The sequence below is a fragment of the Aegilops tauschii genome, chromosome 2 (genome assembly GCF_002575655.3).
Source record: "Aegilops tauschii subsp. strangulata cultivar AL8/78 chromosome 2, Aet v6.0, whole genome shotgun sequence".
NCBI classification, from domain to species: domain Eukaryota; kingdom Viridiplantae; phylum Streptophyta; class Magnoliopsida; order Poales; family Poaceae; genus Aegilops; species Aegilops tauschii.
The window spans coordinates 415,973,651-416,045,739 of NC_053036.3; the positions used below are offsets into that span (position 1 = coordinate 415,973,651).

Consider the following 72,089-nt stretch of genomic DNA (forward strand, 5'->3'; position numbering starts at 1 on the left):
GAAAATCTTTTTCGGAAAATTTTGATATATAATATGCCTATATAAAATTTTAATTTATTTTCTTTATCCGGTTTTCCTTCTGTTTCTATTTAAAAAAAACTGTACATGCGGCCGATAGTTATTTACCGCCCACACGCGTAGCATAGTGGCAGCGGGCGCCTCATTTGTTTTTCCCTCTCCTAAATGGGCCAGGCCCAGCCATCCTTTTTATTTTTTTACTTAGGCCGATTTTTGTTAAAAAAAAAACTGCAGTGTACGCGTGCGCGCGCAGCCGGCCCGTGGTGCTTTTAGCCCATGCGTTCCCCGTTTATTTTATTTGTTCGTCTACGTTTAGTCCCACATTGCCTAGCCTTTAACCCCTAAACCTCTTTTTCACCTATAAATATAGACCCATAGAGCCTCCAAAAATTATCCATTGCGGGTTAAATCAATATTTTGGTTTGACTAGCTAAAAATATATTTCTCATCTCCGGCGGGACTTTTGGAAGTTGTCTCCACACTCCGAAGCCGTCTTTTAAGGTATATTTTTTTCGTTCTCTGTATTTATACGTTAGATATAGAATTGTTTTATCCGTGGCTATTTTTTTTGTTCTTCTGTAAAACAGCTTGGCCCTGATTTTTCAAATAGCCATAACTTTTTACTCGTTCATCCAAATTAGATGAAACCAGCGTCTATAGTTTCGTCTTGTTTTCACCTATGCAGTGAATTTGTCACATCAATTTTTTTTAATTTTCAAATTTCGAAATTTTGTTTCATAGTCAAATTTCTTTTGATCATATTTTTTTATCCGTACCTCCGTTTTCGATGAAACCAACGCCCACTTTTTCGTTACGATCCCCTCTATCCAGTTAAACAACTTAAACATGTTTTTGAAAGTTTTAAAATTTGATTTCAAACAGATTTGTATTTGAATCTTCTTTTGAACATAACTTGAGTTTTATAACTCCGTTTGAGTTGATTCTTTTTACAATTCGAAGCTTTTGACCTAAACTTTCTGATAAGGCCAAATTCACATAATTTTGGTACTGTTAGAAATTGTTTTATGTTGCAAAAGTTATTTGCTTGGTTTTGATGTTTTCCGAACTGTCTTCTTCGTTCTTCTCGATCTTTTGAGTGATTGCTTATGTGTGGTTACTATTGTTTGCTTACGATAGATTGAACGGAGTGTGACGAGTAGAACTATCAAGAGTTTTGAGTGCGGATCATCTTCATCAACATTGCAGGCAAGTAACACTTTGATCATACTTTCCATACCCAGTTTTATTGCATTAGATCTATTCCTCAAACAATTGCATGATTAGGATCTGATTAAATTGTGGGAGCTGGGAAGTAGATGAGGTAGTACCTATTGCCCTGTTTACTATCAAACCCTTGGGAGTTACTTCTACGTTGCTATTATTATTGCCATGCTATGCTCGTAGACGTGGATTGGGTTTGAGTGAAATTCATGACAGATGTGAGATTGTTAATAATGGTTTACTTAAGGTGGCAACTAAAACTCACATCTGGGTGGACTGAGGCACCTGGAGAATCCAGTGTTGTCTGTATGTGTAAGGACCGCCACCCAGGCTCAAAGGGATCATAAGATTATTCATGCTGGAAACTTCCGTGTGCAGCCACAAGCTATTATGGGCTCTAGCATAGTTGAGTAGGTTACATGATCTCTTGAAGAGGTGGGCTAGCAGATGTAGGGGAAAGTAGGTGTACCGGTCCATCCAGAGTAAAGAGTGATTGTTCTTGAAAGACTGTGTCTCGGTCATCCGTTTCTCAAACATCATGCAGTGCGAGAATCAAGCGGAGGCGATCGAGTCTTGTGGGGAAAAGTGCGCAAACCTCTGCAGAGTGTACAAACTAATCATGGTTAGCCGTGTCCCCGGTTATGGACATCTTGAGTATCTAGTTCTTGGATTATCCCGTTGATCTCATCATGTTACTTTAATTAATATTGTTGGGTTAATGATGATACTTAATTAGGATTGAGATGCTGTCAACCATCTCAATGTTTCACAACCACCATGATAGTTAAATAAAATTTATTCCTTTGAAGTAGGGAAAAATTGGCTTTTCGCAAAAACATTATAACCATAGAGCTTTTCCACCAGCCATATATGCATGTAGTGATAGCCTTTGTTCATCATTTCTCTATGGTGTGAATTTGCCAGCATATTCCATGTGCTGACCCGTTTTCGGGCTGCAACGTTTCATGTTGCAGGATTCTTACGTCGAGTAAGTGATACGTTAGGGTTACGATTTCTACACTCAACTTTGCCGTTGGTGTTGATGGGAATCCACAACCTTGTTACTTCCGCTATTTGGATTGAGGTAATAGTATTTACGTTATTTTATACATGTGATTTACCTCTGTTATAAATCCTCGAGTACTGTGTGTCAGCATACCGATCCAGGGATGACACTTAAGCACAGAGACTTGATCCATTCGGGTCGGGTCGCTACAAGATGGTATCAGAGCACATGTTGACTGTAGGACGTGACCCTAGAAACTGGCAAGCCCATAGGAAGGATTTTCTCTAAAAACTTTCCTTTTCAAAAAGATTTTTTACCTCTCTTCTCTTCTGAGTTAATTCAAATATTCCCTTTTAGTGAGACCATACCCTTTTTCCTTTTAGAACACTCGAAGATTCGACGGATGAGACCACTTCAAGAAGTACAAGATATCGGACAACTAAGACCATTCGAAATGAAGAGATTTTTCCGTGCATTATGATAATGGAAATTACAACGGTTGAAGACTCCGAAGACTGGGAGAATTTGAAGGCTCTGAAGAATTGCCAAATGTGTATGACCTAGGAAGGTTACCCTTATGGAACTTGGCAGACTATGGAAGCCGTCAATGCCCGAGACCAAGGGTATCGGAGAAAGACCGAAACATGGAGTTAGAAACTCAAAGTTTTTGTTAAGAAACCCAAAGACAGGAGATATCAGTTATGGAATGAAAGCTCATGGCAGTAACATGGGCATAAACACGGCTATCCATGATGTTATCGTCCGCTTATGCTATTGTCACCGTGCGGACTTAAGCATGCAGATGCATGGAAGGATTGGATGGTAGAAAACTGATGGAGCACCTATCAGCAAGACGAAGTTTTAACCTTAGCCGGTGTATCACCAGGATCTGGAGTATTACATCAAGAAGTTTAGGATGGACCTGCAGGAAGCTGTATTTGACAAAGAAGTGTTTCGTGAAGAACTCAGAACCCAGAAACTGAAAGTAGCCAAGCAGGGAAAGCAAAACCTCGAGATAACGGAGACTCGTCAGGAACTGAAGGACAGTAGGATCAGGGTTCATGTCAAGGATGTTGAGACCCAGAAGTTGGAGCGCAACTCCAGAAATATTAAAGGACGTCATGAGAGACTTCGCGTCAATAGAGATGATTTGGCAAAAGAACTTGAGAAGGACAAGCATGATCGGAAGAAGCCATTGGAGGCATGAACAAGACTTGAAGAGTTTGGCGACGTTGAAGACTTATTGACCTTTAGAAGACCAAACCCCTGTTATACCTACGTTAGATGCGACGTTTGTGAGCTGTCATTTGTTTGTTGTTTTTCCGACGGCCACAAAAAAAAATTTTGTCTTCTCAAAATTTTGTTTGTATTGTGTGCATCCCTCTCGACCTCTCTCATCTCACCCCAAACCCATGGACCCAATAGAGGATGAATGGAGATGAGTTTGTATTTTCTGGGCCGATGAGTCAATTGGAGACGGACCGATGGATTCAGAACATGGAGGATCACATGAAGAATAACCCTATAGTCGGAAGGGATATGACCCGGCATGCTCTTCAATGTTTTGAAAGAGGTGCTGCTACTTGGTGGAGGATGTACCAAACCATCAATGGATGGCAAGAAGTAACCACTTGGAAAGATTTTAAGTGGACTCTACAAAGATCTCGTCTTGTGTCCCAGAAATTGAAGCCTTATGAAAAGGATATGAAGAAACCTTGTGCATACAAGCCTTGTGGAGAAATAGGACACAACCATAAGGAACACAAGGATGAATGCCCTAATTGTGAAGGAAGTCACCCAGCTGAAGAATGCCCAACTAGGCAGATCACTTGTTTCTTGTGTGAAGGGACTACCCACTACCCTGCTCAGTGTCACATCTACCCCATGGTACAAAGGACCATCCAGCAGAAGAAGGAAGCAATGAAAAGAGCCCTCTTGGAAATTTTAGAGGAATCTGTGATGAAGGAAGAGGTGGAGGACACACCCAAAGAAGAACCAATTAAACCCTGCACCAAGTCATGCTATTCATGTGGAGAGGAAGGACACATCTCCCAAAATTGTCTGAATGGGGATTTAGTAGAATTCCTGACAGAGGAAATAGAGTATGACCCACAAGAAATAGAAGCCCTGATTGGAACGGAAAAGTCCAGGAAGAGAAATAGATTGGATCCCAGGAACAACCCAATTTCTACAAAGAGAGACATGAGTCATATCACATGTTTCAGGTGCAAAAATTCAGGACACTACCAAAATGATTTCCCAAAAGGGAAGATGAGGACCCCAGGAGGCTATATAATCACAAGGAAACCCCGAGATATGTCAGAAGTAATATGTTTCCGTTGTGATGAAGCAAGGCACTTTGCCAGAGAATGCCCCAAGGAGACGAAGACTTGTGATAAATAGTTGAGTGCAACGAGAAACGTAGTAGTAGTGTGGACATTTCTTTTATTAGTGAAGAGTCGGATTGAGGCATGTAATGGAATGCAGGAGATTTTAATATTTGAGAATCAATAAAGTTAGCATCATTGATACTGATTTGGATTTTATGAGTTGTTACTTTATGAAGAAAGATTTTGACCATTTTCGAGGATATGAGAAATATGGTCTATGGAAGATTGTGCATTTTAAAGGTGGTAGTACCCTGTGAGGAAACTTGACCCTTGGAAAAGGTAATGATATTCCACGAAGTGGATTTCGAACAAAATAAGTATGAGTTTTATCTCGATATGTTGGATACCCCAAGAATATGAGGGTATGGAGTATTATTGAATGTAAAGTAGGTAGTCTATGAAATTGGAGATGGAGCATGTCTACGTGTGTTCCCTTTGCGAGGAGTTAAACTATTTGGAGTTAAGGGAAAGTTAACCCCGAGATTTTTAGGACCATACCGAGTTTTGGAGCGTATGGGAAAAGTGGCCAACAAGCTGGAGTCACCCGAAGGACTGTCAAGAATTCATGATGTGTTTCATGTTTCCCAGTTGAAGAAGTGCCATGCAGAGATGGCCAATAAGGACGCTTGACCCTGGAAAAGATAATGATGTTCCATGAAGTGGAGTATGGACTTCATAAGTATAAGTTTTTTTCGGTATGTGGGATATCCCACGAGGATGAAGAGATAAATTACTATATTGAATATAAAGGAGGTATGGTGTTGGAAATATGTACCAATGGAAATTCGATGATGAGTCTGAGTAATCATGTCCTAGTGGTGCCAATAGAAGGAAGGAAGACAGTACAATTGGATGGATTTAAGAATACCAGGAAGTTGGATGTTGGATTAAGGACCAGTTACCCGATGATAAGTTCAAGGAACTACAAGTGATGAGATGGGCCATAACCCACAGGCCCCAGGACCTGCCAAGAAACAAGCACATTCTTGCTGAAGGAAAAACCCTGGAAGAAGTTACGATTTTATCGACAAACAATCTTATAGGAGTTACGCAAAACCTGAGGGTTGGGAAGGAACGATAGATGTTTGTTTGGCTTGCAGAATCCATGGATTTATCTGAACTTGGTTCGTCAACAAGAGAAATTCTGCAATGCTTGTGAGGATGACCGAGTGTTAGAATGCGAGATTCGCTAAACCATGTACAAGGTAATGATTTGGGTGCGGGATGGATTGATCACCATACCGACTTACTCTTATTGTTCGCCTTGCTATACGGGATGGTAAATCTGAGTGACTTGCCTATAGTAGAGTGACGACGATTTAAACCTTGTTTAAACCTTAGAATGGTGTAAGTATTTTTCCCCTTGTACAAGGCAGCTCTTGCCAATCGTAGGTTATACGGTGAGGATCAACCAGACCCATTTCCTGTAGGAGAACGACCACCAGGAGATGTCGATAGTTGTTTAGTTTTGGCGCCAGACCCGTCAGCTACGAAGACCCAGTAATGGAATAACCTTACCGAGATGAAAGACAGAAGAATTGAGGAAAAGGTTATGCCGCTACCCAAAGAGCCAGAGAAGGAATTTTTCCGAGAATCTGAGAAGACTGACACTGTCAACAACAAGGATGGAGTATACAAGTTTTGATGGAACCGTAACAATGATTCTAAGGGTGGTAGCACCCCAGACCCCGGTGATGATCGATGGATTTTGAGAAGACCCCAAACCCTAACCTATTTCTTTCTAGCCTCTCCGAATCTCGAGGACGAGATTCATTTTAAGGGTGGTAGGTTTGTAACATCCCAAAATTCTAAATTTTGGAATGTTATAATAAACAGATAGATTGGATTGATTGTTTGATTGATTGACTGAAAGTGAGTGGAATTCGAAATCTTTTGAAAGTTAAATGAGAGGGAATAAAAGGACTTTCCCAAACTTTCATTTTGCTTTTATGATCTCCATGAATTCAAATACTTTCCACCACAAAACCCTGGAGAGAAGATGACATGACTTCTTCCATTTATTTAAATGACAAGGGGTGTTGAAAAATATTTGAATTTCATTTGAAAATATTTTCCAATTCTGAAACTTTATGCAACTCAATGATTTTCACGAGAGAAGATAAAATGACTTCTTCAAAACATATGAAATAGGAGTTGGGAGTTTCAAAGGATTAAATTCAAAGTCCCATTGAAATTAATTTTCCAATATTGGACTTATTTGAGTTTTATTCAAATTATTTTTCTCCAAAATAAAAATATACAGAAAATAGGGTAACATGATTCCCTACATCAGAAAATTGGAGAGAAATAAATTTGAAATCATTTTGGTATTTTAAAAATGATTTTTATTGGACTTTATTAAGGGAGTAGCACTTTTTGCTTTATTTAAATTTGTGAGGATTTTATTTGACTTTACAAAAATGTTCATGTTGTAGAAAATCTTTTTCGGAAAATTTTGATATATAATATGCCTATATAAATTTTAATTTATTTTCTTTATCCGGTTTTCCTTCTGTTTCTATTTAAAAAAACTGTACATGCGGCCGATAGTTATTTACCGCCCACACGCGTAGCATAGTGGCAGCGGGCGCCTCATTTGTTTTTCCCTCTCCTAAATGGGCCAGGCCCAGCCATCCTTTTTATTTTTTTACTTAGGCCGATTTTTGTTAAAAAAAAAACTGCAGTGTACGCGTGCGCGCGCAGCCGGCCCGTGGTGCTTTTAGCCCATGCGTTCCCCGTTTATTTTATTTGTTCGTCTACGTTTAGTCCCACATTGCCTAGCCTTTAACCCCTAAACCTCTTTTCCACCTATAAATATAGACCCATAGAGCCTCCAAAAATTATCCATTGCGGGTTAAATCAATATTTTGGTTTGACTAGCTAAAAATATATTTCTCATCTCCGGCGGGACTTTTGGAAGTTGTCTCCACACTCCAAAGTCGTCTTTTACCTTATAAAGGTATATTTTTTCCGTTCTCTGTATTTATACGTTAGATCTAGAATTCTTTTATCCGTAGCTATTTTTCTTCTTCTTGTGTAAAACAGTTTGGCCCTGATTTTTTAAATAGCCATAACTTTTTACTCGTTCATCCAAATTAGATGAAACCAGTGTCTATAGTTTCGTCTTGTTTTCACCTATGCAGTGAACTTGTCACATCAATTTTTTTTAATTTTCAAATTTCGAAATTTTGTTTCATAGTCAAATTTCTTTTGATCATATCTTTTTATCCGTACCTCCGTTTTCGATGAAACCAACGCCCACTTTTTCGTTACGATCCCCTCTATCCAGTTAAACAACTTAAACATGTTTTTGAAAGTTTTAAAATTTGATTTCAAACAGATTTGTATTTGAATCTTCTTTTGAACATAACTTGAGTTTTATAACTCCGTTTGAGTTGATTCTTTTTACAATTCGAAGCTTTTGACCTAAACTTTCTGATAAGGCCAAATTCACATAATTTTGGTACTGTTAGAAATTGTTTTATGTTGCAAAAGTTATTTGCTTGGTTTTGATGTTTTCCGAACTGTCTTCTTCGTTCTTCTCGATCTTTTGAGTGATTGCTTATGTGTGGTTACTATTGTTTGCTTACGATAGATTGAACGGAGTGTGACGAGTAGAACTATCAAGAGTTTTGAGTGCGGATCATCTTCATCAACATTGCAGGCAAGTAACACTTTGATCATACTTTCCATACCCAGTTTTATTGCATTAGATCTATTCCTCAAACAATTGCATGATTAGGATCTGATTAAATTGTGGGAGCTGGGAAGTAGATGAGGTAGTACCTATTTCCCTGTTTACTATCAAACCCTTGGGAGTTACTTCTACGTTGCTATTATTATTGCCATGCTATGCTCGTAGACGTGGATTGGGTTTGAGTGAAATTCATGATAGATGTGAGATTGTTAATAATGGTTTACTTAAGGTGGCAACTAAAACTCACATCTGGGTGGACTGAGGCACCTGGAGAATCCAGTGTTGTCTGTATGTATAAGGACCGCCACCCAGGCTCAAAGGGATCATAAGATTATTCATTCTGGAAACTTCCGTGTGCAGCCACAAGCTATTATGGGCTCTAGCATAGTTGAGTAGGTTACATGATCTCTTGAAGAGGTGGGCTAGCAGATGTAGGGGAAAGTAGGTGTACCAGTCCACCCAGAGTAAAGAGTGATTGTTCCTGAAAGACTGTGTCTCGGTCATCCGTTTCTCAAACATCATGCAGTGCGAGAATCAAGCGGAGGCGATCGAGTCTTGTGGGGAAAAGTGCGCAAACCTCTGCAGAGTGTACAAACTAATCATGGTTAGCCGTGTCCCCGGTTATGGACATCTTGAGTATCTAGTTCTTGGATTATCCCGTTGATCTCATCATGTTACTTTAATTAATATTGTTGGGTTAATGATGATACTTAATTGGGATTGAGATGCTGTCAACCATCTCAATGTTTCACAACCACCATGATAGTTAAATAAAATTTATTCCTTTGAAGTAGGAAAAAATTGGCTTTTCGCAAAAACATTATAACCATAGAGCTTTTCCACCAGCCATATATGCATGTAGTGATAGCCTTTGTTCATCATTTCTCTATGGTGTGAATTTGCCAGCATATTCCATGTGCTGACCCGTTTTCGGGCTGCAACGTTTCATGTTGCAGGATTCTTACGTCGAGTAAGTGATACGTTAGGGTTAAGATTTCTACACTCAACTTTGCCGTTGGTGTTGATGGGAATCCACAACCTTGTTACTTCCGCTATTTGGATTGAGGTAATAGTATTTACGTTATTTTATACATGTGATTTACCTCTGTTATAAATCCTCGAGTACTGTGTGTGTCAGCATACCGATCCAGGGATGACACTTAAGCACAGAGACTTGATCCATTCGGGTCGGGTCGCTACAGCCTCTCCGATGATGTGTGAGTAGTTTACCTCAGACCATCGGGTCCATAGTTATTAGCTAGATGGCTTCTTCTCTCTCTTTGTATCTCAATACAAAGTTCTCCTCGATCTTCTTGGAGATCTATTCGATGTAATCTTCTTTTGCGGTGTGTTTGTCGAGATCCGATGAATTGTGGGTTTATGATCAAGTTTATCTATGAACAATATTTGAATCTCCTCTGAATTCTTTTATGTATGATTGGTTATCTTTGCAAGTCTCTTCGAATTATCAGTTTGGTTTGGCCTACTAGATTGATCTTTCTTGCAATGGGAGAAGTGCTTAGCTTTGGGTTCAATCTTGCGGTGTCCTTTCCCAGTGACAGCAGGGACAGCAAGGCACGTATTGTATTGTTGTCATCGAGGATAAAAAGATGGGGTTTATATCATATTGCATGAGTTTATCCCTCTACATCATGTCATCTTGCTTAAAGCGTTACTCTGTTCTTATGAACTTAATACTCTAGATGCATGCTAGATAGCGGTCGATGTGTGGAGTAATAGTAGTAGATGCATAATCGTTTCGGTCTACTTGTCGCGGACGTGATGCCTATATACATGATCATACCTAGATATTCTCATAACTATGCTCAATTCTATCAATTGCTCGCGAGTAATTCGTTTACCCACCGTAATACTTATGCTCTTGAGAGAAGCCACTAGTGAAACCTATGCCCCCCGGGTCTATTTTCCATCATATTAATCTTCCAACAGTTAGCTATTTCTATTGCCGTTTATTTTACTTTGCATCTTTATTTCTCTTTATCATAAAAATACCAAAAATATTATCTTATCATATCTATCATATCTCACTCTCGTAAGTGACCGTGAAGGGATTGACAACCCCTTTATTGTGTTGGTTGCGAGGTTCTTATTTGTTTGTGTAGGTGCGTGGGACTCGAGCGTGATCTCCTACTGGATTGATACCTTGGTTCTCAAAAACTGAGGGAAATACTTACGCTACTTTACTGCATCATCCTTTCCTCTTCAAGGGAAAACCAACGCAGTGCTCAAGAGGTAGCAAGAAGGATTTCTGGCGCCATTGCCGGGGGAGGCTTACGCCAAGTCAAGTCAAGATTTGCTCTCCCGACAACGAGCCATTTCTGGCGCCGTTGCCGGGGACATTCGCGCCAAGTCAAGTCAAGATTTGATTTCCCGACAACGAGCCATTTCTGGCGCCGTTGCCAGGGAGTCTACACACAAGTCAAGACATACCAAGTACCCATCACAAACTCTTATCCCTCGCATTACATTATTTGCCATTTGCCTCTCATTTTCCTCTCCCCCACTTCACCCTTGCCGTTTTATTCGCCCTCTCTTTTCCGTTCTCCTCTTTTTCGCTTGCTTCTTGTTTTCTTGTGTGTTGGATTGCTTGCTTGTCACGATGGCTCAAGATAATACTAAATTGTGTGACTTTACCAATACCAACAACAATGATTTTCTTAGCACTCCGATTGCTCCTCTTACCGATGCTGAATCTTGTGAAATTAATGCTGCTTTGTTGAATCTTGTCATGAAAGATCAATTCGCCAGCCTTCCTAGTGAAGATGCCGCTACCCATCTAAATAGCTTCGTTGATTTGTGTGATATGCAAAAGAAGAAAGATGTGGACAATGATATTGTTAAATTTAAGCTATTTCCTTTTTCGCTTAGAGATCGTGCTAAAGCTTGATTTTCGTCTTTGCCTAAAAATAGTATTGATTCATGGAATATGTGCAAAGATGCTTTTATCTCTAAGTATTTCCCCCCCCCGCTAAAATCATCTCTCTTAGAAACGATATCATGAATTTTAAGCAACTTGATAATGAACATGTTGCACAAGCTTGGGAGAGGATGAAATTAATGATACGTAATTGCCCTACACATGGTTTGAATCTTTGGATGATTATACAAATTTTGTATGCCGGATTTAATTTTGCTTCTAGAAATCTTTTAGATTCGACCGCGGGAGGAACTTTTATGGAAATCACTTTAGGAGAAGCTACTAAACTCCTAGATAATATTATGGTTAATTATTCTCAATGGCACACCGAAAGGTCTACTAATAAAAAAGTGCATGCGATAGAAGAAATTAATGTTTTGAGTGGAAAGATGGATGAACTTATGAAATTATTTGCTACTAAAAGTGCTTCTTCTGATCCTAATGATATGCCTTTGTCTACTTTGATTGAGAATAATAATGCATCTATGGATGTGAATTTTGTTGGTAGAAATAATTTTGGTAACAACGCGTATAGAGGAAACTTTAATCCTAGGTCGTTCCCTAGTAATTCCTCTAATAATTATGGTAATTCCTACAACAATTCTTATGGAAATTTAATAAGATGACCTCTGAATTTGAGACTAGTGTTAAGGAGTTGATGAATTCACAAAAGAATTTTAACGCTTTGCTTGAAGAAATATTGCCTAAGGTTGATGAATTGGCTAGGAACGTTGATATAATTTCTCTTGATGTTGATTCTTTGAAACTTAGATCTATTCCACCTAAGCATGGTATCAATGAGTCTCTCAAAGCCATGAGAATTTCCATTGATGAGTGCAAAGAAAGAACCGCTAGGATGCGTGCTAAGAAAGATTGCTTTGTGAAAGCGTGTTCTTCTAGTTTCTATGAGAATAAAGATGAAGATCTAAAAGTTATTGATGTGTCTCCTATTAAATATTAGTTTTGCAATATGAATCTTGATAATATGGGACTGGAGATGAGTCAACTTTAGTTATAAGGCGTCCCAAAAAGTTGGAGTTTTTAGATCTTGATGCAAAAATTGGTAAAAGTGGGATTGAAGAGGTCAAAACTTTATATATCAATGAACCCACTATTTTGGATTTCAAGGAATTTAATTATGATAATTGCTCTTTGATAGATTGTATTTCCTTGTTGCAATCCGTGCTAAATTCTCCTCATGCTTATAGTCAAAATAAAGCTTTTACTAAACATATCGTTGATGCTTTCATGCAATCTTATGAAGAAAAACTTGAGTTGGAAGTTTCTATCCCTAGAAAACTTTATGATGAGTGGGAACCTACTATTGAAATTAAAATTAAAGATCATGAATGCTATTCTTTGTGTGATTTTGGTGCTAGTGTTTCCATGATTCTAAAAACTTTGTGTGATTTGTTAGGTTTCCGCGAATTTGATGATTCTCTTTAAACTTACACCTTGCGGATTCCACTATTAAGAAACCTATGGGAAGAATTAATGATGTTCTTATTGTTGCAAATAGTAACTATGTGCCCGTAGATTTTATTGTTCTTGATATAGATTGCAATCCTTCATGTACAATTATTCTTGGTAGACCTTTCCTTAGAACGATTGGTGCAATTATTGATATGAAGGAAGGGAATATTAGATTCCAATTTCCGTTAAGGAAAGGCATGGAACACTTACCTAGAAAGAAAATTAAATTACCTTATGAATCTATTATGAGAGCTACTTATGGATTGCCTACTAAAGATGGCAATACCTAGATCTATCCTTGTTTTTATGCCTAGCTAGGGGTGTTAAACGATAGCGCTTGTTGGGAGGCAACCCAATTTTATTTTTATTTTTTTGCTTTTTGCTTCTGTTTAGGTATAAATATTTGATCTAGCCTCTGGTTAGATTTGTTTTTATGTTTTAATTAGTGTTTGTGCCAAGTTAAACCTATAGGATCTTCTCGGATGATAGTTATTTGATCTTGCTGAAAATTCCAGAAACTTTCTGTTCACTAAAACAATTGTTAAAAATTATCAGAACGTGATATAATACTGATTCCAGTTGCAGCAGATAAATAAACAAATTATTTAGGTCCTCTATTTTGGCAGAATTTTTAGAGTTCCAGAAGTTTGCGTTAGTTACAGATTACTACAGACTGTTCTGTTTTTGACAGATTCTGTTTTTCGTGTGTTGTTTGCTTATTTTGATGAATCTATGGCTAGTAAAATAGTTTATAAACCATAGAGAAGTTGGAATACAGCAGGTTTAACACCAATATAAATAAAGAATGAGTTCATTACAGTACCTTGAAGTGGTATTTTGTTTTCTTTCGCTAACGGAGCTCACGAGATTTTCTGTTGAGTTTTGTGTTGTGAAGTTTTCAAGTTTTGGGTAAAGATTTGATGGATTATGGAACAAGGATTGGCAAGAGCCTAAGCTTGGGGATGCCCATGGCACCCCAAGGTAATCTAAGGACACCAAAAAGCCAAAGCTTGGGGATGCCCCGGAAGGCATCCCCTCTTTCGTCTTCGTCCATCGATAACTTTACTTGGAGCTATATTTTTATTCACCACATGATATGTGTTTTGCTTGGAGCGTCTCGTATGATTTGAGTCTTTGCTTTTTAGTTTACCACAATCATCCTTGCTGTACACACCCTTATGAGAGACACACACATGATTCGGAATTTATTAGAATACTCTATGTGCTTCACTTATATCTTTTGAGCTATATAGTTTTTGCTCTAGTGCTTCACTTATATCTTTTAGAGCACAACGGTGGTTTTGTTTTATAGAAACTATTGTTCTCTCGTGCTTCACTTATATTATTTTGAAAGTCCTACAAAACAGCATGGTAATTTGCTTTAATTGTGAAATTAGTCCTAATATGCTAGGTATTCAAGATTAGTAAAAACTTTCTTATGAATGTGTTGAATACTAAGAGAAGTTTGATGCTTGATGATTGTTTTGAGATATGGAGGTAGTGATATTAAAGTTGTGCTAGTTGAGTAGTTGTGAATTTGAGAAATACTTGTGTTGAAGTTTGCAAATCCCGTAGCATGCACATATGGTAAACGTTGTGTAACAAATTTGAAACATGAGGTGTTCTTTGATTGTCCTCCTTATGAGTGGCGGTCAGGGACGAGCGATGATCTTTTCCTACCAATCTATCCCCCTAGGAGCATGCGTGTAGTGCTTGGTTTTTGATGACTTGTAGATTTTTGCAATAAGTATGTGAGTTCTTTATGGCTAATGTTGAGTCCATGGATTATACGCACTCTTACCCTTCCATCATGCTAGCCTCTTCGGTACCGTGCATTGCCCTGTCTCACCTTGAGAGTTGGTGCAACTTCGCCGGTGCATCCAAACCCCGTGATACGATACGCTCTATCACACATAAACCTCCTTATATCTTCCTCAAAATAGCCACCATACCTACCTATTATGGCATTTCCATAGCCATTCCGAGATATATTGCCATGCAACTTTCCACCGTTCCGTTTATCATGACACGTTCATCATTGTCATATTGCCTTGCATGATCATGTAGTTGACATCGTATTTGTGGCAAAGCCACCATGCATATTATTTCATACATGTCACTCTTGATTCATTGCCCTTCCCGGTACACCGCCGGAGGCATTCATGTAGAGTCATACTTTGTTCTAGTATCGAGTTGTAATCATTGAGTTGTAAATAAATAGAAGTGTGATGATCATCATTCATAGAGCATTGTCCCAAAAAAGGCCCAAAAAAAGGGAAAGAAAATAAAAAGGGGGCAATGCTACTATCTTTTCCATACTTGTGCTTCAAAGTAGCACCATGATCCTTATGATAGATAGTCTCTTGTTTTGTCACTTTCATATAGTAGTGGGAATTTTTCGTTATAGAACTTGGCTTGTATATTCCAACAATGGGCTTCCTCAAATGCCCTAGGTCTTCGTGAGCAAGCAAGTTGGATGCACACCCACTTAGTTTCTTTTGTTGAGCTTTCATACATTTTTAGCTCTAGTGCATCCGTTGCATGGAAATCCCTACTCCTCACATTAACATGAATTGATGGGCATCTCCATAGCCCGTTGATTAGCCGCGTTGATGTGAGACTTTTTTTGTCTTCTCCACATAACCCCCATCATTATATTCTATTCCACCCATAGTGCTATATCCATGGCTCACGCTCATGTATTGCGTGAAAGTTGAAAAAAGTTTGAGATTACTAAAGTATGAAACAATTGCTTGGCTTGTCATCGGGGTTGTGCATGATGAGAGCATTCTTATGTGACGAAAATGGAGCATGACCAAACTATATGATTTTGTAGGGATGAACTTTCTTTGGCCATGTTATGTTGAGAAGACATAATTGCTTAGTTAGTATGCTTGAAGTATTATTACTTTTATGTCAATCTTAAACTTTTATCTTGAATCTTTCGGATCTGAATATTCATACCACAATTAAGAGGGTTACATTGAAAATTATGCTAAGTAGCATTCCACATCAAAAATTCTGTTTTTTATCATTTACCTACTCGAGGACGAGCAGGAATTAAGCTTGGGGATGCTTGATACGTCTCCAACGTATCTATAATTTTTGATTGTTCCATGCTATATTATATTTTGTTTTGGATGTTTAATGGGCTTTATTATACACTTTTATATTATTTTTGGGACTAACCTATTAACCGGAGGCCCAGCCCAAATTGTTGTTTTTTGCCCATTTTAGTGTTTCGCAGAAAAAGAATATCAAACGGAGTCCGAACGGAATGAAACCTTCGGGAACGTGATTTTTGGAACAAATGCGATCCAGAGGACTTGGAGTGGACGTCAAGCAACAGACGAGGAAGCCTCGAGGTAGGGGGCGCGCCCACCTCCCCCAGGCGCGCCCTCCACCCTCGTGGGCCCCTCGTTGCTCCACCGACCTACTTCTTCCTCCTATATATACCTACGTACCCCCAAACCATCATATACGGAGCCAAAAACCTAATTCCACCGCCGCAACCTTCTGTACCCGTGAGATCCCATCTTGGGGCCTTTTCTGGCGTCCTGCCGGAGGGGGCATTGATCACGGAGGGCTTCTACATCAACACCATAGCCTCTCCGATGATGTGTGAGTAGTTTACCTCAGACCTTTGGGTCCATAGTTATTAGCTAAATGGCTTCTTCTCTCTCTTTGGATCTCAATACAAAGTTCTCCTCGATCTTCTTGGAGATCTATTCGATGTAATCTTCTTTTGTGGTGTGTTTGTCGAGATCCGATGAATTGTGGGTTTATGATCAAGTTTATCTATGAACAATATTTGAATCTCCTCTAAATTCTTTTATGTATGATTGGTTATCTTTGCAAGTCTCTTCGAATTATCAGTTTGGTTTGGCCTACTAGATTGATCTTTCTTGCAATGGGAGAAGTGCTTAGCTTTGGGTTCAATCTTGTGGTGTCCTTTCCCAGTGACAGCAGGGGCAGCAAGGCACGTATTGTATTGTTGCCATCGAGGATAAAAAGATGGGGTTTATATCATATTGCATGAGTTTATCCCTCTACATCATGTCATCTTGCTTAAAGCGTTACTCTGTTCTTATGAACTTAATACTCTAGATGCATGCTGGATAGCGGTCGATGTGTGGAGTAATAGTAGTAGATGCATAATCGTTTCGGTCTACTTGTCGCGGACGTGATGCCTATATACATGATCATACCTAGATATTCTCATAACTATGCTCAATTCTATCAATTGCTCGCGAGTAATTCGTTTACCCACCGTAATACTTATGCTCTTGAGAGAAGCCACTAGTGAAACCTATGCCCCCCGGGTCTATTTTCCATCATATTAATCTTCCAACAGTTAGCTATTTCTATTGCCGTTTATTTTACTTTGCATCTTTATTTCTCTTTATCATAAAAATACCAAAAATATTATCTTATCATATGTATCAGATCTCACTCTCATAACTGACCGTGAAGGGATTGACAACCCCTTTATCGCGTTGGTTGCAAGGTTCGAATTTGTTTGTGTAGGTGCGTGGGACTCGAGCGTGGTCTCCTACTGGATTGATACCTTGGTTCTCCAAAACTGAGGGAAATACTTACGCTACTTTACTGCATCACCCTTTCCTCTTCAAGGGAAAACCAACGCAGTGCTCAAGAGGTAGCACTAGACCATGACGAACCTACGAACTATGAGGAACCGATGATGAGCCCAGATTCCGCGAAATGGCTTGAGGCCATGAAATCTGAGATAGGATCCATGTATGAGAACAAAGTAAGGACTTTGGTTGACTTGCCCGATGATCGGCAAGCCATAGAGAATAAATGGGTCTTCAAGAAGAAGTCTGACGTTGATGGTAATGTTACTGTCTACAAAGCTCGACTTGTTGCGAAAGGTTTTCGACAAGTTCAAGGAGTTGACTACGATGAGACTTTCTCACCCGTAGTGATGCTTAAGTCTGTCCGAATCATGTTAGCAATTGCCTCATTTTATGATTATGAAATCTGGCAAATGGACGTCAAAACTGCATTCCTTAATGGATTTCTCCAAGAAGAGTTGTACATGATGCAACCAGAAGGTTTTGTCGATCCTAAAGGAGTTAACAAAGTGTGCAAGCTCCAGCGATCCATTTATGGACTAGTGCAAGCATCTCGGAGTTGGATTATACGCTTTGATATTGTGACCAAAGCATATGGTTTTATACAGACTTTCGGAGAAGCCTGTATTTACAAGAAAGTGAGTGGGAGCTCTGTATCATTTCTAATATTATATGTGGATGACATATTTTTGATTGGAAATGATATAGAATTTCTGGATTGTGACGCCCCCGATTTGACCGTACACTAATCATGCACGCAAATGTGTACGATCACGATCAGGGACTCACGGGAAGATATCACAACACAACTCTAAAACATAAATAAGTCATACAAGCATTATATTACAAGCCAGGGGCCTCGAGGGCTCGAATACAAGTGCTCGATCATAGACGAGTCAGCGGAAGCAACAATATCTGAGTACAGACATAAGTTAAACAAGTTTGCCTTAAGAAGGCTAGCACAAAAGTAGCAACGATCGAAAAGGCAAGGCCTCCTGCCTGGGACCTCCTAACTACTCCTGGTCGTCGTCAGCGGCCTGCACGTAGTAGTAGGCACCTCCAGTGTCGTAGGTGTCGTCGTCGACGGTGGCGTCTGGCTCCTGAACTCCAACATCTGATTGCGACAATCCGATATAGAAAGGGGAAAAGAGGGAGAAAAGCAACCGTGAGTACTCATCCAAAGTACTCGCAAGCAAGGAGCTACACTACATATGCATGGGTATATGTGTAAAGAGGCATATCAGTGGACTGAACTGCAGAATGCCGGAATAAGAGGGGGATAGCTAGTCCTGTCGAAGACTACGCTTCTGGACACCTCCATCTTGCAGCATGTAGAAGAGAGTAGATTGAAGTCCTCCAAGTAGCATCGCATAGCATAATCCTACCCGGCAATCCCCTCCTCGACGCCCTGTTAGAGAGCGACCACCGGGTTGTATCTGGCACTTGGAAGGGTGTATTTTATTCAGTATCCAGTTCTAGTTGTCATAAGGTCAAGGCACAACTCCGGGTCGTCCTTTTACCGAGGGGCACGGCTATTCGAATAGATAAACTTCCCTGCAGGGGTGCACCACATAACCCAACACGCTCGATCCCATTTGGCCGGACACACTTTTCTGGGTCATGCCCGGCCTCGTAAGATCAACGCGTCGCAGCCCCACCTAAGCACAACAGAGCGGTCAGCACGCCGGTCTAATCCTAAGCGCGCAGGGGTCTGGGCCCATCGCCCTATGCACACCTGCACGTTGCGTACGCGGCCGGAAGCAGACCTAGCCTAGTGGCGTTCCAGTCCAATCCGGCGCGCGCCACTCAGTCGCTGACGTCAAGAAGGCTTCGGCTGATACCACGACGCCGGGATACCCATAACTACTCCCGCGTAGATGGTTAGTGCGTATAGACCAAATGGCCAGACTCAGATCAAATACCAAGAACTCGTTAAGCGTGTTATGTATCTGCGAACGCCGACCAGGGTCAGGCCCACCTCTCTCCTAGGTGGTCTCAACCTGCCCTGTCGCTCCGCCACAAAGTAACGGTCGGGGGCCGTCAGGAACCCAGGCCCACCTCTCTCCTAGGTGGTCTCAACCTGCCCTGTCGCTCCGCCACAAAGTAACGGTTGGGGGCCGTCAGGAACCCAGGCCCACCTCTACCGGGGTGGAGCCACCTGTCCTTTCAGCCCCCTCATCAGAATCACTTGCGGGTACTCCTCGAGCCGACCCGACTTTAGTCACCACATGTGTCATGTATATAATGTATATAGTATATACCCGTGATCACCTCCCAAAGTGATCACGGCCCAGTAGTATAGCCTGGCAGACGGACAAGAGTGTAGGGCCACTAATGGAACACTAGCATCCTATACTAAGCATGTAGGATTGCAGGTAAAGGTAACAACAGTAGTAGCAAGGATAGGCTATGCATCAGGATAGGATATCGGAAAGCAGTAACATGCTACACTACTCTAATGTAAGCAGTATAGAGAAGAATAGGCGATATCTGGTGATCAAGGGGGGGGGCTTGCCTGGTTGCTCAGACAAGTAGGAGGGGTCGTCGACTCCGTAGTCGAACTGGGCAGCAGCAGTGTCGGTCTCGTAGTCTACCGGAGAGAAGAGGGGGAAGAAACAGTAAATACAAAGCAAACATAAGCATGACGATGCGTGACATGTCAATGAGCGGTGCTAGGGGTGTCCTAACGCGACAGTAGGTGTTACCGGTGAAGGGGGGAACATCCGGGAGGTATTCCCGATGTTTCGCGTTTTCGGACAGACGGATCGGAGGGGGAAAGTTGCTAGTTCGATAGGCTAGGGAGGTGCGGTGGACGAACGGACTGCGTAGTCGGATTCGTCTCGTCGTTCTGAGCAACTTTCATATAGAAAACATTTTCATCCGAGCTACGGTTTAAAAGATATGAATTTTCAAAGTTTATTTGAATTTCTGGAATTATTTAATTAACAGAAAAAGGGATATGACGTCAGCATGACGTAGGAGTGACGTCAGCGGTCAACAGTCCGGGTTGACTGGTCAAACTGACACGGGGGACCCACCTGTCATAGACAGTGGGTTAACAGAGGATTAAACTAATTAGTTTTTAGTTAATTAACTACTAGGCCCACCTGTCAGTGAGAGATTATTTAAACTAATTAATTTTATTTATAAAACATTTTCCTTTTCTTTTCTTTTTTTTAATTATTGCGGCGGGGCCCGCATGTCAGTGACTGGGCCTGCCCAGTCAGCAGTTGACTGGGTCAACCCAGTCAACTGGGCCCGTGGGGGCCACTGGCAGTGGCCCCAGGGGTGGCCCCAGGTGTGCCACGTCGGCGGCCGGCGCCGGAGCAACGCCGGCGATCAGACGCACGGCGGCGCGGCTCGGGAGGGGGTACGGGTTTCGCGTACAGGGGGTCTCCGGAGGCGTGGCTGGGCGCGTTCGACGCGGCTCGACGTCGCGCGTCCAACGGCGGTGGTCGGAGGGGCTGGAACGGCCGGAGTCGACCGCTACGAGCTCGCCGGCGGCGAGGTGCTACGGGTGCTCGACGGAAACGCGGTTACGGCGGGCAAACGAGCAAGCGTATGGGCGGGGGGGGGCATCTACGTACGGCGGGGAGTGCAACGGGCTTGGCCCCGTGACCATTTGGTCACCGGAGACCCGCCGGCGGCGAGCTCCGCGGCGCGGTGTTCGGGCGCGCGTGGGGGAGCAGCTACGGAGCGCGGGCGAGCTAGCGGAGAGGGGGAGGAGGTAGAGGAGCTCACAGTGGAGCCGTAGGGAGTGGCAGCGAGCTCGGGGAGGGCGCGGGGTAGCCGGAGTCGGCGACGATCGACGGCGGACGTGCGGGGAAGACGAGCTCGGGGAGGCCGATGCAGTGGCGCTCGGCTCGTTCCCGATGGCGCAGTCGGCGTAGTCGACGGCGGGGAGTCGCTCGGGCACGTCGTCGGGGCGATCTGGGCACGGTGGCCGCGGGAACTACGGTGAACGGCGGCGAGCGCTCTCGGGCAGAGGGGAACGGAGGGGAGAAGGAGGGGGATCTGGCGGGGGAGGAGGCGCAGAGGCCGAGGGAGAGCGGGGGCGAGTGGGAGAGAGGCCCGAGGAGGCGGGGGAGCTGGCGCCCTTATCCTCCCCGTCGCCGGCGAGGGGGTGCGGCGGGGACGGCCACTGTTCCGTCCCCGGTCGGGGGAACAGGAAGGGGACGCGGGGGGAGGTGGGCTGGGCCGGGGCGCGGGGCGCGGGTGGCGGCCCAGCTTGGGCCGGGGGGGGGGGGGTTCGGGGGTTTTGGGCCGGGGGTCAGTGGGGGGGGGGGAAAGGCCTGCTCCCTTTTTTTCTTTTGACTGTTTTGTTTTCTGTTTTCTCTTATTTGTTTATTTCCTTTTTTTGTTTTATTTCATTTAAAAGTATTTAGACATTTTATAAAAATGTGATTTCTCCACCATAATTACCAGTGTATTATTTAGAACCCACTGAACATTTTTGTTTGAATTTTTGAAAACTTTTATTTTCCACTTTTAAATTTAATTGAAGTTTGAACTAGGAGTTTGACAAGGGTGTGGTTCAAATGTGATCTAGCCCTGTTTAGCAATATGATTAGCTTAATCACAGGGGGTTACTGTAGCATGATTCTCAGGGTGTTACAAATCTCCTCCACTACAAGAAATCTCGTCCCGAGATTTAGGAGGTAGAAGAAAACAGTGCGGGGTATTCTTCGCGCAGACGATCCTCTCGTTCCCAAGTGGCCTCATCTTCAGAATGGTGCGACCACTGGACTTTGAGAAACTTGATCGCCTTCTGACGTGTGCGGCGTTCAGCTTGGTCGAGAATGCGGACCGGATGCTCTTTATAGGAGAGGTCTTGCTGCAATTCGAGCACTTCATGATCCATAGCTCGGATTGGATCCTTGAAGCATCGGCAGAGCTGTGACACATGGAACACATCGTGAACCTGAGAAAGGTTCGGCGGTAGTTCCAGTTGGTATGCCACTTTTCCACGCCTTTCGAGAATAGTGAATGGGCCAATATAGCGAGGAGCTAGTTTGCCCTTGATCCCGAAGCGGTGAGCACCCTTCATAGGTGTGACTCGAAGATAAGCCTTTTCGCCAGGTTGATAGATCATGTCTTTATGATGACGGTCATACTGACTCTTCTGACGCGACTGAGCAGTCTTGAGATTCTCGCGAATAATGCGGACTTGTTCTTCGGCATCTTGGATAATATCCGGACCGAAGAGTGGACGTTCCCCAGTTTCTGACCAGTTCAGAGGGGTTCGTCACTTTCGTCCATATAACACTTTGAAGGGGGCCATCTTCAGACTAGCTTGATAGCTATTATTATAAGAGAACTCAGCATACGGGAGAGATTCCTCCCATTTCTTGCCGAAGGAAATAACGCAAGCTCGAAGCATGTCTTCGAGGATTTGATTGACGCGTTCAACTTGTCCTTGCGATTGAGGATGAAACGCAGTACTGAATGACAGATGAGTTCCCATTGCTTCTTGGAAACTTGCCCAGAATCTTGAAGTGAATAAGCTACCACGGTCTGAACTGATAACCAATGGAATACCGTGGAGCGAAACAATCCTGGACATATAGAGCGTTGCCAACTGGCTAGCAGTGATCGTTTCTTTGACTGCCAGGAAATGTGCAACTTTGGAAAGCCGGTCAATGACGACAAGAATAGCATCATTACCTTTCTGCGATTTGGGAAATCCAGTGACGAAGTCCATCTCAACATGGTCCCATTTCCATTCAGGAATAGAGATAGGTTGCAGAGTTCCAGCAGGCCTTTGATGTTCTGCTTTGATACGACGGCAAACGTCACACTCAGCAACATAACGAGCAATGTCTTGCTTCATATTAGTCCACCAGAATCTCTGACGGATATCTTGATACATCTTTGTACTACCAGGATGGATACACAGAGGCGTATCATGAGCTTCTTTCATAACTTCCTGTGTCATATCCAGGTTTTTCTCTGCACATGGCACCACTAGGCGGCCCTTGAAGTATAGGGCGCCATCTTCAGAAATGGTGAAGAATGAGGGCTTTCCTTCTGCGAGGTAGCGCTTAATCTTGTGGGCTTCAGAGTCATACCCCTGTATTCTCTTGATGGAGTCCAGGAGATCTGGTTCGACGACCAGGGTATTGAGGGAACCCTGGGGAACAACACGGAGGTTCATCTTGCGGAACTCCTTAGGAGGGGGAGCGAGTGCACCCGGAGGAACAATATGGAGGTTCAGCTTCCTGAATTCTTCAACAAGTGAGGGCTGAACTTTATGAACCTGGAGGTGGTTGCAGTAAGACTTGCGGCTCAAGGCATCAGCCATTACATTAGCCTTGCCTGGCGTATAGGAAATACCCAAGTCAAAGTCTGCAACGAGCTCCATCCATCTCTGTTGACGGAGGTTCAGATCTGGCTGAGTAAACAGATACTTCAGACTTTGGTGGTCAGTGAAGATCTCGCAACGATTACCGAGAAGGTAATGTCGCCACTGCTTTAGCGCATGAATGACAGCAGCAAGTTCGAGGTCGTGAACTGGGTAGTTCTCTTCGTGAGGGCGCAATTGTCGAGAGGCATAAGCAATCACTCTGCGGTCTTGCATTAGGACACAGCCTAATCCTTGACGGGAAGCGTCGCAGTAGATGACAAAGTCCTTCTTAGTATCAGGTGGAGCTAGAACTGGGGCAGAAGTCAACTTGTCTTTGAGTGCTTGGAAACTTTCCTGACATTTGTCTGTCCATTGGAACTTGACGCCCTTATGTAACAGGTTAGTCAGAGGCCTGGCGATCTTGGAGAAGTTCTCGACAAATCGACGGCAATAGCTGGCGAGACCGAGAAAACTTCTGACTTGCTTAACGTTCTTGGGAGGAGTCCAATCAAGAATAGCCTGAACTCGCTCGGGGTTGACGGCAATACCATCCTTAGAGATGACATGCCCAAGATAGGTTACCTCCGGTAGCCAGAATTCACATTTGGAGAACTTGGCATATAGTTGATGTTCTCGTAGCTTTTCCAGCACAAGTCGAAGATGTTCAGCATGTTCTTCTTCGTTCTTGGAGAATATCAGGATATCATCCAGATAAACCACGACGAACTTGTCGAGGTAATCCATGAATATGTAGTTCATCAGACGAGAGAAGGTGGCTGGAGCATTGGTTAAACCGAAAGACATGACGGTGTACTCGTATGAACCATAGCGAGTCACGAAGGCGGTCTTTGGGATATCCTCTCCGCGAACACGGATCTGGTGGTAGCCCAACCTCAAGTCGAGCTTAGAGAACACTGACGAACCCGCCAGTTGATCATACAGATCATTGATCCGAGGAAGAGGGTATTTATTCTGAATGGTAGCTTGGTTTATAGGACGGTAGTCTTGAACCAATCGGTTAGTCCCATCCTTCTTCTTGACAAAGAGAGAAGGTGCTCCCCAAGGAGAGCAACTTGGGCGAATGAATCCTTTGCGAAGAGACTTGTCGATTTCCTCCTTAAGCTCAAGGAGTTCATGCGGCGGCATTTTGTAGGGTCGCTTGGCTATGGGAGTGGTGCCTGGTTTCAAGTCGATGATGAATTCGACAGCTCTAGCAGGGGGAATCCCCGGAAGTTCTTCAGGGAAGACGTCGAGGAATTCACGCACGACGGGAATGTTTTCAATGCCCTCGAGTGGTGCAGCGTTCAAGGCATTCAATGCGTAAAGCCTTGCCTCGGCATTTTGCACCAGATGAGCTTGGTAAGCAACTATTTCATCAGAAGGGTGTAGCAGATGGACGGTCTTAGTGGCGCAAACTATAGAAACAGTATGCGCTTTCAACCAATCCATACCCAAAATGAGGTCGATGTTAGACGACTTCAGGATAATGGGAGAGGCATAGAATTCCAGCCCTTCGATTTCCACGGGGACATCGATGCCAACCAAGGAGGTTTGACACTGTCCCACGGGGGTTTTGACCAATACAGAGGTGTTCATCTCCTCACATTTAACGTCGTGCTTGTATGCAAAATCTTCTGACATGAATGAATGCGATGCACCTGTATCAAATAAAACGGATGCTGGTACTGAATTTACGAGGAGTGTACCCATCACAGTAGCAGGCTGGTCTTGAGCTTCGTTGAGATCAACGTGGTTGGCATGAGCACGACCATAAGACTTAGCATTGTTGTTGCGGGGCTGATTGTTACCACGGCCAGTTGCTGGAAGGGCCAGTTGATTCTGGTTCTGGTTGCATTCTTTAGCACGGTGCCCTGGTTGACCACACCTGAAGCACAAGCCATTATTCGGAGTGGGAACAGGAGCTTGGGATGGTGGAGCTGGAAGTCTTGACTGCCTGGACGGTGGTGTAGGCAGACGAGGGGCAGCATAGGTCTGCTTTGGGGCAGAAGCATTTGGACGATACATGCTGTTCGGGATCCATATCTTACGCTTCTGTGAGGGCGGGCCCGAAGATAAGCCCGTGTCACGGTTGCGCCTGTGAGAGCTCTGGTATTCCTGCAGACCAGTTTCGACATTGATGGCCTTGTTCACCAAGGTGGCGAAATCGGCAAAGTCATGCACTAGAAGTGCGAGCTTGATGTCAGCTTGAAGGCCATCACGGAACTTCTCCTGTCTGCGTGCATCAGTTGCAATGTCTTCTTCAGCATAGCGGGACAAGTCCAGAAACTCCCGCTGATAAGCTTCGACAGATTTGTTGCCTTGGGTGAGGTTGCGGAACTCACGCTTCTTCCGGTCCATGACTCCTTGAGGAATGAAGCGGGCACGGAAAGCAGCTTGGAAGTCTGGCCAGGTGATGATTGTTCCAGCTGGCAGAGTGCGCCTGTGGCTGTCCCACCATTGAGCTGCGGGTCCCTTCAAGAAGAAGGAAGCAAAATTGACATAGCTGGCAGGGGCTACATCAGCAGACTCCATCTCATAGGTGATGTCACGGAGCCAGTCATCAGCATCCAGAGGCTGAGTTGAGCTGCGGTAGATGGTTGGGTTGAGGCGTATGAAATCTTGAAGAGTCACTTGAGCTGGCTGTTGGTTCATATTGGGGCGAGGAAACTGAGCCATCATATTTTCCATGAATTGGCGGTTCAGTTCAAACTGTTGGATCATACCAGCCATGTACTCAGGTGGTGGTGGGGCATCGCCACCACGACCACGACCACCTGGTCTAACCATCCTGCTAATATATAACAGGGGTAGTTCAGCATTGAGAAAATTGGCAATGACAAGAATCATTCATGATGAAACATGCATAATTGAAAGGAGCACGATAGCTACTACATAGTAGTCGGCATAACTTACAAAAGGGGCCATGCATAGAGTTCAGTTCATAGAGTTCAGTACATAGACTAAAACATCATAGGCGGCACACAGGCTCGCGGCGACTGCAACTAATACTACAAGCAAGCCTACATCAGTCCCAAGAGGTACTGTGGAGGTAATCGTAGCCCGACAGCTGGTAGTGAGGTAACGGATAATCCTCCACGTCAGCAGACTGGGGGCCGCGGATACTCAGGTGTAGAGCCCGGTGCTCAGGTGGCAGAAAAGGAACAAGTGCGGGAGAGTAGCCTCCCACCTCTGGCCAACCAACACCGTGGGGCATCACGGTCCTGGCTGGGTAGATCGCAGCACGCGGTACCTGTCCAGACCGGACAAAGGGGTGCAGCAGCGTCAGAGCACGGTAAAGGTGCTGACGGGTGGTGTACATCTCGTGGCGAAGAGTTCGGTTAGCTCGATCCAGCCCATCAGCATGCAGAACCAGGTGCTGATGGTAGAAGGGCTCTCGGGTGACAGTGGAGTAGGCAGCAGTATAGTATCCCTCCGCACCAACATCAGAGGCGATAGCAATGTGCCTGAAAGGAGAGGTGTCCAACTCCCGATACTCTCCACGAAGACGTGTCAGAGCAGCATAGGCTGCATCGTGGACAGCCATATCGATGGTCACACCAACACCATGTGCGGTGTGCAGCACAGTAGTGGAGTCGTACTCCCGAGAGTAGAGGTGGACGATGGCACGGTACTGCTCCTGGTTAAAGTCCTGGTACTCCTCGTAGACGGTGTACTCAGGGTGCCAGCGATAACCCAGATAGGTCATCATCTCAGCTAGCACCGCAGGTGATCCCGAGGCACCAATGGCCATCGTGTGGCGAACAACCTGCCTCGTGGGTTCCATCTGAAAGCAAAGACGTTTCAAAGGAGTCAAATGACAGTGTGTGAATTGTTCAAAATACTATTCTGAGAAACATCTATGGTTTATCCATCTTTGGGGTGAACGCGGTCACGGGATCCTAGTGTTAGAGTTAGTAAATTCGTTTAACCCGAGTAGAAGAGGGTTCAGAGTCCCAGAGTAAAGGTCGAGGAGTAAAAGATCCTAGTACCACCCAATGGCGACGTGGGCCCGTAAGACACACAGCCATGTTAGTAAAAGTTTTATACTGTCTAGACTCGACTTCGACCAAGGAGTGTGGAAAGGGGGATTCCTACAGGCAGTCGGCTCTGATACCAACTTGTGACGCCCCCGATTTGACCGTACACTAATCATGCACGCAAATGTGTACGATCACGATCAGGGACTCACGGGAAGATATCACAACACAACTCTAAAACATAAATAAGTCATACAAGCATTATATTACAAGCCAGGGGCCTCGAGGGCTCGAATACAAGTGCTCGATCATAGACGAGTCAGCGGAAGCAACAATATCTGAGTACAGACATAAGTTAAACAAGTTTGCCTTAAGAAGGCTAGCACAAAAGTAGCAACGATCGAAAAGGCAAGGCCTCCTGCCTGGGACCTCCTAACTACTCCTGGTCGTCGTCAGCGGCCTGCACGTAGTAGTAGGCACCTCCAGTGTCGTAGGTGTCGTCGTCGACGGTGGCGTCTGGCTCCTGAACTCCAACATCTGATTGCGACAATCCGATATAGAAAGGGGAAAAGAGGGAGAAAAGCAACCGTGAGTACTCATCCAAAGTACTCGCAAGCAAGGAGCTACACTACATATGCATGGGTATATGTGTAAAGAGGCATATCAGTGGACTGAACTGCAGAATGCCGGAATAAGAGGGGGATAGCTAGTCCTGTCGAAGACTACGCTTCTGGACACCTCCATCTTGCAGCATGTAGAAGAGAGTAGATTGAAGTCCTCCAAGTAGCATCGCATAGCATAATCCTACCCGGCAATCCCCTCCTCGACGCCCTGTTAGAGAGCGACCACCGGGTTGTATCTGGCACTTGGAAGGGTGTATTTTATTCAGTATCCAGTTCTAGTTGTCATAAGGTCAAGGCACAACTCCGGGTCGTCCTTTTACCGAGGGGCACGGCTATTCGAATAGATAAACTTCCCTGCAGGGGTGCACCACATAACCCAACACGCTCGATCCCATTTGGCCGGACACACTTTTCTGGGTCATGCCCGGCCTCGTAAGATCAACGCGTCGCAGCCCCACCTAAGCACAACAGAGCGGTCAGCACGCCGGTCTAATCCTAAGCGCGCAGGGGTCTGGGCCCATCGCCCTATGCACACCTGCATGTTGCGTACGCGGCCGGAAGCAGACCTAGCCTAGTGGCGTTCCAGTCCAATCCGGCGCGCGCCACTCAGTCGCTGACGTCAAGAAGGCTTCGGCTGATACCACGACGCCGGGATACCCATAACTACTCCCGCGTAGATGGTTAGTGCGTATAGACCAAATGGCCAGACTCAGATCAAATACCAAGAACTCGTTAAGCGTGTTATGTATCTGCGAACGCCGACCAGGGTCAGGCCCACCTCTCTCCTAGGTGGTCTCAACCTGCCCTGTCGCTCCGCCACAAAGTAACGGTCGGGGGCCGTCAGGAACCCAGGCCCACCTCTCTCCTAGGTGGTCTCAACCTGCCCTGTCGCTCCGCCACAAAGTAACGGTCGGGGGCCGTCAGGAACCCAGGCCCACCTCTACCGGGGTGGAGCCACCTGTCCTTTCAGCCCCCTCATCAGAATCACTTGCGGGTACTCCTCGAGCCGACCCGACTTTAGTCACCACATGTGTCATGTATATAATGTATATAGTATATACCCGTGATCACCTCCCAAAGTGATCACGGCCCAGTAGTATAGCCTGGCAGACGGACAAGAGTGTAGGGCCACTGATGGAACACTAGCATCCTATACTAAGCATGTAGGATTGCAGGTAAAGGTAACAACAGTAGTAGCAAGGATAGGCTATGCATCAGGATAGGATATCGGAAAGCAGTAACATGCTACACTACTCTAATGTAAGCAGTATAGAGAAGAATAGGCGATATCTGGTGATCAAGGGGGGGGGGCTTGCCTGGTTGCTCAGACAAGTAGGAGGGGTCGTCGACTCCGTAGTCGAACTGGGCAGCAGCAGTGTCGGTCTCGTAGTCTACCGGAGAGAAGAGGGGGAAGAAACAGTAAATACAAAGCAAACATAAGCATGACGATGCGTGACATGTCAATGAGCGGTGCTAGGGGTGTCCTAACGCGACAGTAGGTGTTACCGGTGAAGGGGGGAACATCCGGGAGGTATTCCCGATGTTTCGCGTTTTCGGACAGACGGATCGGAGGGGGAAAGTTGCTAGTTCGATAGGCTAGGGAGGTGCGGTGGACGAACGGACTGCGTAGTCGGATTCGTCTCGTCGTTCTGAGCAACTTTCATATAGAAAACATTTTCATCCGAGCTACGGTTTAAAAGATATGAATTTTCAAAGTTTATTTGAATTTCTGGAATTATTTAATTAACAGAAAAAAGGGATATGACGTCAGCATGACGTAGGAGTGACGTCAGCGGTCAACAGTCCGGGTTGACTGGTCAAACTGACACGGGGGACCCACCTGTCATAGACAGTGGGTTAACAGAGGATTAAACTAATTAGTTTTTAGTTAATTAACTACTGGGCCCACCTGTCAGTGAGAGATTATTTAAACTAATTAATTTTATTTATAAAACATTTTCCTTTTCTTTTCTTTTTTTTTAATTATTGCGGCGGGGCCCGCATGTCAGTGACTGGGCCTGCCCAGTCAGCAGTTGACTGGGTCAACCCAGTCAACTGGGCCCGTGGGGGCCACTGGCAGTGGCCCCAGGGGTGGCCCCAGGTGTGCCACGTCGGCGGCCGGCGCCGGAGCAACGCCGGCGACCAGACGCACGGCGGCGCGGCTCGGGAGGGGGTACGGGTTTCGCGTACAGGGGGTCTCCGGAGGCGTGGCTGGGCGCGTTCGACGCGGCTCGACGTCGCGCGTCCAACGGCGGTGGTCGGAGGGGCTGGAACGGCCGGAGTCGACCGCTACGAGCTCGTCGGCGGCGAGGTGCTACGGGTGCTTGACGGAAACGCGGTTACGGCGGGCAAACGAGCAAGCGTATGGGCGGGGGGGCATCTACGTACGGCGGGGAGTGCAACGGGCTTGGCCCCGTGACCATTTGGTCACCGGAGACCCGCCGGCGGCGAGCTCCGCGGCGCGGTGTTCGGGCGCGCGTGGGGGAGCAGCTACGGAGCGCGGGCGAGCTAGCGGAGAGGGGGGGAGGTAGAGGAGCTCACAGTGGAGCCGTAGGGAGTGTCAGCGAGCTCGGGGAGGGCGCGGGGTAGCCGGAGTCGGCGACGATCGACGGCGGACGTGCGGGGAAGACGAGCTCGGGGAGGCCGATGCAGTGGCGCTCGGCTCGTTCCCGATGGCGCAGTCGGCGTAGTCGACGGCGGGGAGTCGCTCGGGCACGTCGTCGGGGCGATCTGGGCACGGTGGCCGCGGGAACTACGGTGAACGGCGGCGAGCGCTCTCGGGCAGAGGGGAACGGAGGGGAGAAGGAGGGGGATCTGGCGGGGGAGGAGGCGCAGAGGCCGAGGGAGAGCGGGGGCGAGTGGGAGAGAGGCCCGAGGAGGCGGGGGAGCTGGCGCCCTTATCCTCCCCGTCGCCGGCGAGGGGGTGCGGCGGGGACGGCCACTGTTCCGTCCCCGGTCGGGGGAACAGGAAGGGGACGCGGGGGGAGGTGGGCTGGGCCGGGGCGCGGGGCGCGGGTGGCGGCCCAGCTTGGGCCGGGGGGGGGGGGGGTTCGGGGGTTTTGGGCCGGGGGTCAGTGGGGGGGGGAAAGGCCTGCTCCCTTTTTTTCTTTTGACTGTTTTGTTTTCTGTTTTCTCTTATTTGTTTATTTCCTTTTTTGTTTTATTTCATTTAAAAGTATTTAGACATTTTATAAAAATGTGATTTCTCCACCATAATTACCAGTGTATTATTTAGAACCCACTGAACATTTTTGTTTGAATTTTTGAAAACTTTTATTTTCCACTTTTAAATTTAATTGAAGTTTGAACTAGGAGTTTGACAAGGGTGTGGTTCAAATGTGATCTAGCCCTGTTTAGCAATATGATTAGCTTAATCACAGGGGGTTACTGTAGCATGATTCTCAGGGTGTTACATGGATAGCATAAAAGGATACTTGAATAAGAGTTTTTCAATGAAAGACCTCGGTGAAGCTACTTATATATTGGGCATCAAGATCTATAGGGATAGATCAAGACGCTTAATAGAACTTTCACAAAACACATACCTTGACAAGATTTTGAAGAAATTCAAAATGGATCAGTCATAGAAAGGTTTCTTGTCTGTGTTGCAAGGTGTGAAGTTGAGTAAGACTCAAAGCCCGACCACGGCAGAAGATAGAGAGAGAATGAAAGTCATTCCCTATGCCTCAGCCATAGGTTCTATAAAGTATGCCATGCTGTGTACCAGATATATTGTGTACCTTACCATGAGTTTGGCAAGGGGGTACAATAGTGATCCAGGAGTAGATCACTGGATAGCATTCAAAATTATCCTTAGTTACCTAAGAGCACTAAGGAAATGTTTCTAGGTCATGGAGGTGACAAAGAGTTCGTCGTAAAGGGTTACGTCGATGCAAGCTTTGACACTAATCTAGATGACTCGGTGTCTCAATCTGGATGCATATTGAAAGTGAGAGCAATTAGCTAGAGTAGCGTGCAGAGTATTGTAGAAATAGAAATTTGCAAAATACATACGGTTCTAAATGTGGCAAACCCGTTTACTAAACTTCTCTCACAAAGCAAAACATGATCACACCTTAGTACTCTTTGGGTGTTAATCACATAGAGATGTGAACTAGATTATTGACTCTAGTAAACCCTTTGGGTGTTGGTCACATGGCGATGTGAACTATGGGTGTTAATCACATAAAGATGTGAACTATTGGTGTTAAATCACATAGAGATGCGAACTAGATTATTGACTCTAGTGCAAGTGGGAGACTGAAGGAAATATGCCCTAGAGGCAATAATAAAGTTATTATTTATATTTCCTTATATCATGATAAATGTTTATTATTCATGCTAGAATTGTATTAACCGGAAACTTGATACATGTGTGGATACATAGACAAAACACCATGTCCCTAGTAAGCCTCTACTAGACTAGCTCGTTAATCAAAGATGGTTAAGTTTCCTAACCATAGACATGTGTTTTCATTTGATGAACGGGATCACATCATTAGGAGAATGATGTGATGGACAAGACCCATCTGTTAGCTTAGCATGTTGATCGTTCAGTTTTATTGCTATAGCTTTCTTCATGTCATATACATATTCCTTTGACTATGAGATTATGCAACTCTCGGATACCGGAGGAATACCTTGTGTGCTATCAAATGTCACAACGTAACTGGGTGATTATAAAGATGCTCTAAAGGTATCTCCGAAGGTGTTTGTTGGGTTGGCATAGATCAAGATTAGGATTTGTCACTCCGAGTATCGGAGAGGTATCTCTGGGCCCTCTCGGTAAATGCACGTCATAATAAGCCTTGCAAGCAATGTGACTAATGAGTTAGTTACGGGATGATGCATTACGGAACGAGTAAAGAGACTTGCCGGTAATGAGATTGAACTAGGTATGAAGATACCGACGACCGAATCTCGGACAAGTAACATACCGATTACAAAGGGAATAACGTATGTTGTCATTACGGTACGATCGATAAAGGTCTTCGTAGAATATGTGGGAACCAATATGAGCATCCAGGTTCCGCTGTTGGTTATTGACCGGAGAGATGTCACCGTCATGTCTACATAGTTCTCGAACCCGTAGGGTCCGCACGCTTAACGTTCGATGATGATTTTGTATTATATGAGTTATGTGATTTGGTGACCGAATGTTGTTCGGAGTCCCGGATAAGATCACAGACATGACGAGGAGTCTCGAAATGGTCGATAGGTAAAGATTCATATATTGGACGATGATATTCGAACACTGGAAGTGTTTCGGGGGTACCGGGTACATATCGGGTCACCGGAAGAGGTTCCGGGCATCCCCCCGGCAACTACATGAGCCTAATGGGCCAAGAAGTGGACAGACCAGCCCCTAGGGGGCTGGTGCGCCCCATGTAGGCCAAAATAAGGGGGAAGGAAGGAGGGGAAGAGAGAAAGGAAGGGGAGCAATTCGGCCTCCCCCTTCCTTCTCTCCTCCCTCCTTCTTCCTCCCCCCTCCAGATGAATATGGAAGGGGGGAGGCCGAATTGGGAGACGCCCAAGTAGGATTCCTCGTACTTGGGGTGCCCCCTTGGCTGCCTCTCCTCCCCTCCAACCTATATATATATATATGTATGTATATATATATATGAGGGGGGCACCGCTAGAAGACACATCAACACTTGTTAGCCGTGTGCGGCGCCCCCCATCCACAGTTTACGCCTCCGGTCATATTCATGTAGTGCTTATTCGAAGCCCTGCGCGCATCACTTCACCATCACCGTCACCACGCCGTCGTGTTGACGAAAATCTCCCTCGACACTTTGCTGGATCAAGAGTTCGATGGACGTCATCGAGCTGAACGTGTGCAGAACTTGGAGGTGCCGTACGTTCGGTGCTTGATCGGTCGGAACACGAAGAAGTTCGACTACATCAACCGCGTTGTCAAACGCTTCCTCTTTCGGTCTACGAGGGTACGTGGACACACTCTCCCCCTCTCGTTGCTATGCATCTCCTAGATAGATCTTGCGTGAGCGTAGGAATTTTTTTAAATTGCATGCTACGTTCCCCAACAGGGCTGACCCAAATTGCTGGTTAGGTCGCCCCGCCAGCGCGATTCGCCGACTATTTCATGCAGTATGCGTCAAATAGGGTTTTCCACCTCCTATACCGCGCATAACGCACAGGCGAACGAGATTCCTATATAGCGCTTCAGGCGCCCATTTCATTGCATTTAGCAAACGAGCACACACCCCTCCTGCTAGCTGGCCCGACCCATCCAATTTTTTTCTTTTTTTAACTCTGAGAAAAGCTGAGTGAGGGGGTAGGGTAGGATTTGAGCACACGACGTCCTGTTCTCTGTTCCCCACAGTAACCAACGGACACCCTCCATGTAATAAACGCTCTACAGCTCAATGAAGGACATTCGATGATGGCTACTCCTGTTTTGGAAGAATGTAGAGACTTACTTAGAGATATAGGGAGGGTTTTTCTTCAGCATTGTAATAGAGAGTCTAATGTGACAGCTCATGAGCTAGCGGAATATGGACGTGCAAACGATCCGTCGTTGTGGATCGAGGCGCCTCCTAGCTTCCTTGCCAAATTTTTGGCAAACGATGTATCCGTTATTTAATTTGTAATAAAGCTAGCCATGGAGGCCTCCCCATAAAAAAAACCGGACACCCTCCATGTTTGTTTACATCTTCTTCACTCTTTCCTTCTTTCTTTTTTTTCCCTTTTCCTTTTCTTGCTCCTGTTTTCACTTTTTTGGAACGGTTTGTTCAGTTTTTTATATTCTTTTTCTTTTTTCTTTTTTAATTTCTATTGCTAAATGAGTGATTTTTTTAAATGCATGGTTTTTTTTCAAAATCGATGAACTTTTTCTAAAATTGATGAACTTTTTTTAATGTGTGAATTCTTTTTCAAAACCTATGACCTTTTTTCAAATTCAAAATTGATGAATTTCTCTGAAAGTTGATGATTTTCTTTCAAAATCAATGAACTTTTTTCAAAAATGATGGAGATTTTCAAAATAGATGAATCTTTTTTCAAATTTGATGGACTTTTTTCAAAATCGATATTAAAAAAATTGAAGACCTTTTTAAAATTTGTGAACTATTTTTGAAATTTGATAAACTTGTTTTCTAATGCATGAACTTTTTTGAAGGTTGTGAACTTTTATTATTGAATAGGCCAATTCTCTTTCATGTTCGTGAAGTTTTTTTGAAATATGCGAACTTTAAAATTTGGTTCACATTTTTTAATAAAATCAGAATTTTCTAAAATATTTTCAAATAATTCAAAAATCTATATGATACAAGAACAGTATTGTGCAATTTTGTGTTTACTAACGTGACTAGAATTATTCTTAAGCTTTCCTCGCTGCTACACATACTAGAGTCCACTGGTTCAAGTTACGTCTCAAGTTCGAATCTTTTGGATACGCTCTTTTTGGTGTTTCTTGCGCGCTGTTATACGATTTTTTTGCTCTGCTCGTCTGTGGGCCCGCCCACCAGGCGCTGTAGTGATCGAAAAAAAATGTTCGCAAAAACTAAAAAAATGTTCATGATTTCAAAAATGTTGGCGGTTTGATAAAAAATGTTTGCGAATGAAAAAAATGTGGATTTGAAGTGGTTCACGATTTCAAAAATATCTTCGTGAATTCACAAAATACTCATGATTTCAAAACATATTCACGAATTTTAAAATATGTTCGCAACACGAAAAGAAAAAGGAAAACATAAAATAAAAGAAAAAATGAAAAATGAAAAGAAAAGGTGAAAAGAATAAATAGAAAGAAAAAACAACGGAAAAAGAGAGAACCGGTTCAGGAAAGGTTCTAGAACCTTCCTAAAATATGTGTGGGGAACATCCCGGAATGGGCCGGCCCAGAAGAAGACCACGCGCACGGAAGGGTTCCCCATGCGAGACTTAGTCTCCCCTCAAAAAAAAAATTGCGAGACTTAGTCGCGCTGCCGGCTAGAAAGCTTAGAGCGAAGCTTTCAAGATGTTTGAGCTGCAGGAGCCAGCCATATTGGTTCAGTTAGCAGCATTTCTGACAGTGATCCACCCTAAAAGAAACGTTATTGCTGTGATCCCAGACTTATAGGCTGCAGATCCTCATTAGGCTGTAGTCACACTCAAACTGCATGACGAATACCCATTATGGCAGGAAACAGGAAATTGACATTTGTTTGTGCTTCAGGATTGTGCAGCACTCACAATCCTGTATACCCAGACATATAGGCTGCAAGCGAAACAAATGGCAATTTCCTGCCAGGCACAATTGAGGCTGCTGCACAAGATTGAAGAATATGTTCCACAGATTCTCACCTATGACAGTAACACAAGAAACCACAAATTTCGGAATAATATTACATTACTAAAACCATTATTACATAATAACCGGGAGGACTTTACACTTGGACTGAACGTTACAAATGGATATGGACTGGAAGTGTGTGTACTCATGTATTGTGAAATACAGTATATCTGTAGTGAGGGCCCGAGAGACCAAGTAGTACTCATGAAATGAAAATGGGACCCGAGGGGGCAATCTCTCTGGTTCACGCAAGAGCTATCTTCCAGATTACATTTTCATGACCAGCCTGTAGAAGTAATCTCTGAACCACAATGGGGCATAATACAGGATCGTCAGAATAGCAGTGAACTGGCCATAAGCGAACCAAGCCGGAGGATTCTTCTTCAGAACCAATTTGACAACTCTCTTTGCAAGGTCTTCTGCTGCAACACACCCGGCGCCCTGGGATATATCCGTCCTGGCTCGAAGTGATTTCTCGTATTTTTTGTAGTACTTCCAGTCGTTTATTTGATCATACTTGTCTGCAGAATTGCTTCCTATATTTGACTTTGTGCCTCCTGGAGCAACTATCATGACATTTATGCCAAAATTTCTTAGTTCCACCCTGCAACGATGCAATATCTAGCAAGTTAGGATGGAAGATAATGAAGAAATGCATATTCAAAGAGTACAAAATGTTCAGTAACGAGTTGAAAGAGAAAACCGTGCAAGAACATGACATGTAAAATTACAAAGGAAAAATCTGAATAGTATTCCTATGTTGTATATGTTGCCATTGAATTCTTAGATCTTACGGTTTCTGTCAAACAGTCATTTCCCAACATGATTAAACTATCTTGTGATATTCAAGTAAAGGTAACAACAACATCTAATACTAACTACTTAACATAAACTAACTGTTAAGTGCTCTATATATTCCCCAAGTTAGATTAGGACTCAGAAAATTAATATAGTATCAATTTTTTCAGATGAAGGAATTTCAATTTTAAGAATGCATCCAAAGTTGCATCCATAAGTAATGTTTCACCATTGAAAGGCTTGTACTTCAGATGCTTTAAGTTGTCCCATAAAATAATGTTTTACATTTAATGGACAGCACAAAATCACTGTAACAATGATCCTTGAACACACAAACCTTAATGTATCGCTCAATGCATGTAGAGCAGCTTTCGATGCCGAATACGCACCAGCCCATGGTCCTGGAGCCAAGGCTGTAATGCTTCCAACATTCACAATTGTACCTTCTTTTCTTTCCATCATATGGGGAATAACTGCTTGAATCATCCTCATTGTTCCTGCATGTGAAAAGACAGGTAAAGTCATTTAGTCACACAAATGCAGGACCAAATATTAATCTAGAAAAATACTACTATGTTACTCCCCTCCGTCCGGAATTAGTTGACGCTCAAACTGATGTATCTAGCACTGAAATACGTCTAGATACATACGTTTGAGCGTCAACTAATTCCGGACGGGGAAAGTACTATTTTTGAAAAGAGACATTACAAAAATGAACCATCCAATCCAAGGAGAGGGACAGAAGCATTATAAAAGACCAACAGCTCAATCAATAGTTCATATAGGATGAAGTTGTAAAGTACACACATTCAGTTGATATCACTAAGCTTTCAGATGAGAGACAGTCTTAAAGGTGAAACAACTGCTGGCCTTGCTGAATTGTTTTCCAATTTCTTATGCAATTAGAGATTAGACATGTTTATCACAGGATTAACGAAAGACAGGCAGAGACAGTTTCTGAACTCCACAATTTCAATTGCCTCCCAGACCCCGTTAACATTGCAGAAGCAAGCACACTATACTTCTCCTAGTGTGTTCATTTATCTTTAGCAGTTTTGCTACTGGGAACAGGATATTCTTTGAAAGACCACTGCCCTGATCATTTCATCAGTGGAACAGGATGCAGCATGTCCTGCTATATGTTTTAAAATTAGGGGTATACACCTTGTTCACTTCAGATTGTAATTCAAGCCGTAGGCATCCTATACTAGCTGCTGTTGTAATATGATTGCCAATGTGATTCGTTAAATCTCAGTCGAATAAGCTAGATACTGACAGCATACCACTGACTACAGTCCACTTCTTCAAGTCTTCTGCACGTACACATTTGAAGCGCTCCCATGAATAAATTCACATATTTTCTATCCTCCCTTCCTTCATGGCGAGACGGCCTTAGGGTGTTTCTTGTTTTTTAAAGAATGAGGACAGCCGTAGATAGATCCAACTATAAAACCCTTTGTTTCACTATGAATCTGTGAGAATCCAGAATCTTGTCTACCTTGAGGATATCGCCATCAAGGTGCCAAACAAACAGAACAAACAATCCTCGCACAAAAAGAAAGCAATGATTTTGGTAGCCTACCATAGACATTGGTGTCAAAAACCTGGTGGAACGACTCCATGGGCACCTCAGCCACCGGCGCGACGAGGTGGACCCCCGCGTTGTTGACGAGCACGTCGACGCGGCCTAGCTCCCGCAGGGCGTCCTCAACGGCGCGGCGCGCGCTCTCTTCGGAGCGCACGTCGAGCTCCAGAAGCAGGTACCGCGAGTCGCCCTCGAGCCCGCGCATGGACGCGCGCGACCGCGCCGTGGCCACGACCGCGCACCCCTCCGCCGCGAACGCGCGCGCCATCGCGTGCCCGATGCCCCCCTCCGAGCAACCTGTCACCAGCACCACCGGCCGCCCCCGTCCCTCTCCCTCCCCTCCGGGAACCGCCATCGCCGGGATCCTGCCTCCTTTGGCTCACGCCGGGTACTGTAGTTGGATTCTCGGAGGCGTGACCTTTTCTGCTGACTATTGGTGCGTACTCGCGTCGTGTCTCTTAATAACATTCCGAGGTTTTCCGGCTATTTATCAACGACGTGGCTTCCATGTAAAAAAAAAAACCTTGTTGATGTCTTTTTTTAAACGAAAAAGGATAACGCCAAACACGTGTGGGCGTTGGCCAACTCAACCACACGCCCTCATCCGTTCAACAGTTTGTGCACGAATCTTGGCATGTTTTGGCTGATTTTGTGTGCCACGTAGGACAAGTCGCGTGTGTGGTGTGTGAGAGTGTTCGCCCACACGCCGGTTGCCCCCCCCCCCCCCCCGCGGTCAACGGTTGCCACTCGGAGGCGTGCAGTGGAACTGCTCTGCGCCGGCACGCCACGCCCGAACTGCGGTTGCCGTCAACCACGTCGCGCACTTCGCCCCCCCTCCCCTCACGGTTCCATTTACTCTCCACTTCATTACTCACCCAACCCACCCCGCAGTTCATTCGATTGGAAGAGAAGGCGAGAGGAGAAGGCGATGGCGGAGGCGGAAGAGTCGACGGCATTCGCGGTCATCGGTGGGACTCGTCGGACCGGAGCGTATTCGCCGGAGTGCCTGCAGAGTGAAGGTAATGCTCCTTCCCACGCTCGCATTCCTTCCCTGCATTTCTCCCCTCTCCTCTGGGGTCAATGTTTCGCTCGAGATTCATCGAGATTCAGGCGGATTCGCGATGCTCCGGCATTCCCGCCGGCGGCGGAGTCCTGTGCTGGTCGTTTTCGGTGGCATTGCACAGTTTGGCCGCCGCCGCTGCGGCTGTCATGCCGGTGTGGCTCGGCCTGCCCGCAGCCACATCCTGGTTCTGCCTTGGGATTGAGCCGGCGTTTTTCTAGCCATTAGTTATGTATTTGTCTCGAAATGCTATTTGCAATCAGTGCAGGAAGTTTTTTGTTGACGAATTTCAGGTTATGATAGTTGCCAATGAACCCTAGATCTAGGTAGTTGTATTTAAAAGTGCAGTATGAAGGTAGACATGATAGTTTCAGTAACTATCTGCACTGGATGGCAACTAATTCCTTGATCAACTGTGTCAGTTGCCACAAATATGTTTTCCATGTGGCAACTATTTTTGTGCACACACCATGGCTGTTGCCATGCTGTAGGCATGATAAAGTGTAGTAAATAGGTAGTCATGGCAGTTTCAGCAACTATGTGCACTGGATGGCATCTATTTTTCTGATCAAATGTGTCAGTTGCCACACAGTATGATTTCCATGTGGCAAGTATTTCTGTTAACACACTAAGGCTGTTGCCATGATATAGGCATGATAATGTGGCAAATTCACTATACAGTAGACTCAATTTTGTTTTTTGCCATGCTGACTTGTGATATCTGAACATATTTGACCGTATTACATGGCACCTCATTTTTAAGATGAGGTCAGTGTGTGAGTTGCCACAGTACAGGTTGTTTAGTAGATGTTTTCAACACTTTTTGAATTGTCTTGTATTTTAACATGGCAATTTCAACCTAGTACATTTGCCTTTGAATATATGACAACTATGTGCACTGGATGGCAACTAATTTCCTGGTCAAATGTGTCAGTTGCCACAAGTATGATTTCCATATGGCAAGTATTTCTGTTAACACACTATGGTTGTTGCCATGATGTAGGCAGGATAATGTGGCAAATTCACTGTACCATATACTCAATTTTGTGCTTTGCCATGCAAACTTGTGATATCTGAACATATTTGGCCGTACTACATGGCAACTCATTTTCAGTATGAGGTCAGTGTGTGAGTTGCCACATTATAGGTTGTTCAGTAGATGTTTTCAACACTTTCTGAATTGTCTTGCATTTTAACAAGGCAATTTCAACCTAGTACATTTGCCTTTGAATATATGACAACTGATTTTTTGTATGAGGACAGAGTGTGAGTTGCCACATTATATGTTTGTGCAGCCGAAGTTTTGTGCCTTTCTTCGTACTATCTTGTGCTAACATGGCAACTTAAGCATTTTGTTTCAAGTGCCTTATGATCTGTACATTTTTCAAATGAAGCCAATGTGTTTAGTTGCCACATTTATTGTTGGACAATCATAGGGGGTGTGGGTGTTCATACGATATTGCCTAAACTTTTTGCCACTTTCAATTGAGCCCATGTGGCAAGTACATTCTGTTAGGTGGCAACTGCTTACTTCATACTTTCATTTTCACCCTGACAGTTTGCTTTGTTCTTACCTTAGCAGAATGGCTCGCGGCGATCATCAAGACGACGATGATGATTTCATGGAGTTACCGCGGCAGAATCGCGCAACTGGACGGACAACAGACGGCGATGAGGTAACTGTCCACCCCCCAGCCCCCCTTCCCCCATATGTTTCGAATGTCATATTGAGTTTGCAATCGTCTGATAGGGTCTAAACCTTCATGATAGTGAAACATGGCAACAAATGATCATTTCTCTGTTTTGCAGAAGAAGAAACGTGATCGCAATAGGGCTTCACAGGAACGCCTGACTATATTGACCGAGGGATTTACCGACGACCAGAAGGGAGCTGCTGCTGAGTTGGGGATGCAGGCTCTGATGGATGTTCGGTGTAAGAATCTAGTGAACCCTGTATGTGATTGGCTCGGTGAGATTTACGAGCCCGCCTCCAGGGAATTTGTGATTCCGGGACGTGGAAGACTGCCGTTAGACGAGGAATCCGTGTTCTGCACGTTGGGTGTGCCCCGTGGAGAAATCAAAGTCCCGTATGAGGTCAATAATAAGATTGAGTAAACGTTGTTTGCCCGTTTGTTTCCTGGGATGACATCCATGCCGAACACGACCGTGCTGGCAAATTCGCTGGAGGGCATGAAAACCCATGGCGAAGTTTTTAAGATGAAGCTACTCATGTACCTGATCCCAGCTGTATTTACACCGACCACATCTCTTCGCTCAAGCAACAAATGCTTCCCCATCCTGGTGAATGCTCTATCTCTACTCCTTCATTTTCCTTCAATCTTTTGACTCCTATGTCATCTGTAAGCTAGTCACTGCCAGTTTTTTGATGTTTTCCCATTTGATTTCTGATGCAGCAACTTCTTGTCCGGAAATTTGTGTTGTGCAGGCAAACCTGAAAGAAGTGAAGAACATGAATTGGTGTAAGTTCATTGCGGACTTCCTGCATGATGCATTCTCAAACAAGATGTACCAGAAGGGTTGTCGACTCCATTTAATGGTATTTTTGTACTACTCTTTTGCAAACACTCCTAGCTCCTTGAGCATGCATGGCAACCATGATGGTGACATTGTGGCAAACTACCATCATAACAAGATGGCAACTGCCAACATAACTAGATGGCAACTGCCAACATAATTAGATGGCAACTAACAGAAATACATGGCAACTCTTTCCTTCTTCATGCCCTCCAACTTGATGATTGAAGGAACATACGTTAGCTTCTTTTTTGCAAAATACCATGATTGCAACTGATATTTTTTCTTTTTTAAATTGTTGTACATCAGCTCATGTACGTCGATCGTCTTGATCTGTCCACTGTGGACTTTGGGATAGGAGGCCCGCCGCCTCCAGACAAGTTTGCTGTTTCCGCGTGGACTTACGATGCTGTCAAGGCTGTGCTTGCCGCGAACAAGATAACTGATACGAAATACGGAAACTGCAGGTTAGTTCTGGCTTCTTTCTTTGCACGACATTCTTTCAAATTTGACGCTGCATAACATATGAAAAAAAATCCCCATACGGCAACCGGCTGTGGCTAACAAGAGATGACTAACTTGTTAGCCATGGCTGTCTGCGCATGGTATCCATGTCTTACGCCACATGGCAACTCTGCCATCCATTTTGAAACTTCTAGCCTCTTCCTCTTTTTTATTTTTATTTTTGCAATACATGAACTGTTAGTTAGTGTTCATTGTTTTCTCTCTTTACATGCTAGCTGTTTTTTTGGTTTTTTCCAGCTGATGGCCAAGCATGCTATAGACTACAGCGTGTTTGGTGGGCCTCAAAACTTTGGAAAGTGGATGGACGTGCACTCAGCTCCGTCTTGTCCTGTTGAGGTAATCAAGGATATATATCTATGGTTGTGTTTGGTTTATTTTGATCTTGTGCACGTGACTTTAATACGGTTGGTTACTGCTGCTTCTTGTTTCGTGCACAGGCGAGGGCACCTGTTGAGCATGTAATATGGCAGTTTGCATCCGGAATGACCAGCTTGCTCGGGAAGTTGGTTGAGGGTTGAAAGTCCCTTAATGGCTCTGACAGCGACGCGGTTGCGAGGCAGTTCACTCCATTTGTTCCAGAACGGACACATCGGCCAACTGGTTGCCGTGGTCGGTACGACCACAACAGCTCGCAGGAGCTTCCTGACACACAAGATGAACTAGATGGAGATGCTGCTCTCGACAAGGACGATGACGATGACATGGAGAACGTGCAACCTGACACCGACGATGACGAACATGTTGAAGTTCGTGCAGGTGGTAAGAAGGGCAAGGGTGCACTAGATGTCCCCTCACCGGAGAAAGTCAAAGAACAGACAGCTGCGAGAGGCAAGGGGGTGTTGCCCTCAAAGAGGGGGAGGGATCCAGAGGATGTTGGGCAGGGCTCTCCTGTCAAGAGACCTAGGACCGATCCCTTAGCTGCTAGGAGGAGGTTCGACTTCTATTTTAGTGTTTTGTTTTGTCTATCCTTTCGAACAGACTGACCCCCTTTTCCATTTGTTTTTTTGCTAAGCGTGGCAACGATTTTCGTGTCTGACACTTGGCACCTTTTTTCGCCTCTTTCTTATATGTGCAGCGAGGCAACAGTTGGTGGACGAGCAGTTACGAAGAAACAAGCACCAACGCCAACCCGTGTTTCTGCTCGATTGAACAAGGGTGCCCCTATTGCTGGTGACACGCCTTCCACTAGGTCATCTCCTCGTACGTCGACGTCCAACACCGGTGATCCTGTCGTGTTGCCAGATTTGAGGAAGACAGTCAAGAAGTAGGTTATCCCTGTTCTTTTTCATTGCCATATTGCTATATTTTTGCTTTTCAATGCAGCTGTTCAGCTTGCCATATGGGCAACTGCCATCAGTCCCACATTGCAACTGCTGTTGCTCCCATGCTCTTTTTCTTTTTACTACATGGCAACTCCTGCTTGTTTTGCATGGCAACTTCTAACCAGGCAAAATGGCAACTCTTATTCCACCTACATGGCAACTACCATCTTTCCCATTTTGTTTGTGCACTCATCGACACCTAGTTTTGAAATGGCAATCCTGGCACATCACACATTTCTTACATTTTTTAAGATGTGTACCATGGCAACTCCTCTTGTTCTGCATGGCAACTGCTAACTAGGCCACATGGCAGCTCTTTTTCCACCTACATTATAACTATCAGCTGTTCATCTAACAATGTTCGTGTTTTTTTGTTTCAGAGTGAAGAAGACTACCACACGCATGACCAAGTAGAACCCCAGAGACCCACTCGAACGCATACACTCAAAGCTGTCCACAGGTGGCAACTCAGACGTTCATGAGGCACAGTGAGCAAACCTGCTGCTGCACCGTCCACTGTTCCCACTAGCTCTGATGCAAGCGGCCGACCATCTCCGCCGGTTGCAGATGTGCAGGCTACAACAGCAGGCATCCGTACATCTGGGAGTGACGAGTCGGTATCTGCCAGGACTGCTGAAATATTGCCCACTCTGCTGGCAATGAAGGATGCTGCTGTGAGCCATGCCACCCGATCAGCAAGTGTTGAAGTGGACGCCCCCCGAGATCAACCTAAGCAAGGAATATTCCCGCTCATCTGACACGGATTCCAAGCGCATGGGTGGTGGCACTTCTGCGTCCACGAAAGAAGGGGCTGAGGCGACAGTTCATAATGATATGCCATCCACAGGTGAGACTCTTGGCACAAAGCTCCAGCTTCTGGTGCTCCAGAGGTTGCCAAGGTGACCGTTACGCGAGCTGGTCTTCCACCTAGGCGTCGTAGCCCCCGCAAGCAATCTGCAGACATACCTAACGCGCCGGCTGTAGCTAGGAGCAGCAGAGATGACTCTGGTTATGTGCCTGCGTCTACACTGTTCCCACGACCTGCCAGAAGCAATGTTATGGAGAGAACGGAAGACCGGAGTACAACCGACCCAGGTGGCAAGCCGGGCATGACTGACGGAGGTGAACGTGCGGAGCAGACTGCGTCTTTACCCGCAGTGGATAACCCCAGCTTAAATCTGCGCACTTCTAAGCTCCCAGTCAACATCGGTGTCCCCTACAGCCCAAACAAGAAGATTATCAAGAAAGCTACGACTGATACCGCTGACAGCACGCCCCGTCCTATGAATAAGCCCGATGATTCTGCAGCGGCCGATGCAGAAATGTTTGTTGATCTTTCACCCTTGGATTCTGCCCAGCAAGTTGTTCGCGGTCCGGCCAGTAGGCAGGAGAGGCACCCAATGGCCTTCACCCCACCGAGCTGTAGCCTTGGCATCGATTGCAGTCAAGATGAACCGGTGGTGCAAGATCCTTCACCAGTTGCCTTTGCTTTCCCGGCAGGCATGGCCCCAATGATGGCGCAACCAATGGTCGAGGGCAGGAAGGCTATGAAGTTCGTAGAGCCGATTGTGCAAGGTACATTTCTTATGCGTTTATCATTTTCGTGTATACATCTTTTTAGTCCGACTTTTGTCCCAAGCATTTTTTTGGGTTCTCACTTTTGTGATGGAAAATGTTATCTGATGGACATGGCAACTGGATTTGCTTGCACGCTGTCACCTACATTTTTCTGTTGCCATGCTGCATTTTCCATTCTGCAAGCACATGGCAACTGCAGTTGATACAACATGGCAACTGTAGTTGTTGTCACATGGCAACTACAATGCATTGCACATGGCAACTGGAGTTGGCTGCACATGGCAACTCCCTACTTTCTGTGCCTACATTTCATATTCTGCAACCTTTCTTTCACACTAAATTTGTTTTGTTTTCCAAGTATCCTAACCCACTTTTTTGATCCTTGCAGCCACCCCTGAGGAGATTACACCGTCACTTGATGAAGCTTACCGCCGGATTGAGGAGGCAGCATTGCAGAGGAGGTCCTCACGAGGTCAGGGCCAATCAAGTTCCAACGTGCCTGTTGAGTCGGTATCTGAGGATACCATTAGAAGTGCCACCCCTGGTTCTGTGAGGCAGCGTAGGGTAGTTCACGCGCCACCCGCAGATGATTATGAGCAGGAAGTCAAGGCCACAAAGGATCAGAACCAGCTGTACGAAATTGTCAAGCGCTTTGGAAATGCGAGGTCCAACATCAATCACATGAAGGAGCTGAAAGCGTAATGACCACACCCACATAAACCTCTCATTTGCTTTGCTCTTTTTACTATTCATCCTTTTGCTATTTCTAGATATGCTCCGTTTACGTTTTATTTCTTTTTTTACTTAGTAGACATGATTCTTTCATGTTATATCATTTTCATACAACTCATGTTTGGACAGAACCAAGATCATACAATGTGATGCGACATACGTTGACCTGGGTGATCTTGCCGAGTCTGTGAGGCCACTCGGTAAAATGTCGAAGAATGTAGTTGCATGTGGGATTGACTTCATCAACAGGCATATGGATATGTCTCCCGACAAAACAATCATGCAGTACACTGTGACGTGCAAAATATGGGATGGTGACTTCCACCACAAAATCCTGAGGAAGCATTTTGCTGCGCATGGTGATTTCAAGCTCACAATGAAGAAATGTGTGAGCACTCCTTCCTTTTTTGCACATTTTTTCCTCCCATGTTATTTTTTGCCAGTAGCTATGCTTCAGATGTGGGCTACACCCTGTTTTGTGACAGCTGTTTCATGTGGCAACAGCTGCCGTGTAAAATGACTTCTGATTTGCTTTCTTAATACAACCTATGTGGCAACTTCAAACTAAAATACATGGCAACTTTGTTCATACATGGACGGCAACTTCTTTTAATTACCCACTGTAACTAAACATTATACGTTGGTCTACTTTTCTTGGACCCTTGATGCTTTTATGTCACTCATGCGCTTGTTAGTGTAACCGGTGATATCTTCACATGTCATTTTCCCAACTACATCATTTCTGTTCTTAATGTGAACTCTGCTTCTTCTTTCCTTCATTTTTGTTTGCAGGTCTTGTTCCCCATGTTCCAGGAGCATGCACCACACGACCCACATGACAAGTGTGGTCACCACTACGCGATCTGCCTTGACCTGAAGAACCAACGTTTTGAGGTGCTTGATTCAATGCGTTCAGAAGCTGATGCAGACCTTACTACGCATGCTGAATACTTCATCAACAACCTCAAAGAGACATGGAACCGTCACTATGAAAACTCAAAGGTCCAGATCAGACATTTTCCAAATTAGTACGTGGCCACTACGAAGCAAGGAAACCGGTATTTTCCCATCTTTTCTTCATGTGTCCTCCAAACCAATGCTTACCCTCTCTTTGTCACCTCTGAATTGAAGTTTATGATTTTTCTCTATGTTCTTGTGAGTTAACCTGATTCTTTTCTTGTTTAGGCACGACTGCAGCTTTCACACGTTGGAATACCTTGCAAAGTGGGAAGGTCGACGGGTTCCTGTCGTCACAGTTGCAATGGTCGTCGAGCTCCGCAAAATTTACACATGGAACTGGTTGATGAATGAAGATTTCAACACGCGGTCCAACGCACGTGAGTTCATAGAGGAAGCTGTCAAGAAAGCCGCCAAAAAGTACAAGTGATCATGTGGTGCTCCATACCGAAGGCCTACCTTGCATTGTGTTTCCGAGGAATGTAAGGTATTACCTTTGTTCTTTCAAAACTATGTCCGTGTACTATGTTATGGCTGCATCTCAGCGTAGCCTAGTATGTAGTGGTGGTGTGTGAGCGACATTTGAATATTTTCTGTAATATATGTGTGGATATGAACCTATTTTTTAGGTGTGACAGCAGATACGTTTATGTTTTTCAGTATTATTATGCGTTCATCGTTGGTAGTACCAGTTTGGTGTCTTGACTGCGTCTATGATGTTTGAAAACATGGCAAATGTAGTTCATCAGACACGGTTAGTGAAAGTTATCGTCCTTCTTCATTTGTCTGTTTGGTTCTTTTTTTTCATTGCTAACTATACCGGCTAGCATGGTAGTTTGATCATGCAGCCGTAACCTGTGCGGTTGCTGCACGAGACCGTTTCAACTTGTTTCCCATAGTTTGCACCACAATACAATATGTGTGACTAAAATGCGCTGACTGAACATGGAAATCTACACGATGAAGAGTCAGTACAACTAACATGGCATATTCAGTACAACTAACATGGAAGATTCAGTACAAATAACATGGCAAATTCAGTAGAAATGGCATGGCAGATTCAGTAGAAATGGTATGGCAGATTTAGTAGAAATTGCATGGCAGATTCAGTTCAAGTAACATGGCAAATTCAGTACCATACACGTGGCAACTGCAGTTATTCATTCATGGCATTTTGCTTCAAATTCTGATGCCCCTGAAGAGTCATTCTCCAATTTTTACAAAATTTAGAACATCTAGATTACAAAAAATGTCACCATGGACCAAGTCACAGTGCTCCAATGTTGCTTACAGATTGACCGTCCCTTTCTTTGGTTTCTTATGTTTTGCTTGAATCTCCAATCCCGATTTGTATCTTATCTCTTTTGGATGCCCTTTTGTGATGGAACGGGGCGGGTTCCTAACTTGGGTTTGTGTGCTTGCTGTTCCAGATCCTACCTCCGAGTTTTCAGATGATGGCCCCGTGGATGAAGGCACACTTGATGTCTGGGGGAACATGTGTAAGGCTTCCTCAGCTTTCCTCTTCTTAATCTCATCAAGCTCTCTTTTGAGGGCCTTCCTGTGTTTTTCTGCGACCCTCACTATCTCATCACTCTTGCACGCTTCATCAATTAGTTCAGCATAGTTCTTTGTCGACACAACGTGCCTCACGGCTTCCATGGTTGACTCTGGTCTCTCGTCATGCATAGCCAAAACTGCGTTTGATGTTTGCGGCACCAATGCGTCATCAGCATCCCAAGTCCATCGCTGCCTTATGAAATGTCGGGGCATTCGTGTCACCGCGTTCATGTCCATTACTTTTAGTATGTGACATCACACAATCCCGCCCCGTTCGAATTTGCAGCATTGGCAGTAGTATTCGCTTTCGCTTATCGATGCCTTCACAAAGTAGTTCCTTCCCTTGTTCGGGTCTTCAGATTCTGAATCCGACATGCCCAGTATAGAACACACCTTGAACGTATGTTCGTCCACCTGGAAAGCCATGTACATGCTGTCACGCTTTATTTCTTCCTGGAATCTGCAAGTTTTGTGTGGTTTTGTTAAACTCTTGTGTGAAATTTTTTGTAGCACCTTTTGTTGTTGTGGCCAATGGAATTACAATTCGTTCAAACATGGCAACTGCAGTTGAGTAAACATGGCAACTGCAGTTGAGTAAACATGGCAACTGCAGTTGAGTAAACATGGCAACTGCAGTTCATTAAACATGGCAATTGCAGTTCATTACACATGGCAACTACATAACAACTTCATTTGGCATTTGCACTCCACACCATCATGGCCAGTGGAAGTACAGTTCATTAAACATGGCAACTGCAGTTGAGCAAACATGGCAACTGCAGTTCATCAAACATGGCAACTGCAGTTGAGCAAACATGGCAACTGCAGTTGAGTAAACATGGCAATTTAAGTTCATTAAACATGGCAAACTGTAGTTCATTAAACATGGCAACTACATATCATGGTTACTCTGTACTCAATGGCTACTTTTCAAAAAAAATCATCATTTTCAAATAAGCATTTCAACTGCATTGCATTCTACATGGCACCTACTACCTTCATGATTGTGCAAATAAGTTTGTAACACAACTGACTTACTTGTTAAAAATCTTGTTGGTGTATATCTTGCTCATCTGCCTCTCCATTGGTAAATACGTTACCAATTTTGGCTGCTTGAGCGCGGTGTTTGTTTCTTGCTGTAGGTCGGATCCCAGTATTTTTTGTTGCAAAGCGGTGTACTGCTTGGCAAACTGTAGCAATGAGTTGCCAGGGCTCACGTACCGCTTCAAAACAGCATTGAACCCCTCACTGCGCTGTGTAGTCTGCAGAAACGGGAAGAAGCACTGCAAGTAGTAGGCCGACACCTAGTACATTCGCTTTTCCCACAAGCTAGCAAGCGTCTCGTGGTCTTGGACTTGATATGTTTCAATCATAGCCATCCAGCTCCTTTCAAACTCCTCCACCGTCAAGCTGTGGTCCACGCACAGCTCGAATGCCTTGTGCAGCTCTGGACGGTCAGCAAAGAACGGTCCTAGCGTCTCCTCAGCCTTCTTTATAATGTGCCACCTACAGTGCCTGTGCACTGCCAATGGAAAGACCTCCTCTATGCCTGCACGCATGCTAAAATCCTGGTCTGTTATTATGTTCATCGGAGCAAGTCCAACCATGCACTCCAAGAAGGTCTTGAATAGCCAAGTGTACCCATCCATGTCTTCGTTCCGAACGAGCCCGCATCCGAACTGCAATGACTGATTGTGGTTATTTATTCCTATGAATGGAGCGCATGGCATCTTGTACATATTAGTGAGATATGTTGCGTCGAATGAAATGCAGTCTCGGAAATGTTTGTAGGCTCTTCTTGCAGCACCATCCACCCAATACATGTTCCTGACACGGTCCTCATCGTCTAATCTTATCCTGTAGAAGAAATCTGGATCTTCTTTCGCTTTCTCATCGAAGTAGGCTATCGTGGCTTCTATGCCAGCCAACTTCCTTTCTCTACGGTACTTTGCCTTTAGGTTTGTGACGTCTGCTGGTATGTAGGGCATGCTACTCAGAGACCCCTTTTTGATGTGGATGAGGGAGAGTATCTGCACCATTCTTGATGGACCGAAGTTACAATCATGTAGCAGCTTTATGAATTTCTTCTCGAGGGGGGTGAATCCTCTGTGGGCGGTCAGAAATTTTACCAGGTCAAACTTCTTTATTAGCTCGTGGTTGTGCTCGTCAAAATATTCAGTGACCACCCACTGTGCTCCATCTACGTTCAGCTTACACCGGACAGGGCATTCCGTCTTGACAATGATACCTCTCTTTCGTTCCGGAACGACAGGCGCATCACCTTTGCCCTTCTTGTTTCTTCATGCCTTGTAGCACCTCATCTCACCTCTGCTGTACTCGTTAGTTCTTTTAATTTTCCTATGGTATTCGGTGTTGACCGCAAACCCATGGAACTTTGCATATGTCTGGTAGAATTCCTTTGCATCTTCAAACGAATCAAATCTCTGCCCAAGATACGGTGGCTGAGGTACTATGATTTCTGATTGCCCACCATCTTCATCCCCTTGTGCTTCGTCATCGGTTTCATCATTCACTTCGGTATCGACGGCTGTTTCATCTGCTTGAGTGTTGCTTGTGCTAGTGTGCTGTAGCGACCAGACCTCAAATGGCCTGTGCTGCTGTGCACCAGTGTCATCCCTGGATCAGTAATGCTGACACGCACAGTACAAATGGAGGATTTATAATAGAGTAGCAATCACACACTTATTACATCGAATATCTCCGAAGAGATTAAGTGTAATAAACATGGCTTAAGGCCATCTAATAACGATAACAGCGGAAGACTTGGAAGATAAGTGAGTCCATCAACTCCAGCGGCATCACTGAGTATAAGACCACGACCTAAGGCACCTTACTCGTCGTCTGAAAAGTCTGCAACATGAAACGTTGCAGCCCGAAAACGGGTCAGCACATAGAATATGCTGGCAAAGCAACACAAAGAGAGCAATGAACAATGATAATGCTATACTATATGCATATATGGCTGGTGGAAAGGCTCTATGGTTACAGTTTTGCGAAAAGCCAATTTTATCCTACTGCAAAGGAATAAATTTTATTTAACTATCATGGTGGTTGAAACATTGAGAAGGTACCTCCAACTCAATCCCAATTAAGTAACATCATTAACCCAACAAAATTAATTATAAGTATCACGGTGATGAGATTCAAATGATAATCCAGGTACTAGATACTCAAGTTGTCCATAACCGGGGACACGGCTAATCATGATTAGTTTGTACACTCTGCAGAGGTTTGTGCACTTTTCCCCACAAGACTCGATCGCCTCCGCTTGATTCTCGCACTGCATGTTGTTTGAGAAACGGATGACCGAGACACAATCTTTCAGAAACAATCACTCTCTACTCTGGATGGACCGGTACACCTACTTTCCCCTACATCTGCTAGTCCACCTCTTCAAGAGATCCTGTAACCTACTCAGCTATGCTAGAGCCCATAATAGCTTGTGGCTGCACACAGAAGTTTCTAGCATGAATAATCTTATGATCCCTTTGAGCCTGGGTGGCGGACCTTATACAAACAGACAACACTGGGTTCTCCAGGTGCCTCAATCCACCCAGATGTGAGTTTTAGTTGCCACCTTAAGTTGAACCATTAATTAACATCTCACATCTGTCATGGATATCACTCAAACCCAATCCACGTTTACGAGCATAGCATGGCAATATAATAGCAACGTAGAAGAATCTCCCAAGGGTTTGATAAATAAAACATGTAATAGGTACTACCTCAACTACTTCCCAATACCCACAGTTTAATTAGATCCTATTCATGCAATGCGTTTGAGGAAAACAGATCTAATGCAATAAAACTGGGTATGAACGGGGTATGATCAAAGTGTTACTTGCCTTGCTGATGATCCGCAAAACCTAGCGAGTCGAAGTAACAAGCGGCACACTCCGGGTACTCTATCGCAAACAAACAAGCATACAATCAGCACTCAACTAATGCACGGGTAAAACTCGAATGAAAGATCCAACCAGAAAGTTCAACTTAAGAACTCCGGTTTGCAAAAAGAATCAACTCGAAAGAATCAACGAAAGTCAAACGGCGAAAGAAAGAAACTTCGTTTGCTAATCTGGATCTAGGTCGAATTTTACTGTAGCAAAAACTTGTTTGAGTAGGTTAAACGGAAAGAGAATTTCAAGACGAAACTCTAGGCGCTTGAATCGCCTGATTCCGATAAACGAGCGAGAAGTTAAACAGATTCGAAAATTCGATCAGAAATCGAATCTGAGAAAATAACGAGAAAATCCGACGAAAAAGAAAAACGGACGAACGGTTAAATAACGAACGTTCGTTAACAGAGAAAAACCGACGAACGCGTTCGTTAAAACGAACGGTTCGGTGAACGCTCGCGAAATAAGAAAACCGAAAAAAAACCGATCTAGGTTTTTTTTAAAACAAAAGGTTTTTTTTTCAGAAAACCGGTCAACAGCAAAACGGCCGGCGGCAGCAGTACCTCGTCGGGGCTCCAGCGAGGCTCCGGCGGGAGGGGCTCGGGCGCGAGGGGTGCGGGGCTCGGGGAGGGGGCTCCGGCGGTGAGGGGCTCCGGGCACGGGCGCTCCCGGCGGTGGGCGGCGAGGCAAACGGCGGGCGGCGGCGGCGGCTCGGGTGAGGAGAGAAGAGAGGGGGGGCGTATATAAAGAGGGGAGGGGGCGGCGGCGACTTGGGGAAGGGGTCGGCCGGCGGTGGCGTGCGGCGGCCGGACTCGGGCGGCGCGGCTCCGTGCGGGAGGAGGAGAGGCCGCGGGTGGGCCGTCGGCTGGGCCTTTGGCCCAGTCGGCGCGGGCGCGTATTTTTTTTAAATAAGTTCCGCGGGAAAAATTGCGTAGAAAAATAAATAAAAATCAGAAAAATATGAAATAAATTTTCCCCGTCTAGTTAGAAAATCTAGAATAGGGTGAACCTTTTTTAAAATCAAAAATAAATATTTTAAAAACAGGCATATTTTTAAATGCAATAAAAATTGCAAATAAAATCCAAATAAATCCCAAATAAGGTTTTTAACATTTTTACTCCAGTATTTCAATGTTTTGGAGAAGTCATATTATCTCCTCTCGTTTATTCTAAAATGAAATATTTTTCCGGAGTGAAAAATAATTAAAATCCCAATCCTCGTTTGAAAAATCAAATAAGAAAATTCGAGAAAATCCCCAACTCTCTCCGAGGGTCCTTGAGTTGCTTAGGATTTATCGAGGATTTGTCAAAATGCAATAAAACATGATATGCAAATGATGATCTATGTATAACATTCCAAATTGAAAATTTGGGATGTTACAAACCTACCCCCCTTAAGATGAATCTCGCCCTCGAGATTTGGGTTGGCTAGAAAACAGGTGGGAGTGGTTTTTCCGTAGATCTTCCTCTCGCTCCCAGGTGGCCTCATCTTCTGTGTGGTGACTCCACTGAACTTTGCAAAACTTGATAACCTTGCTGCGCGTAACTCGGCTGGCATACTCGAGAATCTTAACTGGCTTCTCCTCATAGGTCAAATCACTTTCCAACTGAATCGCTTCCAATGGCACGGTATCTCTCAGTGGTATCTCAGCCATCTCTGCGTGGCACTTCTTCAACTGCGAAACATGAAATACATCATGAACTTCAGACAATCCTTCGGGCAATTCCAGCTTATAGGCAACTTCTCCCATACGTTCCAACACTCTGTATGGTCCGGTAAAACGAGGCGCTAACTTTCCCTTAACTCCAAAGCGCTTCACTCCTCGAAGGGGTGATACTCGAAGATACACTCTGTCTCCGACTTCGTGGACTGTCTCCTTACGTTTAGAATCAGCATAACTCTTCTGCCTGGACTGGGCTACCTTGAGCCTATCGCGAATCAACTTTACTTTCTGTTCAGACTCCTTAATCAAATCTGGTCCAAACAACTGACGATCTCCAACTTCGTCCCATAACAACGGTGTTCTACACCTCCTTCCGTACAAGGCTTCGAAAGGGGCCATCTTCAAACTGGTTTGATAACTGTTGTTATATGAAAACTCCGCATATGGCAAATTGTCGTCCCAACTAGATCCATAATCTAGCGCACATGCTCTCAACATGTCCTCCAAAATCTGGTTGACTCTCTTGGTCTGTCCATCTGTCTGTGGGTGAAATGCTGTACTGAATTCCAGCCTGGTTCCCAATGTTTCATGTAACTGCTTCCAAAACTTCGAGGTAAATTGGGTTCCTCTGTCTGATACAATGGTCCTCGGCACTCCATGCAAACATACTATCCTGGTCTTGTATATCTTTGCCAACTTAGCACTGGTGTAGGTGGTCTTCACTGGAATGAAATGAGCCACTTTCGTCAAACGGTCGACTACAACCCATATTGAGTCATAGCCTGAACGAGTCCTGGGTAATCCTGTGATAAAATCCATGCCTATTTTATCCCACTTCCATTCGGGTATCGGCAATGGCTGTAGCAATCCTGCTGGCTTCTGGTGCTCTGCCTTCACTCTCTGACATACATCACAAACTGCTACAAACTCCGCAATATCCTTCTTCATTCCGGTCCACCAGAAAGTATGTTTCAAATCCAAATACATCTTGGTATTCCCTGGGTGAATCGAGTACGGTGAATCATGGGCTTCTTGCAAAATCAACTTCCTGATCTCCGGATCGTTTGGCACATATACACGGTCCTCAAACCATAAGGTATCGTGCTCATCCTCACGAAATCCCTTGGCTTTTCCTTTGCTCATCTTCTCCTTTATCTCTTCAATCTCCTTGTCTGTCTTCTGAGCTTCTCTGATCCTTTCCATCAAGGTAGACTGAATCTCCAATGTCGCTAAATAGCCTCTTGGGACTATTTCCAAACATAGCTCGCGAAGGTCCTTGGCTAACTCCTGAGGTAACTCTCCTGTCATGAGGGTGTTGACATGACTCTTGCGGCTCAACGCGTCTGCTACTACGTTAGCCTTTCCAGGGTGATAATGCAATCTCATATCGTAGTCTTTGATGAGCTCCAACCATCTCCTCTGTCTGAGGTTTAACTCCTTCTGCGTGAAAATGTACTTCAAACTCTTGTGATCCGTGTACACCTCACAATGGTTTCCGATGAGAAAATGTCTCCATGTCTTCAATGCATGCACCACGGCTGCTAATTCCAAATCATGCGTAGCATAATTCTTCTCATGGGATTTAAGTTGTCGTGAAGCATACGAAACAACTCTTCCTTCCTGCATAAGCACTGCTCCAAGTCCTCGACGAGAAGCGTTGCAATAAACTTCATAGTCCTTGCGTTGATCTGGCAGAATCAACACTGGTGATGTAACCAATCGTTTCTTCAACTCTTGGAAACTAGCTTCACATTCCTCAGTCCAATCGAATTTGGTGTCCTTCTTCAATAGCTCAGTCATGGGCTTAGCAATCCTTGAGAAATTCTCGATAATCTCCGGTAGTATCCTGCAAGTCCAATAAAACTCCGGATTTCTCCAACTGTCGTGGGTGATTCCCAACTTGTCACTGTGTCAACTTTGGCAGGGTCTACTGCTATTCCTTCTCCAGAAATAACATGTCCAAGGAATCCAACTTCCTTCAACCAAAATTCACATTTGCTGAACTTGGCATATAACTGATGTTCTCTGAGCTTCTCAAGTACCAATCGTAAATGCTCCTCATGCTCTTCTTCATCCTTGGAAAAGATTAAAATATCATCAATGAACACCACGATGAACTTATCCAAAAACTCCATAAACACTTTGTTCATCAGGTTCATGAAATAGGCCGGTGCGTTAGTCAGTCCAAATGACATAACGGTATACTCATACAATCCATATCTGGTGGTAAATGCTGTGTTGGGTATATCCTGCTCTCGAATCTTCAACTGATGGTATCCTGATCGTAGATCGATCTTGGAAAATACTTTAGCTCCTTGCAGGCGGTCAAACAAATCATTGATCATCGGCAGTGGGTACTTGTTTTTGATGGTCACTTCATTCAATCCTCGGTAATCAACAACCATCCTTAGTGATCCATCTTTCTTCTCCACTAGAAGTACTGGTGATCCCCAAGGTGACGAACTTGGGCGAATATAGCCTTTATCCAGTAACTCCTTGATCTGCTTCTTAATTTCCTCCAAATCCTTTGCGGGCATCCTGTACGGTCTCTTAGATATTGGCCCTGTGCCTGGCGAAAGTTCAATCAAGAACTCAATGTCTCTATCTGGTGGCATGCCCGGCAACTCTTCTGGAAATACATCCGGATAGTCTTTCACCACTCGTACTTCCTCCTGTACAACTCCTGATAAGGAATTCACTTGAGTCCTCTTTGGCATATGCCTGGATACATACTTGATCCTTTTTCCTTCCGGGGTGGTAAGCAAAATAGTCTTGCTGGCACAATCGATGTTTCCTCCATACAACGATAGCCAATCCATTCCCAAAATCACATCCAAACCTTGCGATTCCAAAACAATGAGGTCTGAGGGGAAAACATGCCTTCCAATGGCCAACGGTATCTGAAAACATCCTTGGGTGGCCATATACTCTGCTCCTGGCGAGGTTACTAACATGGGGCTTTTGAGGACTTGGGTGGACATCTTAAACTTGTTTACGAATCCCCTTGATATGTATGAATGCGATGCACCAGTATCGAAAAGAACGGTTGCAGTAAATGACTTAACCAAAAACTTACCTATTACTGCATCAGGCTGAGCTTCAATCTCCTCCATGCTCACGTGGTTCACATGTCCTTTGTTGAACGGGTTCGGCTTCTTCCCAGAGCTTCCATTGCCAATTCCATTTTGGGCTTCGGGACAATTAGTAGCGTAATGTCCCGTCTTCTGGCACTTGAAACAGGTAATGTGACTTAGATCTCTCTTGGTTGGGGTAGATGGGTTGGTGCGGTTCTGTCCGTTTCCTCCTCCATTCCCATTACCATTCTTGGAGCCATTATGGTTGTGTGAACTACCTCCTCCATGGGTATGCTGAAACTGTCCTCCCGGCTTCGGGGTAAATCGTGGCTTCTGCTGGGCTCCAGAATTGTACTTCCCTTGTCCATACTTCCTCTTGCGGTTTTCAATCTGCTGTTGCTTCCCTTCAATCATGAGAGCTCTATCTACCAGCTCCTGGTAGTTGTTGAAAGTTGCTACCATCAACTGCATACTCAGCTCATCATTCAATCCTTCCAGAAACTTCTCCTGCTTGGCCGCATCCGTAGCAACGTCATCTGGTGCATAATGTGCTAACTTACTGAAATCCTCCACATACTGGCCTACGGTGCGTCCTCCTTGGCGTAGGTTGCGAAACTCACGCTTCTTCATAGCCATAGCTCCTGCTGAAACATGAGCTGTACGGAAAGCTTGCTGAAACTGGTCCCATGTGACAGTGTCAATAGGGTGCGTGGCTGTATAATTCTCCCACCATGATGCTGCGGGTCCATCAAGCTGATGTGCGGCAAAACGCACTCTTTCCGCATCTGTGCATCCTGCAGTGGTCAACTCCCTTCCAACTTTGCGGAGCCAATCATCTGCTACAATCGGCTCGGTGCTACTGGAAAACACCGGCGGGTTTAGCCTTAAGAAACGGGCTAAGTGATCAACAGGTGGTGGTGGCGGTGGGTTGTTGTTGTTGTTGTTGCCTTGGTTCTGCACTAACACTTGCATCAGGGCATTCTGTTGCTGAATCAACTGGGTGATCTCTGGCGGGAAAACAAATCCGGGGTCGCGTCTCGGAGGCATCTGATAGGTTTAGAAAAGATGAGAATTAAGAATAGAATGAGGTCTAGAGGGAAAACACTACCAATATGCTCATGAGACAAATTCAATCAATATCACTCAATCAATCCAAACAAGGCAAAATAATCGATCTAACTAACGTTACAAAGTGCTTGAGCTATACTACTAAATGGGGGAAAAACTACTACTGATATGGTGGTCTACTAAAAATTCTGATCCGTTGAAGACTCCATGATGTCTGCTCCAGCTTCATCAATCCATTCGTCTTCACTTGGTTCCGAGTCGGTGTCGTCGATGATGATGTAGTTATCCGGACAAGTGCATTCGTCGACTTCTGCTTTTGGCACTGGATTTCCCATGAATGTTCCAATCTTATTCTCCAGGTCGTCAATCTTCCCTACTAGTGCGTTGATTTCCTCCAAATAATCTTCGCGTGTAGTCTTGAGTTCTTCTTGGAGTTCCTTGATCTTCGTGAATGCCTTCTTCAGTTCTTCCTTGTCCGTGCATATCTGGTTCTCCTGGCGTCGAATATGTTGGTTCTGCTCCTGGATGAAAGCTGCAATTGATCCATCCTTCTTGGTCTTGATCATCTCCCATTATGCGTCTCAACGTCCACAAATCTGGTAAATCGTATCCTTAAGCTCCTGGTGATAGACTTCTCCAATGCGTCCCATGGCGATGTGTGCGGCCATGCTCTTCCCTAAGCTCCAAGTTGGTGCTTCGAAAACCAATCTCATGGGTTCCATAATTGGCGCAAACGTTCTTCCTGGAATGATAACTTGAATCTTCCAGCTCTCCTCTTCAGGTAATGTGGCGTTGTAGGTTCCGGTGATGCTTGGTATTCGTATGTTCAAGTACTTGGTGACTTCCTTCAAATGTCGTCCAAACGGCGTGTCTTCATCTGGTTGCATGAACTTGCTCCTTGCATTCGCCATTCCTAAAAGAGTAGAAAGTGGAGAGGGGTCAGAAATGAGAAGAGAGAAGTTTTCTAGGGCTTAAGCTTAGTGGTCGTGTCCTACAGTCAGCGTGTGCTCTGATACCAACTTTGTAGCGACCAGACCTCAAATGGCCTGTGCTGCTGTGCACCAGTGTCATCCCTGGATCAGTAATGCTGACACGCACAGTACAAATGGAGGATTTATAACAGAGTAGCAATCACACACTTATTACATCGAATATCTCCGAAGAGATTAAGTGTAATAAACATGGCTTAAGGCCATCTAATAACGATAACAGCGGAAGACTTGGAAGATAAGTGAGTCCATCAACTCCAGCGGCATCACTGAGTATAAGACCACGACCTAAGGCACCTTACTCGTCATCTGAAAAGTCTGCAACATGAAACGTTGCAGCCCGAAAACGGGTCAGCACATAGAATATGCTGGCAAAGCAACACAAAGAGAGCAATGAACAATGATAATGCTATACTATATGCATATATGGCTGGTGGAAAGGCTCTATGGTTACAGTTTTGCGAAAAGCCAATTTTATCCTACTGCAAAGGAATAAATTTTATTTAACTATCATGGTGGTTGAAACATTGAGAAGGTACCTCCAACTCAATCCCAATTAAGTAACATCATTAACCCAACAAAATTAATTATAAGTATCACGGTGATGAGATTCAAATGATAATCCATGTACTAGATACTCAAGTTGTCCATAACCAGGGACACGGCTAATCATGATCAGTTTGTACACTCTGCAGAGGTTTGTGCACTTTTCCCCACAAGACTCGATCGCCTCCGCTTGATTCTCGCACTGCATGTTGTTTGAGAAACGGATGACCGAGACACAATCTTTCAGAAACAATCACTCTCTACTCTGGATGGACCGGTACACCTACTTTCCCCTACATCTGCTAGTCCACCTCTTCAAGAGATCCTGTAACCTACTCAGCTATGCTAGAGCCCATAATAGCTTGTGGCTGCACACAGAAGTTTCTAGCATGAATAATCTTATGATCCCTTTGAGCCTGGGTGGCGGACCTTATACAAACAGACAACACTGGGTTCTCCAGGTGCCTCAATCCACCCAGATCTGAGTTTTAGTTGCCACCTTAAGTTGAACCATTAATTAACATCTCACATCTGTCATGGATATCACTCAAACCCAATCCACGTCTACGAGCATAGCATGGCAATATAATAGCAACGTAGAAGAATCTCCCAAGGGTTTGATAAATAAAACAGGTAATAGGTACTACCTCAACTACTTCCCAATACCCACAGTTTAATTAGATCCTATTCATGCAATGCGTTTGAGGAAAACAGATCTAATGCAATAAAACTGGGTATGAACGGGGTATGATCAAAGTGTTACTTGCCTTGCTGATGATCCGCAAAACCTAGCGAGTCGAAGTAACAAGCGGCACACTCCGGGTACTCTATCGCAAACAAACAAGCATACAATCAGCACTCAACTAATGCACGGGTAAAACTCGAATGAAAGATCCAACCAGAAAGTTCAACTTAAGAACTCCGGTTTGCAAAAAGAATCAACTCGAAAGAATCAACGAAAGTCAAACGGCGAAAGAAAGAAACTTCGTTTGCTAATCTGGATCTAGGTCAAATTTTACTGTAGCAAAAACTTGTTTGAGTAGGTTAAACGGAAAGAGAATTTCGAGACGAAACTCTAGGCGCTTGAATCGCCTGATTCCGATAAACGAGCGAGAAGTTAAACAGATTCGAAAATTCGATCAGAAATCGAATCTGAGAAAATAACGAGAAAATCCGACGAAAAAGAAAAACGGACGAATGGTTAAATAACGGACGTTCGTTAACAGAGAAAAACCGACGAACGCGTTCGTTAAAACGAACGGTTCGTTGAACGCTTGCAAAATAAGAAAACCAAAAAAAACCGATCTAGGTTTTTTTTAAAAAAAAACAAAAGGTTTTTTTTTTCAGAAAACCGGTCAACAGCAAAACGGCCGGCGGCAGCAGTACCTCGTCGGGGCTCCGGCGAGGCTCCGGCGGGAGGGGCTCGGGCGCGAGGGGTGCGGGGCTCGGGGAGGGGGCTCCGGCGGCGAGGGGCTCCGGGCACGGGCGCTCCCGGCGGCAGGCGGCGAGGCAAACGGCGGGCGGCGGCGGCGGGATGCGGGCGGCGGCGGCGGGCGATGCGGGCAGCGGCGGCGGCTCGGGTGAGGAGAGAAGAGAGGGGGGGTATATAAAGAGGGGAGGGGGCGGCGGCGACTTGGGGAAGGGGTCGGCCGGCGGTGGCGTGCGGCGGCCGGACTCGGGCGGCGCGGCTCCGTGTGGGAGGAGGAGAGGCCGCGGGCGGGCCGTCGGCTGGGCCTTTGGCCCAGTCGGCGCGGGCGCGTATTTTTTTTTAAATAAGTTCCGCGGGAAAAATTGCGTAGAAAAATAAATAAAAATCAGAAAAATATGAAATAAATTTCCCCGTCTAGTTAGAAAATCTAGAATAGGGTGAACCTTTTTTAAAATCAAAAATAAATAGTTTGACAGGCATATTTTTAAATGCAATAAAAATTGCAAATAAAATCCAAATAAATCCCAAATAAGGTTTTTAACATTTTTACTCCAGTATTTCAATGTTTTGGAGAAGTCATATTATCTCCTCTCGTTTATTCTAAAATGAAATATTTTTCCGGAGTGAAAAATAATTAAAATCCCAATCCTCGTTTGAAAAATCAAATAAGAAAATTCGAAAAAATCCCCAACTCTCTCCGAGGGTCCTTGAGTTGCTTAGGATTTATCGAGGATTTGTCAAAATGCAATAAAACATGATATGCAAATGATGATCTAGGTATAACATTCCAAATTGAAAATTTGGGATGTTACATGTGCAAAGGTGTGCTTGTCGGCATTGCTGGAACGATTGCCATTTCCGACACTGACTCGGCATTGTTTGTGGCATGAGTGTTGGCTGGCTGGTGGAACGTGTCTTCCGTGCGCTCAGAGCTCCCCGCAGTAGATGTCCCCGCGCCGCTGTTAATTGTAGTTGAAGGTCCTGCAATAAAAAATCAGGTACGATCGTAAGATTTTGCTTGAATGGCATGTTTATCATAACGGAGTACAGCAACTGCATGTGATTTTGCATGACATCATTCACACAACAAGCCGTGAATCTGCATATGGCCATGCATGGCAACTGTAACTACTGTTGCCAACACATGGCAACCAGCGTCTTTTAGCATCAGAACTTGTAGTACATAGCAATGGCAGCTACAGTCCAACATACATGGCAACTACTATTGCCAACACATGGCAACCAGCGTCTTTTAGCATCAAAACTTGTAGTATATAGCAATGGCAGCTACAGTCCAACATACATGGCAACTACTGTTGCATACACATGGCAACCAGTATATTCTAGCATCTGAACTTGTATGCTAGGCCTGAGCTCAATAGGCAAATGTGAACAATCATGAATGTTGCACCCACTCTTATAGCAATTGGCAAATCCCGAAGACAATATACGACTCTTTGCACACGACCACTTGGTAGCATTTTTTGTTCGTTTTTTCCACCAGCACCGTTATAAATCTACTTTTCCTCACATGCTATTCCCACAAAAGCAAATGCAGTACTGCTTTCTGGTTCACATTATTTTGTACCTTGTTGTGCCGCATGTGCCGATCTTGTGTGGTCTGTCATTCCAATTTGATGTGCTCTATCTGCAATAGCGCTGTCCTGCAACTGTGAAGCTTGCCATGAGACGTTTGCCGATGTGGTTCCGCCGTAACAACCTGCGATCATGGTAGCAGTTGGTCATTGCATGACAACTGTAGTTTGTTCAACATGGCACATGTAGTGGTCCAACCATGCCACACAGATTTTTTCACACTTTGTCATCCACGGTTGTTTAGACATTGTAGTCACATTTGATTATACATGGCAACTGCAGTTGTCCAGGCACGGCAACTATAGTTGTCCAGCCATGGCAACTGCAGCTGTCCAGGCATGGCAACTGCAGCTGTCAGATATGTTCCTTTCTCCTAACTCACTGTCCACAACTTCACTTTTCATGCACTCACCTATGTACGACGTTGATGGCAGGTACATGGTTGCCGCCTACTGCCACATGCTGCATGAAGGTCCTACATTTTTCGACATAACTCATGAGTCTTTTGCCATCATTGCAAGTTTAATTTCATGTCCACAACAGTAAGTTTTTTTTCGTATGCGTTACCTTGTTTTGCCACATTAGCTAGCTGCAGTTGGTTGCCCATACATTTGTCAACGTTAGCGCTCTGTGACGAAACTTGCCATGTTACGCCCCTGATTGTGGTTTGGTCATAAGAACCTGCTAAAAATTAGATTGTAGGACATAAGTAGAATGACATCTTCATCGTCACGAACATGGCAACTGTTTCTTCTTTTGTTTATCATGCATCGTACTGATGCCCGCGTAGTGCTCTAGTAGTGGAAGCAATGGCCCTGAAGAAATGAGTTGATTGTACTCTGCTGCATCCCAAGGTGGCGTTTCCGGCCTTTGATAAAGCCAAGGATCAGTGGCATCTTCGTGATTCATTCTTCTGCTTTCTTTTCTGCCAGTGTGTTTTTAGTCATGAACGAGAACGCATCAACAATCCACAAAAAGCATTCTTCCAGTTTGCACGTAGAAGATAACACGACAATCTCATAACATTTCTTGCGTAGGCAACCAACACCTCATGGCAAGTAGGCCATGCGCATCCATTCTCTTTTCTGAATTCTGGATGCCACCCATCATTTTTGAAGCGATGGCAACAGACAATAAAATAGGATGGCAAGCAATAAGATAACTTGGTGGCAACTACGGACAACGATAGATGGCAACTGACGTTAGATACAAGTGGCAATTATTTTTCGTCCCTCCCTATGCCAGATTCCTCCTTTCTCTCCCTTTTTATAGTGATTCCTACACATGCTTCATTACCAACTACTCGCACCAAGCCAACCCAGAAGCTTGGCACAACTCTAGCATAGTATATGGCAGATCTGGCGTATGTTGGTGGGCAAATGCAAAGACACACAAATTCGTGGGGTGTTTGCCCTGATAGCGTGGATCCAGTCGCCATGTTCGTGGGCAAATTTGCAATTTCAGGTTTCTGGACAGAAGAAGGTCGAGAAACAGAAGGAGATCAGAGATCCACCTGTTTTAGCTCATCATCTTGGGAGGGCGGGGTTGGGGTGGGGGTGGGTGGCTAGCGGTGGGAAGGCGCTAGGGGTCTGCTCTGGTTGCCATGGCAACCAAAGAAGGAAGGCGATGGAGGTAGGGGATCGAGAGGTGGGAGACAATGGCGGCAGGGCGGACTGGGGATCAGAAGGAGCCCGGGACGGCTGGCGTGCCGGTTCGTGCGGGCAGCTCGGTCGTTTGGCCCGGACGTGTGGGCGGTTTTGCCACACACCAGACGTGCGGGCTATGGTTGGCGCACCCGGACGCGATCGTGCGGGCGGGTTGTTCTCCATGCCACACGAGGCGTGCGGCACAACCACCCGATACACCACACGTGTGGCAGTTATCGGCATCCTTTTTAAAAGGACCTAAGAGCATTCCAACGGCGTCCCCTAAAACAGACCACTATTTGTCCGTCAAATGAGTCCGCAAATACCATTACAAGAGCCGGTCATCCAACCACACTTCCTATAATTTCGTCTTCTCGGTCCGATCAATTTCCTTTTAAATGCATAGCAATAGTAAATTAACATGCGATATTCATATTGTCTCGGTCACAACCCAAATAAGACGGGTGTTTCAAGTTTTAACATGCGCCCGATCACAAAAAAACGTGTCAGTGCAAAAAGGGGCATGTTTGCCCTCCTGGATTGGTTGTCCGAGCATCCTCACTCACTTTGTCGTCGTCACGTAATCACTATCCGCCCCTTTCTCGGCCACCACCATCTCGACCGCCAAGTGCTTCAACATATTGACACGGGCAACGCGCATGATCATGGCCGCATCAGGATCCAACTTGCCCATCCACCCGCTCAACATTTTGGTATCCTCTGAAGCGCCCGCCAGCTCAACCCTCCTCTCTTCAAGTTGGGACTTATTCTCTCTGAGGTTGATCTTCTTCTTGGTAGCCTCCATCAATACTTTAAACCTCTCCGCCTTCTTTTCTTTCTTCACGTCGAAGCGCTTGACACATGCCTCCTCTTTCTTTGCCAAGATGCCCTCACCGTCATCTTGCCTGCCGCCCCTTCTCGCTTCTCCGTCTCTGTCCCTGTTGTGGATCATGTTTAACAACTACCTGCTTGTGTCGTCATATGTCGTCTTAGCCGGTTGAGACATATGGGAGAGTAGAGAGCGGGCACTGAGTTGATCTACGCTCAGTGTTCGCGACCGAACAAACTGAGGCCATACCGAGTCGGCGAAATGGAGCGGCGCCGCATTGAAGTCGTCGCAATACGACTCGTACCCACCAGTGAAGGCCGGGGACGTGTGAAAGTGAATGGACTCGGAACGGACAACAGAGAGAACCGGGGAACCCGGACGGATGCAAGTTTTGAAAAACATGCAGATGACATGCACATAATGACATGGCAAAATGCAACACGCAAGCAAATGACATGGCAACGACGACGAATAACTGGAAGACACCTAGCGCATCGGTCTCGGGGTGTCACAACTCTCCTCCACTAACAGAAAGAGAAGATGGATAAGATGAAATAAGAAAGCAAAAGAGAAGATGAACAAGGTCGAGAGCACTCAATAGAAAAGAGGAACGACGAATATGGCGAGAATCCAAAAGCTCAAGGAATAAGATAGACTCCGAAACCACTCCGGTTAGAACAAGATAGAAAAGGAATAAGCACGAAAGAATTTAGGCAGCACTTCGGCTGAACATGGAAGGAATAGAACATGAACTTGATACAATGGAACGATACTTGACGAGAGGGACAACACAATGCCTCCGGAAGAATTGAAAGAATCGAGTGAAAAGAACAAAGAAGAAAATGACATCTTCTACTACGAATGAAATTGAAAGCATCCTTAGAAGGAAGGATTGAACGGAGTTGTTGAGAAAATAAAAAACAAAAGAATTGATTTGCGTGGGCTTAAGTAAACATCTCAAAACTTGAGGTGAATTTCTACCACTACCAAATGATAGAATAACTGAGAAGAACGAAGAAATGCAAAACTCCAGTTCAAAAGAATATGGAGAATTAATTGCACTTCGAGACGCAAGAGGAAAAGATACTTGAGCTCCTCCAACAAGAATCTTGAAGAACACTTGAAGAATGAATTAAATCCTTACGAACCACCGTGAAGAACTCCAGTAACAAATGGATGATGAGATAGAAATGAAGGATGAAAATAATAAGATTAAAGCCTTGCGATGATTTAGACGGGGGTTCCGACGAGATGCCCGAGTAAACTTTGAACTCCGAAAAACAAAAGATGAATACACTTGGGATTAGAGTTTATTCATCATGAAAAAATTCCGAAGGAAGGGATTACTCAACTTGATGAAAGAAGAATAAGAATTATGTTATGTTTATCCTTCATCAATTAAATTGATGAGAAGAAATGGATTGCATACAACTTATTCGCGTTGGAAAAGATTAAGGTGAGATATAGCGCAAAACTTGGGAAGGTCTCCATGAACCACCGGCACAATTTTTGGGAAGAATGAAAGAATTGCTACGATAACAAAGGAATAGAAATGTTGAATGAACCACCGTAAGAATTTGAAAATGAATGAAGAAAGAGAATTCCTCACCGAGAAGAATTAGAAAAGCATGAATGATAGCTGGAACGTGAGGACGAAGAGTTCTTCTGGAATGATGGCCTCTGGTGAAACAAAACAGAAAACAACTCCTGAAATACTCCGGATGGGTAAGAAAAGAATTTCTGACAAACGAAATAATTTGAGAGGATAACATGAAGCTAGCACCACGAATCTTTGAGAGAACGGACAAGATTTAGGGGAAAACTCTTCTTCGGTCTTCAAATGTTGAGAATTACGACGAGGAACACCACCAAAATCGTTGAGACACTTTGGGAGAATGAAATCCGACTGATGAAATTCATTCTTACGTCAACTTCGAAAAGAATTTGGGAATATCTCCGGGAAAATTAGAGGAGTCAGGTAAGATCCTGGGAACAGACCTGTGGGTTAGGGCTCACTGAAAAGAAAAAAAGCACGTTGGAAAGGATTGTTTGAATGAGAAATGATGCACCGGAACAACTGAAAGACTTGAATGAGGTGACAACCTCGAAATAATTGAATGCAGACACGAATCTTCTAAGATGTCTTCAACACTCTAGGACAATAGAATGGCAAGAGAGAAACGAGCAAGGGGAAACATTTCAGTCAAGGAAAAAAATACGATCAACACCGAAAAACTTGAATTGAATCCACCGGAAAGGAAAGCGAGACGAACAACGATGAACTTGACGAGAATTCACCGGTTGAGACAATTGAGGAAAGAATGAAGATGCTCCGCGCGGATGAAATTGATGCTCGAATAGAGGCTCAGACTGCGGGAAGAAAAGGGATGGGAGGGCAGGAAAAACAAAGGTAACTTGTAACGGGGAACTGACGAATAACTTGAAAAGAAAAGCACCGGTTGAATTAATTGAGGAAAGAATGCAAAGGCTTCGCACGAGTAGGATGGATACTCGATTAAGGACTCCGGCTCTGAGAAGAAAAGGGTGTGCGGGTGGGAAAAAGAAAGACAACTTCATACGGGGGAGCAACGTCGTTGATAAAGAACTAAGGATTGATCTCATAAAAGACGACGAGGGTCGAATGACTCAAAAGAAGTGCGCCAGATGAAAAGGGGGATTGAGAACACAACGATCAAAAGAAGCCTGCGTGATCCTAAAAAAATTGAAGGGGAAGAGAAGCAAGTCAAAACACCTACGTCAAGATTTCTCACCAGAGCGACGACGGGGCTGAGGAGTAAAAACAATTCCTACTCTCCGATATAACTAGACTCCGAAAAAGGTTTTCTACTAGACTCGACAACGGCCAACTACGAACAATCAAGGGGGCTCCTATGGTCGGTCGAGGATCTGATACCAACTTGTCACACCCAATATGCGATTCTATCCGAGAGGAACTCGAAGGTCCCACCAAGGATAGAGCCGCATATTGAAACGCTTTTGCAAGGTGGATATCATTACATCGTACCATTACATAATAGTTGGTGATACATACAAGGCATACAAATGCCGCAAGAATACATCAAACATCATACAAGAGTACAACATCCGACTACGGATGAAACACAAATAGAAACTCAAACGACATCCACCCTACCAGCCCAGGCTGCCAACCAGGAACCTATCCCAAGATTGACGACGAAGAAGAAGAACTCCAAAACAAGTAAACATCTCTCTCACGTCATGATCATCGCATTACCTGTACCTGCAACTGTTGTTGTAGTAATATGTGAGCCACGAGGACTCAGCAATCCCATTACTATGGGTATAAGGACTAGCAAAGCTTAATGGGTAGGAAAGGGCAAGTGGTGAGTTTGCAGCAGCACTAAGCATTGTATTGTGGCTAACTTACGAGTACAAGAGTAAGATGAGAAACTACACGAACGGTCGCAAACTAGTAATGATTAAGAAGTGATCCTGAACTACTTAGTTCAAACATAACCCAACCGTGTTCTCCTCTCGAACTTCCCCGAAAAGAGACAATCACATATTTTAATTGAGTTTACTTCAAGTTCACTACAACCGGATATTAACAAATTCCCATCTGCCACATAACCGCGGGCACGACTCTCAAAAGTTTAAACCCTGCAGGGGTGTCCCAACTTAGCCCATGACAAGCTCACGATCCGCGGAGACAATCCTCCATCGCGGGACCCTCTGATCAGACTCGGAATCCCGGTGCATAAGACATTTCGACAATGGTAAAACAAGTCCAGCAAGACCTCCCGACGGGCCGACACCCTGATAGTAGCCGCGCGTATTTCGTCTCAGGCGACGACCGGATAAGCTATGCGTACAGGATCCAAAATACCCCAAGTTGCCTAGGGGCGGTCCCACACGGTGCTCTAGTTTGGGACCAACACCATCGGCACTGGCCCCCCTGTATGTAGAAAAGAATCCTCGGGTTCATGACGCCCTATGCCAATTAATTATTTAGTTTAATATTATTATGGAAAATGTTAAAACCAATGTTGGGCCTTGCTGGAAGAGTTTTATTCAAAGCGAACTGTCAAGAGTGGCCCATAAACCCTCACCGTGTTAGGGACGCAAAATCAAGGAACATAACACCGGTATGACGACAACTAGGGCGACAAGAGTGGAACAAAACACCAGGCAAAAGGCCGAGCCTTCCACCCTTTACGAAGTATATAGACGCATTAATTAAATAAGAGATATTGTGATATCCCAAGATATCCATGTCCCAACATGGAACAACCTGCAACTGCACCTGCAATTAGCAACACTATAAGAGGGGCTGAGCAAAGTGGTAACATAGCCAAACAACGGTTTTCTAGGAAGGGTAAAAAAGGTTAGAGGCTATCATGGTAATTTGGGAGGCTTGATAAACAGGTGGTAGGTAGCGCGACATAGCGATAGCATCGAGACAACTAGCTTAGCAAAGATAGTAGTGAGATCCAAGGTGACGGTCATCTTTCCTGAAATCCCGCTAGGAAGAAGATCGAGTCCATGAAGAAGACGAACCCACGTAGTCGAACGAATCCTCACAATCGCAACGTTACCGGAACTATCAAGAAGAAGCAACACCGGAAAGAAGCAAACAACACGGTAAACACACAACACATAACAAGGCATGACGCCCAGCCAAGTATGATGCATGAAAAATCTATATGATTCTACTCATGGCAAGAGATGATGCATACAAGAACTCCACATTCAAGCAAGTTTAAATGAGGACGGAAACAACATATAACAATTCCGGTAAGTCCTCATATGCAAATTTAGAAATTGGTCCAGATCTGAATAACACATTATGTTGAAGTTGTTAAACAACAAGTTAAAGTGCACCATGATGATCTACGCGTCATTCTAGTCAAGTTACATATAAAATTCATTTAATTCGGAGTTACGACCTCGAAGATATGAGCAAAACAAGTTAAACATGGCGTTGATGCAAAATGCATTCAAACATCAAGCAAACACACTCAAAACATGGATGCAATAATGAAACCACATGCAAAGCCAGACATTTTTGCTCCAAACGGAGCCACGGTTCAACACATACACTTATTACAAGTTTCCAACGCAATCTGCCAAAAACAGCAACTAAGCACTTTGCAATCAAGGAAACAACATACTACAGGAAACATATTGACACAAACTTGGTATGCACTTAAAGTACAGATTAAATGCTTCAAATATCATCAAGGTTCAGGTTCATAGGCCTCAATATTAATCCAAGATGATCAATGTAAAAAGCAACTTGATAACACAGATTATGACAGTGAAAAATAGAGCATTTGCATGAGCAGAGTTTATACGATGGCATGTTGGAGGCAAGAAATAATTAAGCTACAGTGCAACAACATGGCAAGCAAAAGCATGACATGCTACTACATATCATGGAGCTCAAAACACACAACATGGCATAACCATATGAGCAACAGGTTCATGGGAATCATCAAGACAAGATGCAATTACGATATAAGCTGATTCCCAGACTTAAGAGGAAAACTGGGAATGCAAAACAATAACATTATAATCCTGACTTTGGAGGCACATAACAGCAAGCATAGCAACTTTAGTAATTATGCAAAAGACATGGCACGTAGTAGACATGATATACATCAACTTGGTCCATGGGCACAAGATCATATGATGCATGGAGTAATTATTATGATTTTTGCAAAATGGAACATACTGTTAAAAGGTTGACAGATTTGGCATGATGGCAACTTGAGAGCAAGAAAGAGACAAACTACAGCAAGTTATATGGAAACAAAGAGCAGATAACATCAAGGCATCATAACTATATGGCTCATGGACTAGTGGGAACCATCAAGACAAGTTTGAATGGTGTAACAGTTTCAGCAAGTGTAAAACAACAGCATCATCGTAGCATGTGTGCAATCTTGGAACAAAGGTCATATTAAGTCCAAGATTATCAAACATGTCATGTGGACTAAGTACGCATAGCATATTTAAATTCATGTAATTGGAGCATCTCCAAAAGAGGCATAGATTAATTAACAACAAGCTCACAACATGGCATCATGAAGTTAACAGAAAACTGGAACATCATTTAGGCATGTT

At 44.6% G+C, this 72,089-nt stretch overlaps 2 protein-coding genes across 2 annotated transcripts; both read right to left on the reverse strand.

The window, feature by feature from the left end:
• Positions 1–36,613: 36,613 nt before the first annotated feature.
• On the reverse strand, positions 36,614–39,417 carry LOC109744814 (short-chain dehydrogenase PC-15). Its single transcript, XM_020303952.4, has 3 exons — positions 38,955–39,417; positions 37,710–37,869; positions 36,614–37,178 (listed from the first exon to the last, which is right to left on the reverse strand). The coding sequence occupies exons 1-3, from the start codon at positions 39,310–39,312 to the stop codon at positions 36,842–36,844; spliced, it is 855 nt and encodes a 284-aa protein (XP_020159541.1). The 5' UTR covers positions 39,313–39,417; the 3' UTR covers positions 36,614–36,841.
• A 10,061-nt stretch (positions 39,418–49,478) lies between these two features.
• On the reverse strand, positions 49,479–51,262 carry LOC109744813 (protein FAR1-RELATED SEQUENCE 5-like). The gene is made up of 3 exons (XM_020303951.1): positions 50,579–51,262; positions 50,262–50,485; positions 49,479–49,683 (listed from the first exon to the last, which is right to left on the reverse strand). The coding sequence occupies exons 1-3, from the start codon at positions 51,260–51,262 to the stop codon at positions 49,479–49,481; spliced, it is 1,113 nt and encodes a 370-aa protein (XP_020159540.1).
• Between the last annotated feature and the right edge of the window lie 20,827 nt (positions 51,263–72,089).

Excerpts from the sequence above, each read along its gene's own strand:
- LOC109744814 (XM_020303952.4), bottom strand. The coding sequence starts at position 39,312 with ATGGCGGTTCCCGGAGGGGAGGGAGAGGGACGGGGGCGGCCGGTGGTG. Across the intron at positions 37,870-38,954 it reads TTTTGACACCAATGTCTATG|GAACAATGAGGATGATTCAA; the intron begins GTAGGCTACCAA and ends TTTCACATGCAG. Across the intron at positions 37,179-37,709 it reads GCATTGAGCGATACATTAAG|GGTGGAACTAAGAAATTTTG; the intron begins GTTTGTGTGTTC and ends GCATCGTTGCAG.
- LOC109744813 (XM_020303951.1), bottom strand. The coding sequence starts at position 51,262 with ATGGTGCAGATACTCTCCCTCATCCACATCAAAAAGGGGTCTCTGAGT. Across the intron at positions 50,486-50,578 it reads CTATGATTGAAACATATCAA|ACTACACAGCGCAGTGAGGG; the intron begins GTCCAAGACCAC and ends CCGTTTCTGCAG. Across the intron at positions 49,684-50,261 it reads ACCAACAAGATTTTTAACAA|ATTCCAGGAAGAAATAAAGC; the intron begins GTAAGTCAGTTG and ends CAAAACTTGCAG.